Genomic DNA, 72,089 nt, shown 5'->3' with positions numbered 1-72,089 from the left:
GAGCCAATATGAGCATCCAGGTTCCGCTATTGGTTATTGACTAGAGACGTGTCTCGATCATGTCTACATTGTTCTCGAACCCGTAGGGTCCGCACGCTTAAGGTTTCGATGACAGTTATATTATGAGTTTATGAGTTTTGATGTACCGAAGGAGTTCGGTGTCCTGGATGAGATCGGGGACATGACGAGGAGTCTCAAAATGGTCGAGACATAAAGATTGATATATTGGACGGCTATATTCGGACACAGGAAGTGTTCCGGGTGATTTCGGAGAAAACCGGAGAGCCGGAGGGTTACCGGAACCCCCCGGGAGAAGTAATGGGCCATATGGGCCTTAGTGGAGAGAGAGAGGGGCAGCCAGAGGTGGGCTGCGCGCCTCCTCCCCCCTGGTCCGAATTGGACTAGGAGAGGGGGGCGGCGCCCCCCCTTTCCCTCTCCCTCCCCACTTCTTTCCCCCTCCTAGTAGGAGTCCTACTCCTACTAGGAGGAGGACTCCTCCTGGCGCGCCTATAGGGGCCGGCCAGCCTCCTCCCCTTGCTCCTTTATATACGGGGGCAGGGGGGCACCCCTAGACACACAAGTTGATCCGCGTGATCATATTCTTAGCCGTGTGCGGTGCCCCCCTCCACCATAGTCCTCGATAAAATTGTAGCGGTGCTTAGGCGAAGCCCTGCGACGGTAGTACATCAAGATCGTCACCACGTTGTCGTGCTGACGGAACTCTTCCCCGACACTTTGCTGGATCGGAGTCCAGGGATCGTCATCGAGCTGAACGTGTGCTAGAACTCGGAGGTGCCGTAGTTTCGGTGCTTGATCGGTCGGGCCGTGGAGACGTACGACTACATCAACCAAACGCTTCCGTTGTCGATCTACAAGGGTACGTAGATCACACTCTCCCCTCTCGTTGCTATGCATCACCATGATCTTGCGTGTACGTAGGAATTTTTTTGAAATTACTACGTTCCCCAACAGTGGCATCCGAGCCTAGGTTTTATGTGTTGATGTTATATGCACGAGTAGAACACAAGTGAGTTGTGGGCGATATAAGTCATACTGCTTACCAGCATGTCATACTTTGGTTCGGCGGTATTGTTGGACGAAGCGGCCCGGACCGACATTACGCGTACGCTTACGCGAGACCGGTTCTCCCGACGTGCTTTGCACATAGGTGGCTTGCGGGTGACAGTTTCTCCAACTTTAGTTGAACCGAGTGTGGCTACGCCCGGTCCTTGCGATGGTTAAAACAGCACCAACTTGACAAACTATCGTTGTGGTTTTGATGCGTAGGTAAGATTGGTTCTTGCTTAAGCCCGTAGCAGCCACGTAAAACTTGCAACAACAAAGTAGAGGACGTCTAACTTGTTTTTGCAGGGCATGTTGTGATGTGATATGGTCAAGATATGATGCTAAATTTTATTGTATGAGATGATCATGTTTTGTAACCGAGTTATCGGCAACTGGCAGGAGCCATATGATTGTCGCTTTATTGTATGCAATGCAATCGCGCTGTAATGCTTTACTTTATCACTAAGCGGTAGCGATAGTCGTGGAAGCATGAGATTGGCGAGACGACAACGATGCTACGATGGAGATCAAGGTGTCGCGCCGGTGATGATGGTGATCACGACGGTGCTTCGAGGATGGAGATCACAAGCACAAGATGATGATGGCCATATCATATCACTTATATTGATTGCATGTGATGTTTATCTTTTATGCATCTTATCTTGCTTAGATTGATGGTAGCATTATAAGATGATCTCTCACTAATTATCAAGAAGTGTTCTCCCTGAGTATGCACCGTTGTGAAAGTTCTTCGTGCTGAGACACCACGTGATGATCGGGTGTGATAGGCTCTACGTTCAAATACAACGGGTGCAAAACAGTTGCACACGCAGAATACTCAGGTTATACTTGACGAGCCAAGCATATACAGATATGGCCTCAGAACACGGAGACCGAAAGGTCGAGCGTGAATCATATAGCAGATATGATCAACATAGCGATGTTCACCAATGAAACTACTCCATCTCACGTGATGATCGGACATGGTTTAGTTGATTTGGATCACGTAATCACTTAGAGGATTAGAGGGATGTTTATGTAAGTGGGAGTTCTTAAGTAATATGATTAATTGAACTTAAATTTATCATGAACTTAGTCCTGGTAGTATTTTGCAAATTATGTTGTAGATCAATAGCTCGCGTTGTTGCTTCCCTGTGTTTATTTTGATATGTTCCTAGAGAAAATTGTGTTGAAAGATGTTAGTAGCAATGATGCGGATTGGATGTGATCTGAGGTTTATCCTCATTGTTGCACAGAAGAATTATGTCCTTGATGCACCGCTAGGTGACGGACCTATTGCAGGAGCAGATGCAGACGTTATGAACGTTTGGCTAGCTCAATATGATGACTACTTGATAGTTTAGTGCACCATGCTTAATGGCTTAGAATCGGGACTTCAAAGATGTTTTGAACTTCATGGAGCATATGAGATGTTCCAGGAGTTGGAGTTAATATTTCAAGCAAATACCCAAGTTGAGAGATATGAAGTCTCCAACTAGTTCTATAGCTAAAAGATGGAGGAGAATCGCTTAACTAGTGAGCATGTGCCCAGATTGTCTGAGTACTACAATCGCTTGAATCAAGTGGGAGTTAATCTTCCAGATAAGATAGTGATTGACAGAATTCTCTAGTCACCATCACCAAGTTAGTAGAACTTCGTGATGAACTATGATATGCAAGGGATAACGGAAACGATTCCCAAGCTCTTCGTAATGCGGAAATTGACGAAGGTAGAAATCGAGAAAAACATCAAGTGTTGATGGTAGACAAGACCACTAGTTTCAAGAAAAGGGCAGAGGGAAGAAGGGGAACTTCAAGAAGAATAGCAAGCAAGTTGCTGCTCAAGTGAAGAAGCCCAAGTTTGGTCCTAAGCCTGAGACTAAGTGTTTCTACTGCAAAGGGACTAGTCACTGGAAGCGGAACTACCCCAAGTGATTGGCAGATAAGAAGGATGGCAAAGTGAACATAAGTATATTTGATATACATGTTATTGATGTGTACTTTACTAGGGTTTATAGCAATCCCTCAGTATTTGATACTAGTTCTGTTGCTAAGATTAGTAACTCGAAACGGGAGTTGTAGAATAAACAGAGACTAGTTAAGGGTGAAGTGACGATGTGTGTTGGAAGTGGTTCCAAGATTGATATGATCATCATCGCACACTCCCTATACTTTTGGGATTAGTGTTGAACCTGAATAAGTGTTATTTGGTGTTTGCGTTAAGCATGAATATGATTTGATCATGTTTATTGTAATACGGTTATTCATTTAAGTAAGAGAATAAATTGTTGTTCTGTTTACATGAATAAAACCTTATATGGTTACACACCCAATGAAAATAGTTCGTTGGATCTCGATCGTAGTGATACACATAATCATAATATTGAAACCAAAAGATGCAAAGTTAATAATGATAGTGCAACTTATTTGTAGCACTGCCGTTTAGGTCATATTGGTGTAAAGCGCATGAAGAAACTCCATGCTGATGGGATTTTGGAATCACTTGATTATGAATCACTTGATGCTTGCGAACCATGCCTCATGGGCAAGATGACTAAGACTCTGTTCTCCGGAGCGAGCAACTGACTTATTGGAAATAATACATACTGATGTATGCGGTCCGATGAGTGTTAAGGCTCACGGCAAGTATCGTTATTTTCTGAACTTCACAGATGATTTGAGCAGATATGGGTATATCTACTTGATGAAACATAAGTCTGAAACATTTGAAAGGTTCAAAGAATTTCAGAGTGAAGTGGAAAATCATCATAACAAGAAAAATAAGGTTTCTACGATCTGATCGCGGAGACAAATATTTGAGTTACGAGTTTGGTCTTCAATTAAAACAATGTGGAATAGTTTCACAAACTCATGCCACCTGGAACACCACAGCATAATGGTGTGTCCGAACGTCATAACCGTACTTTATTGGTTATAGTGCAATCTATGATGTTTCTTACTGATTTACCACTATCATTTTGGGGTCATGCATTAGAGACAGCTGCATTCACGTTAAATAGGGCACCATCAAAATCCGTTGAGACGACGCCTTATGAACTGTGGTTTGGCGAGAAACCAAAGTTGTCGTTTCTTAAAGTTTGGGGTTGCGATGCTTATATGAAAAAGTTTCATCCTGATAAGCTCAAACCCAAATCGGAGAAATGTGTCTTCATAGGATACCCAAAGGAGACAGTTGGGAACACCTTCTATCACAGATCCGAAGGCAAGTTATTCGTTGCTGAGAATGGATCCTTTCCAGAAAAGGAGTTTCTCTCGAAAGAAGTGAGTGGGAGGAAAGTAGAACTTGATAAGGTAATTTTACCATCTCCCTTATTGGAAAGTAGTCCATCACAGAAATCTGTTCTTGTGACTACTACACCAATTAGTGAGGAAGCTAATGATGATGATCATGTAACTTCAGATCAAGTTACTACCGAATCTCGTAGGTAAACCAGAGTGAGATCCGCACCAGAGTGGTACGGTAATCTTGTTCTGGAAGTCATGTTACTAGACCATGACGAACTTGTGAACTATGAAGAAGCGATGGTGAGCCCAGATTCCGCAAAATGGCTTGAGGCCATGAAATCTGAGATGGGATCCATGTATGAGAACAAAGTATGGATTTTGGTTGACTTGCCCGATGATCGGCAAGCCATAGAAAATAAATGTATCTTCAAGAGGAAGACGGACGCTGATAGTAGTGTTACTATCTATAAAGCTAGAATTGTCGCAAAAGGTTTTCGACAAAGTTCAAGGTGTTGACTACGATGAGATTTTCTCACTTGTATCGATGCTTAAAAGTCTGTCCAAATCATGTTAGCAATTGCCGCATTTTATGAAATCTGGCAAATGGATAACAAAACTGCAATCCTTAATGGATTTCTTAAAGTAAGAGTTGTATATGATGCAACCAGAAGGTTTTGTCAATCCTAAAGGTGCTAACAAAATAAGCAAGCTCCAGCGATCCATCTATGGACTGGTGCAAGCATCTCGGAGTTGGAATATACGCTTTGATAAGTTGATCAAAGCATATAGTTTTATACAGACTTACGGTGAAGCCTGTATTTACAATAAAGTGAGTGGGAGCACTACAACATTTCTGATAAGTATATGTGAATGACATATTGTTGATCGGAAATAATGTAGAATTATTCTGCAAAGCATAAAGGAGTGTTTGAAAGGAATTTTTCAAAGAAAGACCTCGGTGAAGCTGCTTACATATTGAGCATCAAGATCTATAGAGATAGATCAAGACGCTTGATAAGTTTTTTTTTCAATGAGTACATACCTTGACAATATTTTGAAGTAGTTCAAAAATGGAACAGTCAAAGAAAGAGTTCTTGGCTGTGTTACAAGGTATGAAATTGAGTAAGACTCAAAGCCCGACCACGGCAGAAGATAGAAAGAGAATGAAAGTCATTCCCTATGCCTCAGCCATAGGTTCTATAAAGTATGCCATGATGTGTACCAGATCTATTGTATACCCTACACTGTGTTAAGCAAGGGAGTACAATAGTGATATAAGAGTAGATCACTGGACATTGGTCAAAATTGTCCTTAGTGGAATAAGGAAATATTTCTCGATTATGGAGGTGACAAAAGGTTCGTCGTAAAAGGTTACGTCGATGCAAGTTTTGACACAGATCTGGATGACTCTAAGTCTCGATCTAGATGCACATTGAATGTGGGAGCAATTAGCTAGAGTAGCTCCGTGCAGAGCATTGTAGACATAGAATTCGCAAAATACTTACGGATCTGTATGTGACAGACCCGTTGACTAAAATTATCTCACAAGCAAAACATGATCACACCTTAGTACTCTTTGGGTGTTAATCACATAAATGATGTGAACTAGATTATTGACTCTAGTAAACCCTTTAGGTATAGGTCACATGACGATGTGAACTATGGGTGTTAATCACATGGTGATGTGAACTCTTAGTGTTGAATCACATGGCGATGTGAACTAGATTATTGACTCTAGTGCAAGTGGGAGACTGAAGGAAATATGCCCTAGAGGCAATAATAAAGTTATTATTTATTTCCTTATATCATGATAAATGTTTATTATTCATGCTAGAATTGTATTAACCGGAAACATAATACATGTGTGAATACATAGACAAACAGAGTGTCACTAGTATGCCTCTACTTGACTAGCTCGTTAATCGAAGATGGTTATGTTTCCTAACCATGAACAAAGAGTTGTTATTTGATTAACGGGATCACATCATTAGGAGAATGATGTGATTGACATGACCCATTCCATTAGCTTAGCACCCGATCATTTAGTATGTTGCTATTGATTTCTTCATGACTTATACATGTTCCTATGACTATGAGATTATGCAACTCCCGTTTGCCGGAGGAACACTTTGTGTGCTACCAAACGTCACAACATAACTGGGTGATTATAAAGGAGCTCTACAGGTGTCTCCAAAGGTACATGTTGGGTTGGCGTATTTCGAGATTAGGATTTGTCACTCCGATTGTCGGAGAGGTATCTCTGGGCCCTCTCGGTAATGCACATCACATAAGCCTTGCAAGCATTGCAACTAATGAGTTAGTTGTGAGATGATGTATTACAGAACGAGTAAAGAGACTTGCCGGTAACGAGATTGAACTAGGTATTAAGATACCGACGATCGAATCTCGGGCAAGTAACATACCGATGACAAAGGGAACAACGTATGTTGTTATGCGGTCTGACCAATAAAGATCTTCGTAGAATATGTAGGAGCCAATATGAGCATCCAGGTTCCGCTATTGGTTATTGACTAGAGACGTGTCTCGGTCATGTCTACATTGTTCTCGAACCCGTAGGGTCCGCACGCTTAAGGTTTCGATGACAGTTATATTATGAGTTTATGAGTCTTGATGTACCGAAGGAGTTCGGAGTCCCGGATGAGATCGGGGACATGACGAGGAGTCTCGAAATGGTCGAGACATAAAGATTGATATATTGGACGGCTATATTCGGACACCGGAAGTGTTCCGGGTGATTTCGGAGAAAACCGGAGAGCCGGAGGGTTACCGGAACCCCCCCGGGAGAAGTAATGGGCCATATGGGCCTTAGTGGAGAGAGAGAGGGGCAGCCAAAGGTGGGCTGCGCGCCTCCCCCCCCTGGTCCGAATTGGACTAGGAGAGGGGGGCGGCGCCCCCCCCCTTTCCCTCTCCCTCCCCACTTCTTTCCCCCTCCTAGTAGGAGTCCTACTCCTACTAGGAGGAGGACTCCTCCTGGCGCGCCTATAGGGGCCGGCCGGCCTCCTCCCCTTGATCCTTTATATACGGGGGCAGGGGGGCACCCCTAGACACACAAGTTGATCCGCGTGATCATATTCTTAGCCGTGTGCGGTGCCCCCCTCCACCATAGTCCTCGATAAAATTGTAGCGGTGCTTAGGCGAAGCCCTGCGACGGTAGTACATCAAGATCGTCACCACGCTGTCGTGCTGACGGAACTCTTCCCTGACACTTTGCTGGATCGGAGTCCGGGGATCGTCATCGAGCTGAACGTGTGCTAGAACTCGGAGGTGCCGTAGTTTCGGTGCTTGATCATTCGGGCCGTGGAGACGTACGACTACATCAACCAAACGCTTCCGTTGTCGATCTACAAGGGTACGTAGATCACACTCTCCCCTCTCGTTGCTATGCATCACCATGATCTTGCGTGTGCGTAGGAATTTTTTTGAAATTACTACGTTCCCCAACAGTAGTAAGGCGCTGAAGCTCAGTCCCGACGGCCCTGAGAGGGAAATGTAACTCCTGCGCCAGGGCTTGTGGTGCTCCCGCAGCACGAACTCGTGTCAAACTCGAGATTTGTTTCTTTACGATACATGCACGCAACGATTTAATAGACATTGTAATCTCAACATGTGATGGGGAGCTCTAAATTTGAATTTGAAACTTATAAAACGAAAAGATTCAAAGCAATTAAACTGGGAGAGAGGGAGTATATCGTAGGATGTGTCCCATACAAAATAAGTCCCCTGGTTTGTCACCGCGAAGATGCGGTTAGAAAGGAGCACAACGTCTTCCTACTTGTATGGCAACAAATCGGCCACAGACATCATGGTCCGCCTTTGACCGCCATGTGCAAGGTTCGTGCTATCTTATTCAATCTTACCGTGGTTCCATCATACCAATTCATGCGGTGGCCTGTTGCATGGCTGATCCCAATGTTGGACAAAGGTTCTACGGGAACGGTTTCACCGTTGTAAATGTTGTGCAAATTGATGTTGGTACGCTCCCGTACATATGCAAGCCAATCTCCACTCGCACTGAGCCTAACCTATGAAACAGTGGGCAGGGGGAGAATTAGGAAATGGACACGGAAGTAGTCTTTAGAATGCATTTACTACGTGATCAAACTCATCTTACCTGCTCATCGGAGGAAATCTGAGTGCCCCTCAACGTCGGCATCTCAAGGGGCATCAACTTGCAACTACGGCCACGCCGCGCTGGAGAGACCCCTAAGGAAACATCCTCGTGCGTTCCATGGAACATCAAGATGCATTTGTATGAGTAGTTTATCTTGTGAGAGAAAAGGATGAACGAGGGAAGGCCTCTAGAGATAGAGATGGACACTACTACTACCAATGTGCTGGCCCGTGCGTTGCAATGGATCCAAAGTAGTAGAATAATACTTGTTCACGTGATTGAAATATAAACACTCTAGTTTTGATATACATGTATTAGTAGACATGACAGCTTATCCATGGAAGTTGAACCACGGCGACCATCACGTTTCTTGTTTCTACCACTGCCACACCTACACGCGATTCCCACGACGCCGCTCCAACCCACGGCACGACGTCCCCCGACGTGGACATGGATCCTCTGACGTGGCTATCACTGCCTTGCCCTGCCTTTCCTTCGCTGACAGGTGGGACCCACGCTTATGGGTCCCACATGTCAGTGAAAGAATGGTAGGATTGTTCGTGTCAGGGGATCCTCATCCCCTGACATGCCCCTCATCCCTCTCGGCCCCACCGCTCCTCTACCTTTGTGTGCATGACATGCGGGCTAGCTGAACTGCAGCGACCATCAACTTTCTACCACAGACATACCCGATTGGATGCAGTTTGCCTGCTCCGCTGCTGTGCTCCGATCCGTACTCCCGCACCATCGAATTTTCATCCAGCGGCTGTGACACATTTCGTCCCGGGCATCAATCCTCAGCTGGAGTACTTATGTAATATAGGTAGTACCCGCCAGTGTGGCCATCTACGCCTCGTAACGCCCCGACACCCAGCTATGGCACCCTCGCCACAGCCACACCACCACCGGTCGATTCATCTCGAACGAGTGAGTCGCGAACCACGCCACCACCATGAGAATGACATGTGGACCAGCCGTATTTAAGGTCCGCATGTCATTGACTCATAGGCCGGGCACTAAGCCGCTGAAGTTCGGTCCCGTGGGCCCCGAGAGGGAAATGTAACTCCTGCGGCAGACCTTGTGGTGCTCCCGCAGTATGAGCTTGTGACAAAACTAGAATTTGTTTCTTACTACTACTCCTACCAACTAGTACTAGTAAGGTACACGTGCATTGCACGCATGAGATTCTGGTGGTTTGTGCATTATGTTTCTACATGTGGAGCTTTCTGGATTTTAACATGTGGCAAAATCTCGTGGAATGTAAGGTTAGGCAAGTTTGATTAACTTAGGTGAGTGTTTGGTTCAAGCCACACCTTAGGCAAGCTACACTAAGGCCCCACATGACATACACACAATCTAAGATGACTTATTCACCTAGACGGAGGGAGTAGTGTTTCTAGCAAGATGCCCGCGCGTTGCACGAAGTTGATGGAAAAGGTAAGCACAACTTATAAATTGACGGATGGAGTACTAGTTACAGTGATGCATATAATTAAGCAAAGGGATCGCACATGTCAGTATTGACTGGAACGAGAATGCAACAACACAATAATAATTAAGGCCACGATGATGCGATCGCAGTGGTGCTTACAGAAGGCAAGAAGAAAGATGGATCCATGAACGTACGACCTCCTCCTCCTCAACTTAGTGCGCCAGGCCACCGATCGGCGGCTAAGGAGCGGTGGCTTTTGTGGTGAGGTCGAGGTGCTTCTCAGCAAAGGCATCCAAGGCTTCCAGCCGGTTGAGGAAGGCCAACGTCGTAGCGTCCTCACTGGCCTTGTAGATACCTATGTACACGATTTTCTCGTACACGTGGATGTGTAGGTCGACGAATTCTTGCAGGGCGAGGCGCCTCGCGGCGAGCGCGACCTCCAGGTGGACATCCTTCATGGCGTCGGCGGGCAGTCGCAGGGCCACCAGTGCTTGAAAGAGGTTTCGGCCATGGAGGCCAATTAGGGTGGCAGGCAATTAGGAGCCCAGGCGTGCGGGCTGGAGGAGTACGGCGATGTCGTCCGCGAGCTTCTTGATGATGGTGAACTTGTTGCTAGTGTGAACGATCATCTGGTCTTACTGAGAGTCGTAGTTGGCATCAACGGCGGCCATCCACCAGCTGGTCTCCAACACCGTCTGGAGACGATCCTCGGCGCCATGCCGCAGGCCAGCGTCGTGGACCATCTGGCGCAGCCGCTGGCCGCTCACGCGCATTGCCGCCATGGGTCTGGAGTGAGCTGTTTTGCGCTTAGTGTAGGTGCTTAGCCAAATGCTTAGGTGCGTACGATGTGGTAGATGCATTGGAATGGAGGGGCGCCTTTATATAAGGGCAATGAGGGCAAACCGCATTGCATTCAAATCATGCAGCCTCTTTTCCCGGATCTCCTCCCATTACTTCCCTCATGCATTAATTGAAGGAGGATGCATTGGCCGTTCAACATATCGGGAACCGCTACTCCCTCCCTCGTCTGCATTAAAGCCGCATCGGGAACTGCGCCGCCCACTATCAAATCGAATACTCCCTCCGTCCAGGTGAGTATTAAGTCATCTTACGAAAACCACTCGTTTCTTCACATTATATACGTACAATATATATGGCCAACATCATATAGCCAGCAGTTTAGTTGTCAAAGAATTTCAGGGTGCTTAGTTTTGTCAAAGAATTCCAGGGTGCTTAGTTTTATTTGAGGGGTGGGTTGTGCACTTATGCTGGACATCATTATTGTGACAAGCCTTTTTAATAGTACCACTATACAAAAGTGGAGTATATACATTTTTTAAAAGGCTAGAGGGCGAGGCAGTCTAGCTCGGTCGGTTTCACGAGAGGCGAGGGCCTTTGTGATTTGCCGGCTCATTACTGCTGTCAAATTGAATAGTACTGCGCCACCCGCTGGACGCCCGGCGCCTCCATTAAACCCCTCCGTTAAACCCGCATGCAAACCGAGAATCCTACTCCGGCCACAGTCCGTTCATGAGCGGGCCGGAATTAAACGCAACACCGGCTGAGCTCCTCCTGTCCGCCCTTAGTTTAAACGAGGCCAGACGGCGGCCAAGATCCTACCGTCCGCCCTCTATTTACACGAGGCCAGACAGACAACGGGCAAGAATCGCACCCCTCCGTCGCTTCCCCATCTCCTCCTTCACCATTTTCTCCACTCTTCCGATGGCTTCCGATGAGCCGTTCACCGGCATATTACCCGGCTGGGTGGCCTGCCGAGCCCTCCGGATACGGGCGAGGCCGCTCGGTGCTTCACCAACCTCTCTTGGCCCGACGGAGCCAGTTGCCTCCCCAAGCAGGCGCGTGGTTCAGCAACTCGCCGCTCCAGTTCAGCTCGATGAGGAGTGGCGAGTTGCTCCACGCCGGTACGGGCGTCGTCGCTGCCGCGTCGTACCGCGCCACCATTGTCTGCGGTGGCCGCGCCTCCCGTGTCTGTGGGCGCGCCTCCCGTGCCTGCGGCAGCGCCATGCAGGCAGAGACAGAAGATGGGTGCGTGGAGAGCGACAAGAAGGTGGCCAGCTTCTCCGTGTCCACCGCCATCATCAAGGAGAAGTAGAACACGGGAGGCCGCCGCCACTTGGGACCCATGAAGGCCACCACCGAGGCGACGACCACGGATTCAGGTGGTTACTTTGCTGCTTCGTCTCTTCCGAGGACATTCGTCGACCCCGCAAGTGTCTGACGGACATGAGGAAGACAAAGGGATCCGCGGGCGGCCATTTAGAACTAAAATAAGTCTAGATACATCCATTTCTAGGACAAGTATTTCCGGACAGAGGGAGTATTAATTATACAAGAGAGTCGGATTGGCACCTCTTAGTTCATGTAAATGTAATGAAATCCATCATGTTTATATGAAGATCCGGCTTTTTTATATGAAATCCTTCATGCTTATATGAAATCAGTCTGTGTTTGCACGAATTTCATCTGGTTGATTAGAGTTGTAAAAATGTATGCCGCTGGCATTTGATGTCGTCCTCCGCTTAAGGAAGCGGGAGGAAATTTTCTGGCTGCCGTTGGAGATGCTCTTTATGTTGGTGACATCCAATCCATTTGAGTTAATTACCTGTATGATTGTCCCTCTATAAAAAGTTAATTGCATGTACAGTGTACACGTGACTTGCAGGGTGGCTACAGCTTCGTAAAGAAAGTTAAAAAGAAACAAGTCCATCCTTAATCTTGTATTCTAAGTACTCTGTGGGTTCCACTGTCAGTACGGTAGCGAAAGAAGTATATATTAAATAAGTAGAGTAATATATAATATAAAAATATAAAGTTAAAAGACATAATTCGAACTCATGTCATCGCGTTGCGAGCATCCGGCGTTAACCAGCCCAGCACATTTTTGTTGTAGACCATGCTGGACATATATCTCCATGTCTACTCTTATATATACTCCATTCGTTCCTAAATATTTGTCTTTTTCAGATTTCAAATGGACTACCACATATGGATGTGTATGTAGACATATTTTAGAGTGTAGATTCACTCATTTTGCTCCGTATGTCTTTTTAGGAAGGGGTCAGATTTGTCCTTGATTTATTTATGAGGTATCCATATGGCACTGCACTGCCAAGAAAAGAGGGTAACATCAAAATTATGGACTACTTTTTTGAGTATGTTGGTAAGGTCCGGTCATAGTCACTTGTTGAAATCTCTAAAAAGACAAATACTCCCTCCGTCCGGAAATACTTGTCATCAAAATGGATAAAGGGAAATGTATCTAGACGTATTTTAGTTTTAGATACATCTCTTTTTATCCATTTTGATGACTAGTATTTTAGGACAGAGGGAGTAGAAAAAGAGTTGGTGATGATGGTGTGTGTGCCATCCTGCAATATAGGCCGTCATATTTATATCTAACGGATAGGAAAGAAACTATGGCAATTTTGCAAAAATATACCCACACGTCTCTCCACGTTCGCAAATAAGGCCTTCCCTCGTTCAACCTTTTCTCTCACAAGATAAACTACTCATACAAATGCATCTTGATGTTCCGTGCAACGCATGGGCAGCTAGCTAATTTCTTTTAAAATAGTTGCAGCGATAATTGGGTTGAAGTGATATATTTCATGTCTGCCCCGAATGATTTCAGATTCATTAGTAGTAACAAAGAAAAGGTTGCCTTGTTAGTTAACAGAAAACAGGGTGAAAACTATCACATGAGGCCGGTAAAAACAAGGCACACTGGGTTCAGCGTCATCGTCACTACAGCTGTGCGCGCGTGAGAAGTCTACATATCGAGGGGGCTACCGAGCGAGGCACCGAGACACAATGTTTGAGAGAGAAACCAATTGACAAATTATGATTAGATTGAGTTGTCACCCTTCTTCTGTCATCGTTGGGGGAGGGAGGGAGGGAGAGAAAGACGTATTGAGAGTGTGCGCGGTAGGCACAGAGGCACAACTAGAGAGAGAGTGTGTGTGTGTGTTTGAAAGAGGAGTAGATAGATTATTATCAAGATCGATGTGCCACCCTACTCCTTCGGTGCCGGGTTGTGTGTGTGTATGTTTGAGAGAGAAGCCAAATGATAGATTAGTATCAAAATCGAGGTGTCACCCTACTCCTTCGGTGTTGGGAAGTGTGGGTGTGTGTGGGGGGGCGGGGGGCAGTGACACTCACATATCTCTACTCTTATAAAAAACAGAGTTGGTGATGATGGTGTTCCTGTCATCCTGCAATATAGGCCATCCGATTTATATCCGACGGACAGGAAGGAAACTATGGCAATTTTGCAAAAAGATACCCACACCCCTCTCCGCATTTGCAGATAAGGCATTCCCTCGTTCATCCTTTTCTCCCACAAGATAAACTTATCATACAAATGCATCTTGATGTTCCGTGCAACGCATGGGCATCTTGCTAGTAGGGAGAAGGAGTTTGTGTGACACATATCTAGCTATATTAAGGGATAGGTAGATAGCATATGTGTGAGAGACATTAGTGGCTGTGGGTGGGCGGAATTAAAGGGGTGGGCGTGTTAGACATAGAGAGCGTGTGTGTTTCTGTGTGAGAGACTTGTAGGACGAGGTAGAAAGACGAATTTAACCCTGACAGAGGGAGAGAAATACACGAAGTGCGCGTGTGTGATTCCGATGCCCACAGGGAAATGAGATATGTATGTGTGTGAGAGAGATTGCACAATTCATTCACGTATCACTATCTAGCGATCGTGGACGTGCATCGCTTGAACATAAGTCAATATCTACTTCATATCGTGGCCAAAGGTACAATATCGATTCAACGCTATAAAGATTGGACACTCACATATCACATTTTTTCTATTTAAATAAGCCTTTTTAGTTGAGCATGCCAAAGTTACACTGATGTTTCTTCAAACAACCAATGTAGCTATCATGAACATGCACCATTGTTACTCTTGCATTCAAATTCATTAGTCTTGGATGATTTAAGTTTCTATTTTGAAGTAATATATGTAATATTCATATATGAATTCAACGGGTACGCAATTTATGAAATGGAGGCTATGTAATCATATGAGGTAACTCTTTTAAGTAGCTGACTACAATATCCATTTCTTTTTGTGCGCCTCTACACTAACACGTCAATGCATTATGTTTAAAGTAAATAACCAATGGCACTAAATTATCTATTTACACGAGAAATACATAGGCTGAGCGTTTGATCCCTTTTTTGTGAACGGGCCACTACACCCGTACGATTGGCCGCGCCCGTGTGAACGTCCAAGTTATCGGCGCATCATCCCGAGTTATTGTCTTTTTTCTGGGGTGGACTTCACACCAGTTATTAACTGCTGACGCGTGCCCCATGTACATAGTCTAGCATGACCTTCTCGCTAGCACGATCCAAAATTAGTTGAAACTGGATACGAACGATCCCGCGGGCGGCAAAATCTCCCGCCTCCTTCTAAAATTTCCGTCACCTTAGTCTTTAGCATGTGAAATCCCCCTTTTGTCCTTGGTGCACGGAGACCAACAGTTACAATACCGCCCTCATCTACATGATAGGTCAGGGCTGCTTTGGTAACTTCTGGTTCCCGCACTACACAGCACCCCCATTTCCTCTCCCCCTCCCGCAAAAACGACTAACTCCACAGCACCAGAGCATCTTACATCACGCCGTCCGTACTTCATCGCCCTTTCTCCCCTCCCCTCCCCTCTCGAAACCCTAGACTGCTCATCCACCGGCGTACCATAGCCCATTCACTACCAGCGGCGTCCACCTCACCGGATCTGCTTCTGCGACCGCATCTACCCCTCCCACCTCCCCTAGAAACAAGTAGACTGCTCATCCACCACTGTACCACAGCCCATTCAGTGTCGGCCTTGTCCACGGCGCCGGATCTGCTTCGCCGGTACTCTCATCAACTGCCGCGCATCTGCAGCGGCTCATTCATACTCCCGACCGGAGACGCTTCGTCCACACCCCCCGGAGCCGCCCCACCGCCGCCCCCGTCGACGGCCTCTGATCCTCTTCGCCGACAGCTTCCTCAACCCTACCGGAGCCGCTTCGCCGACACCTTCCTCAACCCTACTGGAGTAGCTTCGCCTATACCATTCTCAACCCTACCGGGGCCGCTTTGCCAACTCACAAGTCCACGGCCTCAGATCCGCTTCCTCGCACCCTCATCCAACCTACCGGAACAGCTTCTAACGCCCCATCCACGGCCGCAGATCCGCATTGTCGACACCAACCTTAAGTCAACCACCGGAGCAACTTCTGACGCCCCGTCAACGGCCGTAGATCCGCATCGTCGACACCATCCTTAACCCAACCACCGGAGCAGCTTCGCCTATGCCCTCGTCCACGGCCATAGATCCGCTTCGCCCACACCGTAGTCCACCCTACCGGAGCCGGTCCACAAACACCCTACTCGACGGTTCTAGATCTCCTTACCAGACCCCAACAGCCAGCGCAGCGTCATCACCCTCGACTTTTCTAACCTGATTCCCACAGTCTGGAGAGATGCCAAGCACCCGCCACAGCCTAGGTACTTGTCACCTTTAAACCCGTCCAGCATCACCTGCCCAATGTACTTCACATATACTAACCGGTCACTGTTACCTGTTATGCAGCTGGCAAAAACTACAAGGACGATGTTTCTTCTGGATCTAACAGCTTGGCCAACCAAGATCCTGGACTGAGGCATTGCTATGATCTTGTAAGCGCGTCTCTCTCTCTTGTATTGTTCTATGCCTGCCAGCGTGCTTTGCTAGGATTTTCGACCAGTAATCCCTTTGTGCAGACAATGATTTCTACTACTGGCTGCTAAATTAGATATGTAGATGTCATACATGATACTACCTCATACCTCCGTTCCTAAATATAAGTCTTTCTAGAGATTCCACTATAGGCTACATACGGAGCAAAATGAGTGAATCTACACTCGAAAATGCATCTATATACATCTGTATGTGGTCCATACTGGAATCTCTACAAAGACATATATTTAGGAACAGGGGCAGTACATTACACAGAATCGTAGGTGGCATGTAGGAATTCCAGTGCACTACATTAGGCTCCCTTAGAGTGCCTGCTAGTCCAGCATACAGAGTCATGGCTAGTTTATGGTACGCACACAATCGTTAATTGGTGGTTTAAATATGCGCAAGGGATATGCAATGTAGTATCATGTAGAGATGTCTGAAATTAGCCGTGTCAACTTGCAGATAGGGTTACACAATGAAAAAGTACAAGATGTAGTGCACCAGTGGCGACGACTCGCTGGAGGAAACCTAGTGATGCAGGCAGGGGATCGAGGTAGAGGGAAAGGGGAGAGGAGATGCAAGCGGGCAGGGTAATGAATGCTTGCGTGTTTGTTTTTAGTTGAGGGCGAGGTGTGACACGGGCGCTAGCAGTTGCATTTTGAGTGTAATATAGGCAGACAACAGAGTCATTTTACTATTCCCTTCCCTTCAATTTTAGTGAGGTTCTACCCGAAACACCCCCCTCCAAAGCGAAATTAGTTAATCCCAAGCCCATAACTCAAAAATGACTTCTTTACATCTTTTATGGCTTATTTTGACAATATGCCCTGAAAAGGCAGAATCGAACTGGCCCTTAACCTGCAATTCAATTGTGCGTGCAATGATGAATCACTCCTGCCTGCTATCTGTACATTTAGGCATCATCATACATGGCATAACCTAATACATGTGCATTCCATTGTAGAATCTGGAATATGCAATGTTTATGTTAGTTCATACGTTGCACATGATGTTTAAATGCCCCTTAAATCTGGTCAGTCAAGTGATGGTCTTTAAGCCTCCTTCTTTGCTTCTTTTCTTGATATGTAAGATTTGCTCACACATCTGTTCAAATGCTTGTTTGCATCAGCTAGCCATACTAGGACTGTTTGCTTTGATTACTTGATGTTCTAGACCTAACACTCTAACAGAGCTTGTCAACGATTTAAACACTAAGGGCTGCTGTAGTGGGGCCTTGTCTAACTCATAGGAGACATAAAGGTTCGGCTGTACACTACAGTAGGCAAGTATGTTAGGAAAGTATGCATATTTATCTTCCAAGGAGACGAGTAACTAGTTGACATAATTATGTGGTGTTGTTTTGTTATAATCTCATCCTTTTGTGTTCACAGACTGGAAAGTATGCATATTTTTCTTCCAAGGAGACAAGTAACTAGTTTGTGTCACCTTGTAGAGGGGGTGCAATGAAGATAAGATTGAGGATTTCCAAGTACAAGATGTTAGGAAGGAGCCTTGCAAGAGAAGTAGGAGCTGCACTGAGCCTCTTCAACCTGCTAAGGTAAGTCACTGTATGCAACTCAACAGTTCAATTCCTTGTTTGTTTCAGGCATAGTTAATTTTCTCCTTTCAATTGCTTTATTTGTCCTCAGTTAATGAGATGCCCAAATAATCATGTCTGATGTTCGGTACTTGTATCACTATTAGTTGACATAATTAAAGGCCTTACCATTTAATTACTCTGCCGAAGTGTGCCTGAAGCTTTGAAGTCTATTAACCAACTATTATTGCATGAGGCTCACAATCTAGTTTATACTACGCTAGTGATTGCATAGTTTTGCCTACTGTAGTATGTTTGTATGAAACCCTCTGCTGTTCATTATGCTCCCTAAGACTTTAATTGAGGCACAAAATGGCCAACTGCTTGCTTACTTATACACAACGTGCTGTCTAAATTTGTAACTTGTCTGTGTTTTTGATTGGGCCCCAACATCATTCTCCTCTGGTGAGCTAAGAGGGATTTCTGTATGCAGGCTGCACAGACTATCTTTTTATAATTTTTAAAATATCACCTGCTTATGCTTCATGACGTGTAACATTTTTTTAAAGTGACGTGTAACATTATTGTTAGTCCTGTTTTGCCATGTAGTACAAAATAGTGTCTTGTTCGCTTCACTGTTGTAACTATATTTTTGCCCTAGTCATGTGTACTTACAGAAACATTTCAGGATGAAGTGACATCAACACAAAGATTTGCGAGCAGTGCGGCATGGCCGTTACCGAATGATTATGGATTGGAATTGGAATGTGCTGATGTTCTCGAGCATCAACTAGAGGTGGCAAGACAACGTGTACATGATTGTCGACATATAATCAACAAGTTGAGACTGGACATGCAGGTATTAGATGTAGGAGTCAAAAAATGAAACAAGACACTGAGGTAACCATGAAGGAATTGGAGATTTTGCAGACTGAAATTTGTGCTATCTGAATCCGGCCAATCCTATTTTCTGAAGAGATTATAGTTCAAATGGAGTTAAGTTGATGCGCGTCCATGATGTATGAGCTGTATTTGCCCAGTGTATGTAATTTGCTGTTTGTGTATGCTTTATTATCACCTGTGTCGAACCATAATGCCCAGTGGATATAATCGGCTGTAATTTCTTTATTGTATAGTGTAGGATTATTCTACCTTTCTATGCCTTGATCTCTTTGTTGTAACAGTGTAGGCTTTTTAGAGGTGATAGTATTGAGTAGGATAATTCTTTGAATATGCTATATCGTTCAAACGGGGGCCAATTCGCCCGACCATGGCCCTTCACGGGCCGTTGGATCCATGGGCCTTCTACGTCTCGTAGGATCCATGGGCCTTCTACGTCTCGTAGGATCCATGGGCCTTGTACGTCTCGTATGATCCATGGGCCACCGGCACATTTATGGGTCTTGTACGGGCCTTTAATGGGCCGTAGACGGGCCTTTAATGGAAATCATACGTTTTATGGGATGACCATAACGGGTCATTGATAGGCCATATTTGGTGATGCTATGAAAATGGCCCAACAGACTAATGGTCCACAAACGGGCCGACTATAACGACGAGCTGAATTTGGCCCACAAACAGAAAATGACAGTAACAGGCCGTAAGTAACCGAATGCTGCAAAGGAGCCCAAGAATAAATGGGCCCTCAGAAGGCCGAAAGTTAACTTGGGCTGGAAACGGCCCAACGGAATAACAGGCCGTTAATGGGTATAAAGTGATACACTGTTCATTACGGGCCAGTTTCATCACGGGCCGTTAATGGGTGTAAAGTAATACACTGTTCATTACGGGCCAGTTTTAGCATGGGCCACTAATGGGCCAAGAGTTATAAAGGGCCTCATATGGGCCGAAAGACATCATGGGCTATACATGGGCCAGAAGTGAAAACGGGCTGGAATCATATTGGACGGCCCAGATGACGCTACTGGGCCTAAATCGGATAGGGCGTAACGGGCCTTGGGTTAGTGGGCTGTAAATGGGCTATATGCGAACATGCCGTTAACATGCTTTCCATGGGCCGGCCCGCCAGCTTTTGACCAAGTCAAATGGGCCGGCTGAGGGAGTCCTGGATTAGGGGGTCTCCGGACAGTTGGACTATATCCTTTGGCCGGACTGTTGGACTATGAAGATACAAGATTGAAGACTTCGTCTCGTGTCCGGATGGGACTCTACTTGGCGTGGAAGGCAAGCTAGGCAGTACGGATATGGATATCTCCTCCTTTGTAACCGACCTTGTGTAACCCTAGACCCCTCCGGTGTCTATATAACGGAGGGTTTTAGTCTGTAGGACAACATACAATCATACCATAGGCTAGCTTCTAGGGTTTAGCCTCTCCGATCTCGTGGTAGATCAACTCTTGTAATACTCATATCATCAAGAATAAATCAAGCAGGACATAGGGTTTTACCTCCATCAAGAGGACCCGAACCTGGGTAAAACATCATGTCCCCTGCCTCCTGTTACCATCCGCCTTAGACGCACAGTTTGGGACCCCCTACCCGAGATCCGCCGGTTTTGACACCGACATTGGTGCTTTCATTGAGAGTTCCTCTGTGTCGTCACCGTTTGGCTTGATGGCTCCTACGATCATCGATAGCGATGCAGTCCAGGGTGAGACTTTTCTCCCCGGACAGATCTTTGTGTTCGGCGGCTTCGCACTACGGGCCAACTCGCTTGGCCATCTGGAGCAGATCAAAAGTTACGCCCTTGGCCGCCAGGTCAGGTTTGGAAGCTTAAACTACATGGCCGATATCCGCGGAGACTTGATCTTCGACGGATTCGAGCCCTTGCCTTGTGCGCCGCACGGTCACGATGAGTACGATTTAGCTCTGCCATCAGACTGTATTCAGGAGATCGCACCGGCGGCCGCTCCTAGCCTCTATTCGGAGCCAGTTGCGCCATCCATGGACGGGTGGATAGACCCCGTCACGGAGGCCGTATCCTCAGCGGCGATCGAGCCGAATATCGACCTTACCCTTCACGAGAGCCGTGTTGTCAAACTACCGGATCCTTCTCCAGCCACGGACACCGAACCGCCTGCGCCCGTTCCTGTCGAATCCGATTGGGCGCCGATCATGGAGTTTACCTCCGCGGATATTTTTCAGCACTCGCCCTTTGGTGACATACTGAACTCGTTAAGGTCTCTCTCCTTGTCAGGAGAGTCCTGGCCGAAATATGTCCGGCAGGATTGGGATGCGGATGACGAAGAAATTCGCCGCCCACCTACCACCCACTTAGTAGCCACTGTCGATGACTTAACCGACATGCTGGACTTCGACTCCGAAGACATCGACGGTATGGACGACGATGCGGGAGGCGAAGAGGAACCACTGCCGACAGGGCACTGGACAACCACCTCATCATACGATATATACATGGTGGACACACCCAAAGAAGGCAATGGCGACGAGACAACGGAGGATGACCCCTCCAAGAAGCAACCCAAGCGCCGGCGTCAGCGTCGCCGCTCTAAGTCCCGCCAAGGCAAAAGTGGCGATACCGGCACAGGAGATAATAGCACTCCGGACAGTGCCAAAGACGGCAACAATCCCCTCCAGCAAGATTTAGGGCAGGAGGATGGAGAGGCCAGCCCTCCTGAGAGAGCGGCAGATGGAGAGGAGGAGGAGGATAATTACATGCCTCCCTCCGAAGACGAGGCAAGCCTCGACGACGACGAATTCGTCGTGCCAGAGGATCCCGTCGAACAAGAGCGCTTCAAGCGCAGACTTATAGCCACGGCAAATAGCCTTAAGAAAAAGTAGCAGCAGCTTCAAGCTGACCAAGATTTGCTAGCTGACAGATGGACTGAAGTCCTGGCGGCCGAGGAATATAAACTCGAACGCCCCTCCAAGAGTTACCCAAAGTGCAGGTTGCTACCCCGACTGGAGGAGGAAGCACCGAAACCTACATCTCCGGCATATGACACGGCTGATCGGCCACCTCGTGGGCGCGACAGAGAAACATTCCAGCCAAAAGCTCAGCCCGCACCCCGACGCCATTCAAATAAAAAGGCATGGGGAAATACGCCAGACCTGCAAGATGTATTGGAGGACAAAGCAAAACATGCAAGATCGATCTACGGATCACGGGGGCGCGCCACTATGCAAGACGATAATCGTCACGCCGAATACAGTAAAAGTAAGTCTGGCCGGGCCGAACACAGCGGGCAAGACTCATTCGAGTTGCGTTGCGATATAGCCCAGTACAGAGGTGCCGCACACCCCTTATGCTTCACAGACGAAGTAATTGATCATCAAATCCCAGAGGGTTTCTAACCCGTAAATATAGAATCATACGACGGCACAACAGATCCTGCGGTATGGATCGAGGATTTCCTCCTGCATATCCACATGGCACGCGGTGATGATCTACACGCCATTAAATACCTCCCACTCAAACTCAAAGGACCAGCTCGGCATTGGCTCAATAGCTTGCCAACAGATTCCATTGGCTGTTGGGAAGATCTAGAAGCCGCATTCCTGGACAACTTTCAGGGCACTTATGTGCGACCACCAGATGCCGATGACTTGAGCCACATAATTCAGCAGCCAGAGGAATCGGCCAGGCAATTCTGGACACAGTTCCTAACAAAGAAAAATCAAATCGTCGACTGTCCGGATGCAGAGGCCCTAGCAGCTTTCAAGCACAACATCCGCGACAAGTGGCTAGCCCGGCACCTTGGTCAGGAAAAGCCGAAATCTATGGCAGCCCTCACGACACTCATGAACCGCTTTTGTGCGGGAGAAGACAGCTGGCTGGCTCGCAGTAATAACATATCAAAGAACCATGGTACTTCGGATACCAAGGACGGCAATAGCAGGTCACGTCGCAACAAACATAAGCGCTGCATTAACAGCGACAATACCGAGGATACGACAGTCAATGCCGGATTCAAAGGCTCTAAACCCGGTCAGCGGAAAAAGCCATTCAAAAGAAGCACTCCGGGCCCGTCCAGTTTGGACCATATACTCGATCGCTCGTGTCAAATACACGGCACCCCCGACAAGCCAGCCAACCACACCAACAGGGATTGTTGGGTGTTCAAGCAGGCCGGCAAGTTAAATGCCGAAAACAAAGATAAGGGGCCACATAGCGATGACGAGGAAGAGCCCCTGCAGCCGAACACCGGAGGACAGAAGAGGTTCCCCCCACAAGTGCGGACGGTGAACATGATATACGCAACCCACATCCCCAAGAGGAAGCGGAAGCATGCACTCAGGGACGTATATGCGTTGGAGCCAATCGCCCCAAAGTTCAACCCATGGTCCTCCTATCCGATCACCTTCGATCGCAGGGACCACCCCACTAGTATCCGTCATGGCGGATTCGCCGCACTGGTCCTAGACCCAATCATTGACGGATTTCACCTCACTCGAGTCCTCATGGATGGCGGCAGCAGCCTGAACCTGCTTTGTCAAGACACAGTGCGCAAAATGGGTATAGACCCCTCAAGGATCAAACCCACAAAAACAACCTTTAAAGGCGTCATACCAGGTGTAGAGGCCCATTGCACAGGCTCAGTCACACTGGAAGTGGTCTTCGAATCCCCGGATAACTTCCGAAGCGAAGAGTTAATCTTCGATATAGTCTCGTTCCGTAGTGGTTATCATGCACTGCTCGGGAGAACAGCATTTGCAAGATTCAATGCGGTACCGCATTACGCATACCTCAAGCTCAAGATGCCAGGACCTCGGGGGGTCATTACAGTTAATGGATACACAGAGCGCTCTCTTCGAACGAAGGAGCACACTGCGGCCCTCGCAGCGGAAGCGCAAAGTAGCCTCTTAAGGCAATCCACTAGTTCGGCGTTTAAGGACCCGAACACCTTCAAGCGGGTCCGGAGTAATCGGCAATTGGACCGCCTGGGACGTTCCGAGCTCGCATAGCAATGCGGCCCCCACCCCGGCCCAAGCCAAATGGCAAAATTTGTGCCATGCGTACATAATTATGCATTAAAAATACCATGGGCATAGGTAGGGAGGGGGCATGATTGCGACACGCTCCAAGACGCGGCTTAAACCGCAATAGGGGCTTCCCGCTTTGTTATTTTTCTCTTTCAGGACTTCAATCTCTGGAAACCCTGTCCGGCAACATGATTGCCGAACATATGATGCAGCAACCAAGGAGGCAGAAAGCTATGTCACACCACGAAACTCCCAGGTGGATTACGATAACGAGTGAAATACTTACTTTAATACTATTCCTCAGCTTGCCCTTGGAGGGGACATAGTCCTACTTTTTGCTTATCGCACTACCTGTATCATTCTGCTTTAAACGCACCTTTCTGAATAAACAATGCATAGCATTAAGACAATTATTGCATTCTTCTTTTTTAATATATATGTTCATTCATGACATCCAGCACCCGTACACTCTGGTACGGCCAATACGCTAGGAGCTTAAGCATACCCCATAATACGGCGTGAGAAGTCCGAACACTTTTGACAGTGCGGCACCCCGAACTTATAGCATTATATGCATCAGCTCCGAATCATGTCTTGGGTCAATAGTTGGGTTTGCCCGGCTCCCATGTTTTGGTACCTTACATTTCGCTATATCGGCTAAGGTAGCACTGGGAGAACTACTGCCATTGTGCCCCGGTTCTACTGGGCTAAGCACCTTAGTAGAGAAAGCTAAAACTGACTGTCATGATAAGGTGAGAGTCTGGTCGTTGTTCGAGAGGTTTCGAGTCCCTAAAGACTTATGCTGCTTAGAGCGAGGAGTCGGCCATGTTCGGCTTAAGGCGTGTATCGCGCCCCGAATTCGGCCTTCCAAATACTAGGGGCTTCGCCAAAATTTAAAATTATAGAATTCTATGGCTAAGTGAGAGTGATAACACATTATAGTCCGATTGCCTTGCTCGTTGTGCTGAGCACCTCCCTCGAAGGACCCAAAAATGGGAACAAGAGTGCTCAGGTTTATCCCGAACACCCCGGCACTCGTGGCATGGGGGCAGAAGCCGACGACTAGCCATCTCTCAGATTTGATAAACAGCCGAACAGAAGGTAATATTTTAAATTCAAACAAGCGTTACATAGCGCATATGAACAAGTCTTCATAATATAGGATCACACGAGCAAGTTTACTCAAATATTACATCTTTCGTACACTCGTCCGCTACAAGACGGGCACCCTTCAGGACACCCTCATAGTACATCTCGGGGTGGCGATGCTCCTTGCCCGCCGGCAGCCCTTCCTTAATCAGCTTCACGGCGTCCAGCTTGGCCCATTGCACCTTCACACGGGCGAAAGCCCGGCGTGCACCTTCGATGCAGACGGACTGCTTGATGACTTCCAGCCGTGGGCAGGCATCCATAAGCCGCCTCACCAGGCCGAAGTAGCTGTTGGGAAGCGCGTCACCAGGCCACATCCGGACTATAAAGCCCTTCATGGCCTGTTCGGCTGCCTTGTGTAGCTCGACCAGCTACTTTAGCTGGTCGCTCATAGGCACTGGGTGTTCGGTCCCAGTATACTGGGCCCAGAACAGCTTCTCCGTCGAGCTTCCCTCGTCGGCCCAGTAAAACTTCGCGGCATCCGACACGCTGCGGGGAAAATCTTCAAACGCTCCTGGAGAGCTCCGAATTCGGGTAAGTAACAAGTAATTTACTTTCACATGCTTGCTTCGCATATATAATGCCTTACCCGCCGCTATCTTCATCATCGCATCAATCTCCTGGAGGGCCTTTTGGGCTTCGGCCTTGGCATTCTTTGCGCTCTCAAGGGCCGCGGCAAGCTCGGACTCTCGCGTCTTCAAGTCAAGCTCCAACGCCTCGTGCTTCGTCACGAGAGCGTGGAGCTCTTGCTGCACCTCGCCCACCCGAACCTCCTGCCTTTCCCACTTGGTGCGCTCCTTGGCCGCTTTGTTTTAGGCCTCGGATAGCGCTTGCTTCAGGGTTGCCACCTCGGCCGTGGCCCCTGGCAAATTTATGATGATCCTGTCATTTTGCAATCAAATTCTTTTTATATATATATCCATAGACTAGGTACTACTTACCTTTGTTCTCCTCGAGCTACCTCTTAGCAAGGCCGAGCTCTTTCTTGGACCCTTCGAGGTCCTGCTTCAGTACGGCGACCTCCACAGTCAGTGCGACAGAGGTCAGCAGCGAAGCCTGCATACGCATACAGACATACTTATATTAGACTCGTGCGATATTGTTTGATCCTTTATTCGGCTTTTCCTTGTGAACACCGAACAGAGCATCAGGGACTACTGTCTATGCGGTAATATTTTTTGTATATTCTACATACTTACCTTAAAGCCTGTTAGAAGCCTGGCACAGGTTTCAGTCAGTCCGCTCTTGGCGGACTGAACCTTCTGGACCACTGCACTCATAATAGTGCGGTGCTCTTCGTCAATGGAAGCGCTGCAAAGCGCTCCCAGCAGATTGTCCGGTGCCTCTGGATGGACAGAGGTCACCGGCACAGGCGTCTTGCCCCTCTTGGAAGGAGGCCGCCTTCCCGAGTCCGGAACCAGTGGAGGTTCCGGCGCGGTGTTCGACTGAGGGCCGAACTCGAAGCCCTTGGGAGCCTTGATCCCTCTGCTCCCGGAGTCTGGAAGGTCGCCTTGAGGCGCCTCCGGGACTGTCTCCCCTCTATCCGGTGCCTCTTGAGACAACACCTCGGCGCTGTCCATAGGGGAAGGGGAGGTGGCGGTCGGAAGTGGATCGCTATCCATATCCGACGAGTCCAGGGAGCCGTCCGACGAGGATACATCGATACGGGCTCGGGGCGGTCTGCATAATCACAATTCGGCAGGATAAGCAGTGCGACAAAGGTATGCTATGAGTTGCTCTGGTATCCAAATACTTACGACTTTGCTAGGGGCGTGGCCCTGAGCAGCCACTGGTCTTCGCCTTCGGCGGCGGTGGTGGAGTAGTCCGGAAGGAGAGTCCTTCCCTTCTTGGACCCTTCGCCCCCCCCCAGTGGGGGCGGCCTTCCTTTTCTTGTCCCCCCCCCCCGACTGAAGGGGGAGCATTTTCATCTTCCTCCTCGTCTTCGGGGGAGGAGTGCGTCGCGGAGTTATCGGATGATGAGTTGGATAACACCTGGCGACAGGAACTCTTTTAGGTTCCCTTGGCCTTCTTGGTCTTATCCGTCACCTTGTAAGGAGCCAGAGTCAGCATCTCCGTCAAGAGAGCGTCTGCAGTGTCTCCGGGCAGAGGGGCCGGACAGTTAATCTGCCCCGACGTCTCCACCCAGTCCTGTCAAAGGAATGGAGCTCAGACCCCGCACATGATTAAGCTAGGGGAAATAAATATCCTACCTGATGTATAGAACTCACCGAATGCGCTAGGCGCTTCGCACTTAGCCCGCGGTCCTCGGTGAGAGAGGGAGGGGCCTCGGCGCCCTTGAACAGCACCCTCCAGACGTCCTTGTGCATCGTATCGAAGAGCTTGCTCAGAGTCTGGTGCTGGGCCGGGTCGAACTCCCACAAGTTGAAATCCCGTTGTTGACATGGGAGGATCCGGCGGATGAGCATGACCTGGACTATGTTGACAAGCTTGAGCTTCTTGCTTGTCATATTCCGGATACATTTCTGGAGTCGGTCCAGCTCCACCGATGAACCCCAGGATAGGCCCTTCTCTTTCCAGGAGGTGAGCCGCGTGGGGATTCCGGATCAGAACTCGGGGGCCGCCACCCATTTGGTGTCGCGCGGCTCAGTGATGTAGAACCACGCCGACTGCCACCCCTTTATGGTCTCCACGAAGGAGCCCTCAAGCCATATAACATTGGGCATCTTGCCCACCATGGTTCCGCTGCATTCTCCTTGTTGGCCGCCCACCACCTTCGGCTTGATATTGAAGGTCTTCAGCCACAGACCGAAGTGGGGGCAGATGCGGAGTAAAGCCTCACAGACGACGATGAACGCCGAAATGTTGAGGATCAAGTTCGGGGCTAGATCATGGAAGTCCAGCCCGTAGTAGAACATGAGGCTGCGGACGAATGGATGGAAGGGAAACCCCAGTGCGCGGAGGAAGTGGTGGAGGAAAACTACCCTCTCATTTGGTTCCGGGGTAGGGACGACCTGCCTCGTAGCGGGCAGCCGATGCGCGATATTCGCGGCTAAGTATCCGGCTCCGTGCAGCTTTTGGATGTGTCCCTCCGTAACAGAGGAAGCCATCCACTTGCGTCCCGCTCCGGACATGTTCAGAGAAGGTTGAGGAGAAAGATGTGGACTTGGGCGTTGGAGCTCGAGTGCACGAGAATGGATGAGCAAGGAGGAAGAAGGCGTGGGTTGAAAAAGGTTAAACCTTATCCCTTTATAAGGGCGGCCGAAACTATGCGCCCCCACTAGCCTGGTAAAACTCGCTTATCCCCCAAGCGCCGTAATCGATGGCGTGGTTGGGTTACCCACGCCCGTATTGATGATAATCCCGTAATAAGGGGAACAAGATCTCTGGTTTGACAAGACGTGTCAAGAAACTGCCTCGCGTTATGTGCGGGGCTAGTTAAAGAAAAACGGTTCGAATAATCGCCGAGCCATGGCATGATGTCATGTTGCCAAAACGTGTCAGCAGATTAGATTTGTGGAAATATTATTCTCTCTACGGTGGTATGTGGAACTTGTTTTGCAGGGTCGGACACTATCCTTGTATTCAAAACTCTTCCGTGGTGTATTCGGAGGAGGAACCCGCCTTGCAATGCCGAAGACAATATTGCGTGTCGGACTCATCGTCATTGAAGCCTGGTTCAGGGGCTACTGAGGGAGTCTTGGATTAGGGGGTCTTCGGACAGCCGGACTATATCCTTTGGCCAGACTATTGGACTATGAAGATACAAGATTTAAGACTTCGTCTCATGTCCGGATGGGACTCTACTTGGCATGGAAGGCAAGCTAGGCAGTACGGATATGGATATCTCCTCCTTTGTAACCGACCTTGTGTAACCCTAGCCCCCTCCGGTGTCTATATAAACCGAAGAGTTTTAGTCCGTAGGACAACATACAATCATACCATAGGCTAGCTTCTAGGGTTTAGCCTCTCCAATCTCGTGGTAGATCAACTCTTGTAATACTCATATCATCAAGAATAAATCAAGCAGGACGTAGGGTTTTACCTCCATCAAGAGGGCCCGAACCTGGGTAAAACATCGTGTCCCTAGCCTCCTGTTACCATCCGCCTTAGACGCACAGTTCGGGACACCCTACCCGCGATCCGCCGGTTTTGACATCGACACCGACCTTTTCACAGGAATGGGCCACTGTTGGGCCGTGCCACGTGTTGACGTATCATAGGCGCCTTCTGTCCAGTGAGTGGATGACATCTGTCTCAACGATGAGCCGACACGTGTTTCCTCTAGCCAATGACGATTTTACACGTGGAAAATCCCCATTGGTCGGGGCTGTTAACGGGTAATCGGATCCAAAACCCGACCCGATAGCTTAACAGCGTTCTGTTACGGTGGATGCCACGTGTCGGTCACCCTTGACGAAAGCACTTCTGTGACGCGTGATTTATTATCATGGAAGTGGACAGTTCCGTGATGATAATATTGGTAATGTCATGGAACACTTCTACGACAGCACAGGTATGAATATCTTGATTCTGTCATAAATTTGTCATGTATGTACATGCATGACAAAAAAAGTGACCTACTGTGACAAACACGTATCATCACAAAAGTGTATTTTTTTGTAGTGAGATCAAAGAAACTCAAATAACTTTCATGGATAAAAAGAGATAGATCTGATCATAAAGTCAAAGTTCATCGGATCCCAACAAACACACCGCAAAAGAGTTACATCATATGGATCTCTAAGAGACCATTGTATTGAGAATCAAACGAGAGAGAGAAAGCCATATAGCTACTAACTACGGACCCGAAGGTCTACAAAGAACTACTCACGCATCATCGGAGAGGCACCAATGGAAGTGGTGAACCCCTCCGTGATGGTGTCTAGATTGGATCTGGTGGTTCTAGACTCTGCGGCGGCTGGAATTGATTTTGTGGACTCCCCTAGGGTTTCTGGAATATTAGGGTATTTATAGAGTAAAGAGGCGGTCTGGGGGGCACCTGAGGTGGGCACAACCCACCAGGGCGCGCTTGGGACTCCAGGCACACCCTAGTGGGTTGTGTTCCCCTCGGAGCAGCCTCCAGGTGCTTCTTCGGCCCATTGGTTGTCTTCTGGTCCACAAAAAGTTTCGCTGTGTTTGGACTCGTTTGGTATTGATTATCCGCGATGTAAAAAACATGCAAAAAACAACAACTGGCACTTGGCACTATTTCAATATGTTAGTACCGAAAAATGATATAAAATGACTATAAAATGATTATAAAACATCCAAGAATGATAATATAACACCATGGAACAATCAAAAATTATAGTTACATTGGAGACGTATCAGCATCCCCAAGCTTAATTCCTGCTCGTCCTCGAGTAGGTAAATGATAAAACAGAATTTTTGATGTGGAATGCTGCCTAACATGTCATATCATATTATTCTCTTTATAGCATGGACATTTGGACTTTTATATTGTTCAAAGCAATAGTCTAGTTTTGACATGATAACTTAAATACTCAAGTATATCAACAAGCAACCATGTATTTCAAAATATGAACGCTAAAATAAGCTATCCCTAGCCCATCATGCTCAATCATTGATCCATTCATGAAACACACTCGCATATTAACTACACCCAATGCTCAAGTACGATCATAGTGCCTCCTAGGTGGTGCTTTTATAATAGAATATGGAGACTCAAATTCAAAAATAAAAATTTCATCAAGTAAAAGAAAGGCCCTTCGCAGAGGGAAGTAGGGATTTGTAGAGGTGCCAGAGCTCAAAGGGAAAATTGAGAGATAAAAACATTTTGAGAGGCATACTTTACGCACCAACAAAAATGACTTAGAGTTCCCAACACTTTCCATGCTAGATATATCATAGGCGGTTCCCAAACAGAAAATAAAGTTTATTCCTTTTTCCACCATACTTTCACTTTCCATGGCTAACCGTATCCACGGGTGCCTTCCATACCAACACTTTCCAAGAAATTTATTATTTGACAACATAAAGTAAATTCATTTTTTCGGGACTGGGCATCCCTAATACCTTTGTCTTACTCTCGTGCAATGACAAGTGAATAAACACTCATCGTGAGAATAACACGTCTAGCATGGAAAATATTAGCCACCCCTCACCGCCTCACGAGCGGTACAAGCACACAAAAGAGAAATTTATTTTGAATATTAGAGATGGCACATACAAATTTGCTTAGAACAACAAAAGAATACCACATATAGGTAGGTATAGTGGACTCATGTGGCAAAAATGGTTTAAAGGATTCTGGATGCACAAGTAGTGATCATACTTAGTGCAAAATGAAAGCTAGAAAAAGATTGAGAAGCGACCAACCAAGAAACGAATAATCTCATAAGAGAGCATTAAGCATAATTAACACCGAATAATGCACCACAAGTAGGATATAATTTCATTGCATGACTATTGACTTTCGTGCTTGCATAGGGAATCACAAACCTTAACACCAGCATTCTTACTAAAGCATATTTACTCATCAAGATCACTCACATATCACATCATCATATCTCAAAACTATTACTAAGAAACAAGTTTATTTTGTCCAATGATCTTCATGAAAGTTTTTATTATATCCTTCTTGGATATCTATCACATTGGGACTAATTTTCATGTGTTGCTTTTGATAAGCTCAAACTAATATAAGTGAAGATCGTGAGAATAATATTTCTTTCTCTTAAATTAATCTAAGTGAAGCAAGAGAGAACTTCTTGAAAATTTTACTAACTCTAAAATAAATCTAACTAAAGCAAGAGAGCATTTCTTCAAAAATACTAAAGCACACCATGTTCAAAAATATATAAGTGAAACACTACAGCAAATCCATAGCTCATAAAACTTTAAATGAAGCATAGAGAGCAATTCTAACAAGTCATGGCATAATTTTGGCTCTCTCAAATAGGTGTGTCCAACAAGGGATCAAGTCTTAAAACACGAAATAAAACAGGCAAAGACTCATATCATACAAGACGCTCCAAGCAAAACACATAGTATGTGACGAGTAAAAATATAGCTTTGAGTAAAATAACGATGGTCGTTAGAAGAAAGAGGGGATGCCACTCGGGGGCATCCCCAAGATTAGTTGCTTCCTCTCCTTGGATAATAGCTTGGGATGCCGGGGCATCCCCAAGATTAGGATCTTCTTATGCTTATTCATTCATCCATCGTAAGATAACCCAAAACTTGAAAACTTCAATCACACAAAACTCCAACAAAACCTTCGTGAGATCCGTTAGTATAAGAAAGCAAATCACTACTATAAGTGCTGTAGCAAACCAATTCATATTTTATTATTGCATTATATCTACTGTATTCCAACTTTTCTATGGAAAAAACTTAATAAATAAAACCATAGAATCATCAAAACAAGCACACAATGCAAAGAAAACATAATCTGTCAAAAACAGAACTGTCTGTAGTAATTTGACAATTTCGAATACTTCTGAAAATCCAAAAATTCTGAAAAAATTAGGACCACGTGAGCAATTTGTATATTGATCTTATTCAAAAATAATTGGAACTTTATCACACTCTGGTTAAAAATTAGAACTGTTTTTGTGAGCACAAAAGTTTCTGTTTTTTAGCAAGATCAAACAACTATCACCCAAGAAGATCCTAAAGGCTTTACTTGGAACAAACACTAACTAAAACAAAAAACACAATCATAACAGTAGCATAATTTTTCTAACACTCAAGAATATAAAGCAAGAAGCAAAAATAAATTTTATTCATTGGGTTGCCTGCCAACGAGCGCTATAGTTTTACGCCCTTAGCTAGGCATAAAGCAAAGATCTAAGTTTTGTCATCTTTAGTTCGAGATCCATAAGATGCTCCCATGATTGATTCATATGGTGGCCTAATTCTTGTTATAGGGAAGTGTTCCATACCCTTCCTCAAAGGAAATTGGAACTTAATATTGCCTTCTTTCATATCAATCACGGCACCGGTAGTGCGTAAAAATGGTCTACCAAGAATAATTGGACAAGACGGATTGCAATCAATATCAAGAACAATAAAATCTATGGGAAAATAATTAATGTTTACAAGAATAAGAACATCATTAATTCTTCCCATAGGCTTTTTAATAGTAGAATCTGCCAAGTGCAAATTTAAAGAGCATTCTTCACTATCGGTAAGACCAAGCACATCACAAAGAGATTTCGGAATTGTAGAAACACTAGCACCCAAGTCACACAAATAAAAACACTCATAATTTTTAATCTTGACTATGATAGTAGGTTCCCATTCATCATGCAATTTTCTAGGAATTGAAACTTCTAATTCCAACTTTTCTTCTAAAGCTTTCATCATAGCATCAACAATATGTTTAGTAAAAGCTTTATTTTGTTCATAAGCATGGTGTGAATTTATCATGGATTGCAACAAATAAATACAATCAAAAAAATAGCAACTATAATAATTAAAGTCTTTATAATCCAAAAGAGTGGGTACATCACTAGTTAAAGTTTTGACCTCTTCAAACCCACCTTTATCAATTTTCTCAACAAAATTTTCACCCTCTGAATTATCGGGACGCCTTCTAACTAAAGTTGACTCTTCTCTAGTCCCTTTTTCATCAATCTTAAATTTACTAAACAAGGAATCAATATAAGAAACACCAATCATTTTAAGACCTTCATCACTTTTACGAAAGTAATCATTAGAAAACACCTTTTCTAAAAATTCTCTTTTAGCTCTAAGCACAGCGGTTCTTTTCTTAATTTCATCCATAGAAAAACAAAGAGATTTAATTGATTCTTCAACTTTAGGCACAAAAAATTTCATCTTGAGATTTTTCACATCATGAGAAATTCTATCAACACTTATAGACAAATCATCAATCTTATTCAGCTTTTCTTCTATGGTAGTGTTGAAGCTTTTTGCGTGTTCATAAATTCTTTAATATTATTCTCAAGATCAGAGGTGTTCCTATTATTATAAAAAGGATTTCCATAGGAATTACCATAATTGTTAGAGGAATTACTAGGAAAAGGCCTAGGATTAAAATTACATCTATAAGCATTGTTATTGAAATTGTTTCGCGAGATAAAATTCACTTCTACGGCATCACTATTTTGCTCAATCAAAGTAGACAAAGGCATATCATTGAGATCAATAGGAGCACTTTTACTAGCAACCAACTTTATAAGAGCATCGACTTTTTCCCTCAAAGAAGAAATTTCTTCAACAGAATTAACTATTTTACTAGTAGGAGCTCTTTCGGTATGCCATTGTGAATAATTTGCCATAATGTTATCAAGCAATTTGGTGGCTTCACCCAAAGTAATTTCCATAAAAGTACCACCCGCGGCGGAATCTAAAAGATTACGAGAAACAAAATTCAATCCTGCATAAAAAATTTGTATGATCATCGAAAGATTTAACCCATGAGTTGGGCAATTCCTTAGCATCATTTTCATCCTTTCCCAAGATTGTGCAACATGCTCATGTTCAAGTTGCTTGAAATTCATGATCTGGGTTCTAAGGGAAATAATATTTGCGGGCAGAAAATACTTTGTGATAAAAGCATCTTTTCACTTATTCCAAGAATTGATACTATTGCGAGGCAAAGAAGAAAACCAATTTTTTGTAGAGTCACGCAAACAAAACGGAAATAATTTCATCTTCACAATATCATTGTCCACATCTTTTTTCTTTTGCATATCGCATAATTCCACGAAGGTATTAAGGTGGGATGCGACATCCTCATTAGGAGTACCGGAAAATTGATCTTTCATAACAAGATTCAACAAAGTAGTATTAATATCACAAGACTTCACACTAGTGGCGGGAGGAGCAAGCGGAGTGCCAATAAAATCATTGTTGTTGGTATTTGAGAAATCACACAACTTGGTGTTTTCTTGAGCCATGATGACTACACAACAAGATTGCACTCAAAAACAGGTCCGGCAAGAAAACAGCAAACGAAAAAAAGGGCGAATAAAATGGCAAATTTTTGTGAAGTGGGGGAGAGGAAAACGGCAAATAATCTAAATTGCGAGGAGATGAGATTTGTGATTAGGAACCTGGTATATGTTGAAGATCCTCCCCAGCAATGGCGCCAGAAATTCCTTTTGATACGTCTTGAAGCTACGTCGGTATTTCCCCAAAGAGGAAGGGATGATGCAGCACAGCGACGGCAGGTATTTCCCTCAGATATGAAACCAAGGTTATCAAACCAGTAGGAGAACCAAGCAACAACACATAAACGGCACCTGCACACAAATAACAAATACTCGCAACCCGACGTATTAAAGGGGTTGTCAATCCCTTTCGGGTAACGGCACCAGAAATTGTCAAACGAACGTGAATAAATTGTAGTAGATTGATAGATCGAACGCCAAATAAAATAAATAAGAATAAATTGCAGCAAGGTATTTTTGTATTTTTTGTTTAATAGATATGAAAATAAAAGCAAAGGAAAATAGATCGCAAAGGCAAATAATATGAGAAAGAGACCTGGGGGCCGTAGGTTCCACTAGTGGCTTCTCTCGAGAAAAATAGCAAACGGTGGGTGAACAAATTACCGTTGGTGGACGTAGTAATTTCAAAAAAATTCCTACGAACATGCATGATCTATCATGGCGATGCATAGCAACGAGAGGGGAAGAGTGTTGTCCATGTACCCTTGTAGACCGTAAGCGGAAGCGTTATGCCAACGCGGTTGATGTAGTCGTACGTATTCACGATCTGACTGAACCTAGTACCGAAACTACGGCACCTCCGTGATCTGCATACGTTTGGCTTGGTGACGTCCCACGAACACTTGATCCAGCTGAGTGTCGAGGGAGAGCTTCGTTAGCACGACGGCGCGATGACGGTGATGATGAAGCTACCGTCGCAGGGCTTAGCCTAAGCACTATGAGGATATGACCGAGGTGGATTATGGTGGAGGGGGGCACCGCACACACCTAAGGGATCAATGAACAACTTGTGTGTCCTAGGGTGCCCCTACCCCCGTATATAAAGGAGCAAGGGGGGAGGCCGGCCGGCCCTTGAGGTGTGCCAGGAGAGGAGGAGTCCTCCTCCTAGTAGGAGTAGGACTCCCTTTTCCTAGTCCTACTAGGAGGAGGAAGGGGGAAAGGAAGGAGAGGGGGAGAAGAGATGGATAAGGGGGTGCTGCCCCCCCCTTCCCTAGTCCAATTCGGTCTAGAGGGGGAGGGGCGCACGGCGTGCTACCTCTTGAGCACTGCGTTGGTTTTCCCTTGAAGAGGAAAGGGTGATGCAGTAAAGCAGCGTAAGTATTTCCCTCAGTTTTTGAGAACCAAGGTATCAATCCAGTAGGAGACCACGCGCGAGTCACCTCGTACGTACACAAACAAATAAGAACCTCACAACCAACGCGATAAAGGGGTTGTCAATCCCTTCACGGCCACTTGCAAGATGAGATCTGATAGAGATGATAATAATAAGATAAATATTTTTGGTATTTTTATGATATAGATTGAAAGGAAATAAAGCAAAATAAACGGTGCCAGAAATAGCTTGTTGATGGGAGATTAATATAATGGAAAATTGACCCGGGGGCCATAGGTTTCACTAGTGGCTTCTCTCAAGATAGCATTAGTATTACGATGGGTGAACAAATTACTGTCGGGCAATTGATAGAAAAGCGATTAATTATGAGAATATCTAGGCATGATCATGTATATAGGCATCACGTCCGCGACAAGTAGACCGAAATGATTCTGCATCTACTACTATTACTCCACACATCGACCACTATCCAGCATGCATTTAGAGTATTAAGTTCATAAGAACAGAGTAACGCCTTAAGCAAGATGACATGATGTAGAGGGATAAACTCATGCAATATGATATAAACCCCATCTTTTTATCCTCGATGGCAACAATACAATACGTGTCTTTTCGCTTTCTGTCACTGGGATCGAGCACTGCAAGATTGAACCCAAAGCTAAGAACTTCTCCTATTGCAAGGAAGATCAATCTAGTAGGCCAAACCAAACTGATAATTCGAAGAGACTTGCAAAGATAAACCAATCATACATAAAAGAATTCATAGAAGATTCAAATATTGTTCATAGATAAACTGGATCATAAACCCACAATTCATCGGATCTCGATAAACACACCGCAAAAGAAGATTACATCGAATAGATCTCCAAGAGAACCGAGGAGAACTTTGCATTGAGATCCAAAGAGAGAGAAGAAGCCATGTAGCTACTAGCTATGGACCCGAAGGTCTGAAGTAAACTACTCACACATCATCGGAGAGGCCATGGAGTTGATGTAGAGGCCCTCTGTGATTAATGCCCCCTTCGACGGAGCTCCGGAAAAGGACCCGAGATGGGATCTCTTGGGTACAGAAGGTTGCGGCAGTGGAATTAGGTTTTCGTGGTGCTCCTGGATGTTTGGGGGTACGTGGATATATATAGGAAGAAGAAGTAGGTTGGTGGAGCAACGAGGGGCCCACGACGGTGGAGGGCGCGCCCAGGGGGTGGGCGCACCCCCTACCTCGTGGCCGCCTCGTCGATTGCTTGACATCCACTCCAAGTCTCCTGGTTCATGTTTGTTCCAAAAATAACGCTCCCGAAGGTTTCATTCCGTTTGGACTCCGTTTGATATTCCTTTTCGGCAAAACTCTAAAATAGGCAAAAACAGTAATTTGGGTCGGGCCTCCGGTTAATAGGTTAGTCCCGAAAATAATATAAAAGTGTAAAAATAAGCCCAATAACATCCAAAATAGATAATATAACAGCATGGAGCAATCAAAAATTATAGATATGTTGGAGACGTATCAGCATCCCCAAGCTTAATTCCTGCTGGTCCTCGAGTAGATAAATGATAAAAACAGTATTTTTGATGTGGAATGCTTCCTAACATATTTCTCAATGTAATTTTTCTTTATTGTGGCATGAATGTTCAGATCCGAAAGATTCAAGATAAAAGTTTAATATTGACATAGAAATAATAATACTTCAAGCATACTAACTAAGCAATCATGTCTTCTCAAAATAACATGGCCAAAGAAAGTTATCCCTACAAAATCATATAGTGTGGATATGCTCTATATTCATCACACAAAATATTAAATCATGCACAACCCCGATGACAAGCCAAGCAATTGTTTCATACTTTTGATGTTCTCAAACTTTTTCAATCTTCACGCAATATATGAGCGTTTGCCATGGATATAGCACTATGGTGGAATAGAATGGTGGTTGTGGAGAAGACAAAAAAGGAGAAGATAGTCTCACATCAACTAGGCATATCAATGGGCTATGGAGATGCCCATCAATACATATCAATGTGAGTGAGTAGGGATTGCCATGCAACGGATGCACTAGAGCTATAAGTGTATGAAAGCACACCAAAAGAAACTAAGTGGGTGTGCATCCAACTTGCTTGCTCATGAAGACCTAGGGCAATTTCAGGAAGCCCATCATTGGAATATACAAGCCAAGTTCTATAATGTAAAATTCCCACTAGTTTATGGAAGTGACAGCATAAGAGACTCTCTATCATGAAGATCATGGTGCTACTTTGAAGCACAAGTGTGGAAAAAGGATAGTAAAAGTGTCCCTTCTCTCTTTTTCTCTCATTTTTTTATCTTTTATTTTTATTTACTTGGGCCTTCTTTATTTTTCTTTTCTTTTTTCTCGTCCGGAGTCTCATCCCGACTTGTGGGGGAATCATAGTCTCCATCATCCTTTCCTCACTGGGACAATGCTCTAATAATGATGATCATCACACTTCTTTTTACTTACAACTCAAGAATTACAACTCAATACTTAGAACAAAATATGACTCTATGTGAATGCCTCCGGCGGTGTACCGGGATATGTAATGAATCAAGAGTGACATGTATGAAAGAATTATGAACGGTGGCTTTGCCACAAATACGATGTCAACTCCATCATCATACAAAGAAATATGACAATGATGAAGCGTGTCATAAAAAATGGAATGGTGGAAAGTTGCATAGCAATATATCTCGGAATGGCTATGGAAATGCCATAATAGGTAGGTATGGTGGCTGTTTTGAGGAAGGTATATGGTGGGTTTATGGTACCGGCGAAAGTTGCGCGGTACTAGAGAGGCTAGGAAATGTGGAACGGTGAGGGTGCGTATAATCCATGGACTCAACATTAGTCATAAAGAACTTGCATACTTATTGCAAAAATCTATTAGTTATCGAAACAAAGTACTACGCGCATGCTCCTAGGGGGATAGATTGGTAGGAGAAGGCCATCGCTCGTCCCCGACCGCCACTCACAAGGAAGGCAATCAATAAATAAATCATGCTCCGACTTCATCACATAACGGTTCACCATATGTGCGTGCTACGAGAATCACAAACTTCAACACAAGTATTTCTCAAATTCACAACTACTCAACTAGCATGACTCTAATATCAACATCTCCATATCTCAAAACAATCATCAAGTATCAAACTTCTCTTAGTATTCAATGCACTTATATGAAAGTTTTTATTATTGCCATGTTGTTCTAAAGGATTCTCAAAATAATATAATTGAAGCATGAGATATCAATTATTTCTATAAAATAGAACCACCGCCGTGCTCTAAAAGATATAAGTGAAACACTAGAGAAAAAACTATATAGCTCAAAAGATATAAGTGAAGCACATAGAGTATTCTAATAAATTCCAATTCATGTGTGTCTCTCTCAAAAGGTGTGTACAGCAAGGATGATTGTGGTAAACTAAAAATCAAAGACTCAAATCATACAAGACGCTCCAAGCAAAACACATATCATGTGGCGAATAAAAATATAGCTCCAAGTAAAGTTACCGATGAACGAAGACAAAAGAGGGGATGCCTTCCGGGGCATCCCCAAGCTTAGGCTTTTTGGTGTCCTTGTATTTTACCTTGGGGTGCCATGGGAATCCCCAAGCTTAGGCTCTTGCCACTCCTTGTTCCACAATCCATCAAATCTTTACCCAAAACTTGAAAACTTCACAACACAAAACTTAAATAGAAAATCTCGTGAGCTCCGTTAGCGAAAGAAAACAAAACACCACTTTAATGTACTGTAATGAACTCATTCTTTATTTATATTGGTGTTAAACCTACTGTATTACAACTTCTCTATGGTTTATAAACTCTTTTACTAGCCATAGATTCATCAAAATAAGCAAACAACACATGAAAAACAGAATCTGTCAAAAAACAGAACAGTCTGTAGTAATCTGTAACTAACGCAAACTTCTGGAACCCCAAAAATTCTAAAATAAATTGCTGGACGTGAGGAATTTATCTATTAATCATATTAAAAAATAATTAACTAACTATCACTCTCCAATAAAAAATGGCAGCAATTCTCGTGAGCGCTAAAGTTTCTGTTTTTTACAGCAAGATCAAAAAGACTTTCCCCAAGTCTTCCCAACGGTTCTACTTGGCACAAACACTAATTAAACACAAAAAAACACAACCAAAACAGAGGCTAGATAAATTATTTATTAATAAATAGGAGAAAAAGGCAAGTAATAAAAATAAAATTGGGTTGCCTCCCAACAAGCGTTATCGTTTAACGCCCCTAGCTAGGCATAAAAGCGAAGATAGATCTAGGTATTGCCATCTTTGGTAGGCAATCCATAAGTGGCTCTCATAATAGATTCATATGGTAATTTAATTTTCTTTCTAGGGAAGTGTTCCATGCCTTTACTTAACGGAAATTGGAATTTAATATTCCCTTCCTTCATATCAACAATTGCACCAATCGTTCTAAGGAAAGGTCTACCAAGAATAATAGGACATGAAGGATTGCAATCCATATCAAGAACAATGAAATCGATGGGAACATAATTCCTATTTGTAACAATAAGAACATCATTAATATTTCCCGTAGGTTTCTTAATAGTGGAATCCGAAGGTGCAAGTTTAAAGAACAATCATCGAATTCATGGAAACCTAACAAATCACACAAAGCTTTTGGAATCGTGGAAACACTAGCACCCAAATCACACAAAGCATAGCACTCATGATCTTTAATTTTTATTTTAGTAGTAGGTTCCCACTCATCATAAAGTTTTCTAGGGATAGAAACTTGCAACTCAAGTTTTTCTTCATAAGATTGCATCAAAGCATCAACGATATGTTTAGTAAAAGCTTTATTTTGACTATAAGCATGAGAAGAATTTAGCACGGATTGCAACAAGGAAATACAATCTATCAAAGAGCAATTATAATAATTAAATTCCTTGAAATCAAAGATAGTGGGTTCATTGCTATTTAAAGTTTTGACCTCTTCAATCCCACTTTTAATAATTTTTGCATCAAGATCTAAAAACTTCGAATCATTGGGACGCCTTCTAACTAAAGTTGACTCATCTCTAGTCCCATCATTATCAAGATTCATATTGCAAAACAAATATTTAATAGGGGACACATCAATTACTTTTAGATCTTCATCCTTATTATCATGAAAACTAGAAGAACACACTTTCACAAAGCAATCTCTCTTAGCACACATCCTAGCGGTTCTTTCTTTGCACTCATCAATGGAATAAACTCAAGCAATATGAAATAAACACCATCCTTTTATCCTCGATGGCAACAATACAATACGTGTCATTTCCCTTTCTGTCACTGGGATTGAGCAACGCAAGATTGAACCCAAAGCTAAGCACTTCTCCTATTGCAAGAAAGATCAATCTAGTAGGCCAAACCAAACTAATAATTCAAAGAGACTTGCAAAGATAAACCAATCATACATAAAAGAATTCAGAGAAGATTCAAATATTGTTCATAGATAAATTGGATCATAAACCCACAATTCATCACATCTCGACAAACACACCGCAAAAGAAGATTACATCGAATAGATCTCCAAGAGAATCGAGGAGAACTTTGCATTGAGATCCAAAGAGAGAGAAGAAGCCATCTAGCTACTAGCTATGGACCCGAAGGTTTGAAGTAAACTACTCACACATCATCGGAGAGGCCATGGAGTTGATGTAGAGGCCCTCCGTGATGAATGCCTCCTCCGGCGGAGCTCCGGAAAAGGCCCCAACATGGGATCTCTTGGGTACAGAAGGTTGCGGCAGTGGAATTAGGTTTTCGTGGTGCTCCTGGATGTTTGGGGGTACATGGATATATATAGGAAGAAGAAGTAGGTCGGTGGAGCAACGAGGGGCCCACGAGGGTGGAGGGCGCGCCCCCTACCTCATGGCCGCCTCATTGATTGCTTGACGTCCACTCCAAGTCTCCTGGTTCATGTTTGTTCCAAAAATAACACTCCTGAAGGTTTCATTCCGTTTGGACTCCGTTTGATATTCCTTTCCAGCGAAACTCTAAAATAGGCAAAAAAACAGTAATTTGGGTCGGGCTCCGGTTAATAGGTTAGTCCCAAAAATAATATAAAAGTGTAAAAATAAGCCCAATAACATCCAAAATAGATAATATAACATCATGGAGCAATAAAAAAATTATAGATACGTTGGAGACGTATCACGGCCCTGCCTTGGACGGCCCTCTCTCTCTCCACTAAGGCCCATGTTGGTCCATTAGTCCCCCCGGGGGTTCCGATAACCCCCAGGCACTCTGATAATTATCCGGTGACCCCCGGAACTCATTCAATGTCCGAATATAGTCATCCAATATATCAATCTTTATGTCTCTACCATTTTGAGACTCCTCATCATGTACGTGATCACATCTGGGACTCCGAACTATCTTCGGTGCATCAAAACACATAAACTCATAATACAGATCGTCACCAAACGTTAAGCGTGCGGACCCTATGGGTTCGAGAACTATGTAGACATGACCGAGACACGTCTCTGGTCAATAACCAATAGTGGAACCTAGATGTTTATATTGGCTCCCACATATTCTACGAAGATCTTTATCGGTCAAACCGCATAATGATATACGTTGTTCCCTTTGTCATCGGTATGTTACTAGCCCGAGATCCGATCATCGGTATCTCAATACCTAGTTCAATCTCGTTGCCGGCAAGTCTCTTTACTCGTTCCGTAATGCATCATCCCATAACTAACTCATTAGTCACATTGCTTGCAAGGCTTATAGTGATGTGCATTACCGAGAGGGCCCGGAGATACCTCTCCGATACTCGGAGTGACAAATCCTAATCTCGATCTATGCCAACTCAACAAACACCATCGGAGACACCTGTAGAACATCTTTATAGTCACCCTGTGTAACGCCCCAAGACCGGTGCTTCAGTTGCCTTCCAGGGTTTCCGAGTTTCGTTGTGTGATTTGTTTCGTCTGTTGCATTCATCTTTGCATCGCGTGCATTGCATCATGTCATCATGTCATTTTTTTTTCTTAACTCAAGTAAATAAATGGCATGGATCTTTGATCCATTTAAATCAAGGGATTTCACATGGTGATTCTCTTTACAACTTATCCTCTCGATATTTAGAGAGCTATATTAATTATTCCAATTATGTGGAATTACCTTAACACACTTGCAAAAATCCCAATGCCTTTTATTATTTCAACTCTTGGCCTCTAACTTTGCCACTTGTCCTTTCATCATTTTCCGGAGCCCCACCTAATTTCTCAACATTTTTGGGCACTTCGAAAAACCTATCCTAGTTCAAACCTTTTGAATTAAATTCAAAGGAATTTGAATTTAATCTTTCAACTTGACCTTTTTCTATTTTCCCGGACCGTGCACATTTTTCTGAGTCCGTGAAAATTATCCCCGTGCCCAAATTCTTCCTCTAACCTTCTCTTCTCTCTTTTCCTTTCTCCTTTTTTGTCTCTGTTTTTGTTAAGAGTAGAATCAAGAGAGGGAGAGAAGGGAGCCCAGCAGGCCATTTGGGCCCAGCTGCATCTAACCTAGCCGGCTCCAAGGCCCACTCCCTAACCTAACCCTAGGCCCAGCCTCTCCCCTCGCTACCCTCTCCCGATCCCATCTCTCCCGCATTTCCCTATGCGCGCCGCCACACGCTCAACGCACGCATCGAGCCAGGGAGGAGCCCGATCCCCATCACCAACGCTCGCAGGCTCCTCTGCTCGATCCCCACTTCTCCCCCTCGCACCTCACTTGCCTCCCCTTGCGCCGCCCTCTCTCTCTCTCGTTCTCCTCCCTCACGCCGCCAGTGAGCGCCCTCGCTCAGCCCAGCCTCCTCGCTAGCTCCCCATCTCTTCCTCCTGGCCAGCCGTGCCCCTCCATGGCACTGCCTTGCTACTCCCTCCGGCGAGCACCGTGTCGTCTCCCTGCCTTGCCTGCTCTATCGGCGTCACCAACAACAGCGGTCCGGCGCCCAAGCTCCTCTGCCGCCCCGCCCATTCCCGGCCGGATCCCGCCGGCAGGGCCTCGCGTCCCCGCTTCAGACGACCGTCGCTGCGTCACGACCTCAGCTCCACCTGCGAAGCCCGATGCCCCTCGGCGCGTCAGCTTCGACCTCGATCAGATGCGCCCGAGGAGCTCCCCGACGGCCCCTGCGTTCCCCGTGACCTCTACTGCCTGCCGGCCCCTTCTCCGCCTCGCTATCGTTTTGCTGCAGGAGTCGAGGTGTCGCCTCCTTCAGTTCGTCAGCCGACATCGCGGCCTCAACCTCCATGGACGGCTTCCTGTACTTCGAACGGGAGGAGAACCGCTGCGTTGACTGGATCGGTGCCGCTCCAGGCCACTGCACTGTACAACTGCTTTGAGAGAACACGGATACGTCAAGACCCGGGCCAACAAGTACCACGACGTCCGTCGATCGCCAAGTACCCCTTCGGATACGCAAGTCCCTCGAAGGTTCACCGATGCCTAGTACGACTACAGGACCGGAACGAAGTACCACGATGACCGTTGACATGTACCACTACACCGCACCGAAACGTCAAGACCGTCCCAGATATTGTCAAGTACCACTTCGGTTTCGGAACGCGACGAGTACCACGACTACCCTCGTGGACTTTGGTTCCATCAAGTTCGACTACAACGTGCGACAACTACCGCCGCCGTGATTTTTCGACAAGACGTCGTGTGCCTCTACTTCCACTACCGAACGTCCCGAGAACATCTACTTCCCCTACACCGCATCGAACTCGAACCGCTCCGATGACGCACGCTTCGAAGGTATAACCCCGAGACGACGTCCGTGAACGAATGCTTGCGATGTTTGCAATGCTCGTGTTTGCTCCATGTAGGAGTTGTCCGGTGCACGTTGCCCCTCTTTTGCCTTGCCACCGACATGTGGGAACCCCGTAATCGGGAGCACCCCACCATCCTTGCATGACACGCTCCCGTCACTTCCTTTTGCACCGTTATCCCCGTGGGCTATCGGAGAACCGATATGTTGTCGTGGCATCATTTTCGGATTCGTCATCGTGGCACCCTTTTCCTTTCCACCACGATGTCAAATGCTTCATAATAATGCTCTTGTCAAGTTTTAATAAAAATTGCATAAACTTGTTCATGTCATCTGCATCATGATAACAACAATTAAAAATATTTAAATTGTTGTTTGCATTAATTTACTAATGCATATGGGGATTTACCGGATTTGTTGTTTGCTATATCCGGCCCCATTTAAATTGTTTAGATAGACAATCCCTTTATGTTTCACCTCTTGACATGCTTAACAACATTTAATATTGTTGGGTACATAAACGAGAGAGAACTAAATAATTGATGTGGTGTTCCGTCAATATACAACCCGTTGCATATTGAGCTCCACTTAATTTGTAGGATTGTTTGTGCTCTTTGCCATGCCATGCCTCTTTAAAACCGTACATGCATCATACTTGTTTGCGCATCATGCCATGATTATGTGGTGGTTGTTTACTAGGTTGTTTGCTCTTTTCCGGTGTTGCTTCTTCGGGTTGGTTCCGATAACGTCGCGTTTGTGAGGAACCATTCGACTACGTCCGTTTGTCTTCTTCATGGACTCGTTCTTCTTCCTTGCGGGATCTCAGGCAAGATGATCATACCCTCGAAATCACTTCTATCTTTGCTTGCTAGATGCTCGCTCTTTTGCTATGCCTATGCTGCGATACCTACCACTTTCTTATCATGCCTTCCATATTGTTGAACCAAGCCTCTAACATACCTTGTCCTAGCAAACCGTTGTTTGGCTATGTTACCGCTTTGCTCAGCCCCTCTTATAGCGTTGTTAGTTGCAGGTGAAGATTCAAGTTTGTCCCTTGTTGGAACATGGAGATGTTGTTCCTTGTTGGAACATGTTTACTTGTTGGGATATCACAATATATCTTATTTAATTAATGCATCTATATACTTGGTAAAGGGTGGAAGGCTCGGCCTTATGCCTGGTGTTTTGTTCCACTCTTGCCGCCCTAGTTTCCGTCATGTCGGTGTTATGTTCCCGGATTTTGCGTTCCTTACGCGGTTGGGTTATAATGGGAACCCCTTGACAGTTCGCTTTGAATAAAACTCCTCCAGCAAGGCCCAACCTTGGTTTTACCATTCGCCACCTAGCCTTTTTCCCTTGGGAGTCGCGCATCCCAAGGGTCATCTTATTTTAAACCCCCCGGGCCAGTGCTTGTCTAAGTGTTGGTCCAAACTAGAGCCCCTTGCAGCGCCACCTCAGGGAAACTCGAGGACTGGTTTTAGTTGTACGGATTGCTTATCCGGTGTTGCCCTGAGAACGAGATATGTGCAGCTCCTATCGGGATGTCGGCGCATCGGGTGGTCTTGCTGGACTTGTTTTACCATTGTCGAGGATGTCTTGTTGTACCGAGATACCGAGTCTGATTGGAATGTCTCGGGAGGTGGTCTATTCCTTTGTTGACCGTGAGAGCTTGTCATGGGCTAAGTTGGGACACCCCTGCAGGGATTTGAACTTTCGAAAGCCGTGCCCGCGGTTATGGGAAGATGGGAATTTGTTAATATCCGGTTGTAGATAACTTGAACCTTAACTTAATTAAAATGAATCAATAGCGTGTGTTACCGTGATGGTCTCTTTCCGGCGGAGTCCGGGAAGTGAACACGGTGTTGGAGTTATGCTTGACGTAGGTTGTTTAGGATCACTTCTTGATCATACTTTCTCGATCGTGCTTTGCCTTCTCTTCTTGCTCTCATTTGCGTATGTTAGCCACCATATATGCTAGTCGCTTGCTGCAGTTCCACCTCATACCTTTACCTTACCCATAAGCTTAAATAGTCTTGATCGCGAGGGTGCGAGATTGCTGAGTCCCTGTGGCTCACAGATACTTCCAAAACCAGCTTGCAGGTGCCGATGAGTCCGTGCAGATGACGCAACCGAGCTCAAGGAGGAGCTCGATGAAGATCTTGTCCTTTGTGTTGTTTCGTTCTAGTTGATCAGTAGTGGAGCCCAGTTGGGGTCGATCGGGGACCTTTGTCGCATTTGGGGTTCTTCTTTTATTTTGGCTCCGTAGTCGGGCCTTGATTGTATTTGGATGATGTAATGCTTTATTCATGTAATTGTGTGAAGTGGCGATTGTAAGCCAACTATGTATCTCTTTCCCTTATGTATTACATGGGATGTGTGAAGATTACCTCACTTGTGACATTGCTTTCAATGAGGTTATGCCTCTAAGTCGTGCTTCGACACGTGGGAGATATAACCGCATCGAGGGCGTTACACCCTGTTACGTTGTGACGTTTGATAGCACACTAAGTGTTCCTCTGGTATTCAGGAGTTTCATGATCTCATAGCCATAGGAACATGTATAAGTTATGGAGAAAGCAATAGCAACAAACTAAACGATCATCGTGCTAAGCTAACGGATGGGTCAAGTCAATCACATCATTCTCTAATGATGTGATCCTGTTAATCAAATGACAACTCATGTCTATGGTTAGGAAACATAACCATCATTGATTAAATGAGCTAGTCAAGTAGAGGCATACTAGTGACACTCTGTTTGTCTATGTATTCACACATGAACTAAGTTCCTGGTTAATACAATTTTAGCATGAATAATAAATATTTATCATGATATAAGGAAATATAAATAACAACTTTATTATTGCCTCTAGGGCATATTTCCTTCAATTATTGTTGGGCAATTGATAGAACTTCAAATAATCATGACGATATCCAAGCAATAATCATTATATAGGCATCACGTCCAAGATTAGTAGACCGACTCCTGCCTGCATCTACTACTATTACTCCACACATCGACCGCTATCCAGCATGCATCTAATGTATTAAGTTCATGGAGAAACGGAGTAATGCAATAAGAACGATGACATGATGTATACAAGATCTATTTATGTAGAAATAGACCCCATCGTTTTATCCTTAGTAGCAACGATACATACGTGTCGGTTCCCCTTCTATCACTGGAATCAAACACCATAAGATCGAACCCACTACAAAGCACCTCTTCCCATTGCAAGATAAATAGATCAAGTTGGCCAAAAAATCAAATATCGGAGAAGAAATACAAGGCTATAAGCAATCATGCATATAAGAGATCAAAGAAACTCAAATAACTTTCATGGATAATACTGATAGATCTGATCATAAACTCAAAGTTCATCGGATCCCAACAAACACATCACAAAAGAGTTACATCATATGGATCTCCAAGAGACCATTGTATTGAGAATCAAACGAGAGAGAGGAAGCCATCTAGCTACTAACTACGGACCCGAAGGTCTACAAAGAACTACTCATGCATCATCGAAGAGGCACCAATGGAAGTGGCGAACCCCTCCGTGATGGTGTCTAGATTGGATCTAGTGGTTCTGGACTCTGTGGTGGCTGGAATTGATTTTCGTCGACTCCCCTTGGGTTTCTAGAATATTGAGGTATTTATATAGTAAAGAGGCGATCCGGGGGGCACCCGAGGTGGGCACAACCCACCAGGGCGCGCCTGGGCCTCCAGGCGCGCCTTGGTGGGTTGCGGTACCCTCAGAGCAGCCTCTAGGTGCTTCTTCGGCCCATTGGTTGTTTTCTGGTCCAAAAAATCCACAAAAAGTTCGCTGCGTTTGGACTCCGTTTGGTATTGATTATTTGCGATGTAAAAAACATGCAAAAAACAGTAACTGGCACTTGGCACTATGTCAATAGGTTAGTACCAAAAATGATATAAAATGACTATAAAATGATTATAAAACATCCAAGATTGATAATATAACAACATGGAACAATCCAAAATTATGGATACTTTGGAGACGTATCAATGTACTCTAGGCTTGCTCTCATCACAAATGAGATTGTCGGCTTAGGAAGTGAAGAGATGACCGACAAATTCATCATCAAGAAGATCCTAAGAGCCTTGGATGGAAAATATGACACCTTGTGCACTCTTATCCAAATGATGCCCAACTACAAAGATCTCAAGCCCACAGAAGTCATTGGTAGAATTGTTGCTCATGAGATGTCACATAAGGAGAAGGAAGAGCTCCACAACAAGTCAAGTGGTGCTTACAAATCTTCAAGTGATGCTCCTACAACATCAAGTGAGAAGCAAGTCTCTAATGAAGAATTGAGCTTAATGGTGAAGAACTTCAACAAGTTCTACAAAAATAGAAGCAAAGAGAGAAGCTCCAAGTCAAGATCCTACAATGACAAAAGATTTTCTAGTCGTGATCGTAATTGATACAATTGTGGATTTAGTGTCCTAGGTGATGATGATTTACTTGTTGACAACACTAGTGATTTAGTGTCATTTTCTTGTAGGGAGCCGTACACTCATAGGAGTAGTGTCCGGGTGATGATGATTTACTTGTTGACAACACTAGTGATGAAAACTATGATGAACTTTCTAGTAATCATGCTAATCAAGATGAAACGAATGACAATGATTAGAAGGAGATTGAGCATCTAACTAAAGAACTAAACACTCTTAAGTTAGCTCATGAAACAACTCTAGAGGATCATAGAGAGCTCCTAAAGACTCGTGAGAAGCTAAGCTTCGAGAATTTAAATTTAGAGCAAGCGCATGAGTTTCTAAAAGCTATCAATGATGTTCTTCGAAAGAAGAGTTCTTCTTATCTTGCCAAACATCTCCTCTTGTCTACTTATATGCCACAAGTAAAATCTAGCAACAAGAGCAAGAAAGAATCATCCTCTAGTAGTAACAATAACCATGTTAAATCCAATATTGTTACTTCTAGTGGTTCTCTTGATTTCACTAATGATTCTCTTACCCAAGTTACACTTGAGCAAGAAAATAGTTTATTGAAGGTAATTATAGAGAAATGTGTTTGCAAGAGACTTGCTGGGAGTAAACACTTTTGAGGAAATTGTACGCAAGCAAGGAAGACACCGGAAGAATCAAGGTGTTGGTTTTGAACGGAAGCTCAATGCCAATGGAGTTGAGTGGGAAGAAGATCAATACCCCAAGACGAAGTTTGTTCCTCAACAAGAGAAGTATGACCCTAGTTATTTCAAGGGGACACAAGCTTAAAATGATCTTCCACCACAAGACCACAAGCCAAAAGATTAGGACAAGCTTCAAGAAGAGATTGACTCATTTGAAGAAGCTCCTAAGGCCATGGTCAAGTGGGTTCCCAAGACTACATCAACCTCAACATCATCAAGTTCGACTACAACTACAAGGATTCCCATCAAGTTGATGTGGGTCCAAAAGAAGAACTAGAGTGTTCTTGAGGGTGAGTCCACCAACATACTTCACTCATATTCATTTTTGCGAGGACTGGTGCAATCAACTTTCATATATTGGACTAGTTCATGGAGCCACAAACCCTCTTGTTGGTAAGACAATGGATAAGGTAACCTAATGCTTTCATGGACATCATCATCCTATGTGCGTTTCACTCTATGTCTATGGATATCCTTATGTGTTCCTTGTGGGACTAACCCATGTAGGTATTGAAAGTGCAACTCACTCCAATGGATTGCTCCAAATGATCTACATCAACATTGAGCATCCACATCTTCAACACCTACATGAAGTCATCATCGACAAAACCCAAGGTTAGTTCATCACTCTCAAGGGGGATATCACATCTAGGGGGAGCTTTGCTCTAAAAATTGAGCTAAAGCAACTCTAATGGTGTGAACACATCAATGCTTTATGTAAAAGTGGTAACCCCACTTGTGCTTAAACGATGAGTATGACCTACGATCAAATGTTCTCATTTGACTCATAAGTCAATATACTCATATATAGATGACCTAGTCATCGCCAATTGCTTCATAGATGCTGGAATTGTTTGTGCATGCTTTGTCTCATATTTCATTTGCTATCTTATTGTGTGAGCATGTTAGTTGAATAATTTCTCCATTCGAGGACATCCATTTTTGTTGTTTTTGATTGTCTTAGTTTTGTTTGGCCAAATGGATGGACAAGAATTCCTAAGAACCTTCTCTAGATATCTATGCCTTTTCTCTTCTCAAACTCTATTCATATGCTACATCAAAAAATTGAACAAGTATTTTTTTGAACCCTCCGGGTGAGGAGCACTTGGAGTCACCGATCCGTCAAGGGCTGCTTTCCAAAACCTTCTTGTGTATTTCGGTCAGACCAATCCACTCCTATTCGATCCCACCGAAATCACCAGACTGATCTAGGTTTTCATCGCGGTGACACTGATTAGAATGACTCAGTTCCACTGAGTTGCACTAACTGCACGTAGTTTTGCATCTCGACATCATCGAACCATTCCATTCGGTGCCACCGACAGCAACTAGGTATATATCCTGCGAACTGAAGGAAATATTCCCTAGAGGCAATAATAAAGTTATTATTTATTTCCTTATATCATGATAAATGTTTATTATTCATGCTAGAATTGTATTAACCGGAAACATAATACATGTGTGAATACATAGACAAACAGAGTGTCACTAGTATGCCTCTACTTGACTAGCTCGTTAATCAAAGATGGTTATGTTTCCTAACCATGAACAAAGAGTTGTTATTTGATTAACGGGATCACATCATTAGGTGAATGATCTGATTGACATGACCCATTCCATTAGCTTAGCACCCGATCGTTTAGTATGTTGTTATTGCTTTCTTCATGACTTATACATGTTCCTATGACTATGAGATTATGCAACTCCCGTTTGCCGGAGGAACACTTTGTGTGCTACCAAACGTCACAAAGTAAATGGGTGATTATAAAGGTGCTCTACAGGTGTCTCCAAAGGTACATCTTGGGTTGGCGTATTTCGAGATTAGGATTTGTCACTCCGATTGTCGGAGAGGTATCTCTGGGCCCTCTCAGTAATACACATCACATAAGCCTTGCAAGCATTGCAACTAATGAGTTAGTTGTGAGATGATGTATTACGGAACGAGTAAAGAGACTTGCCGGTAACGAGATTGAACTAGGTATGGGATACCGACGATCGAATCTCGGGCAAGTAACATACCGATGACAAAGGGAACAACGTATGTTGTTATGCGGTCTGACCGATAAAGATCTTCGTAGAATATGTAGGAGCCAATATGAGCTTCCAGGTTCCGCTATTGGTTATTGACCGGAGACGTGTCTCGGTCATGTCTACATTGTTCTCGAACCCGTAGGGTCCGCACGCTTAAGGTTTTGATGACAGTTATATTATGAGTTTATGAGTTTTGATGTACCGAAGTTAGTTCGGAGTCCCGGATGTGATCACGGACATGACGAGGAGTCTCGAAATGGTCGAGACATAAAGATTGATATATTGGACGGCTATATTCGGACACCAGAAGTGTTCCGGGTGATTTCGGAGAAAACCGGAGAGCCGGAGGGTTACCGGAACCCCCCCGGGAGAAGTAATGGGCCATATGGGCCTTAGTGGAGAGAGAGGGGCAGCCAAAGGTGGGCCGCACGCCTTCTCCCCCCTGGTCCGAATTGTACTAGGAGAGGGGGGGCGGCGCCCCCCTTTCCCTCTCCCTCCCCACTTCTTTTCCCCTCCTAGTAGGAGTCATAGTCCTACTAGGAGGAGGACTCCTCCTTGGCGCGCCATAGAGGGTCAGCCGGCCTCCTCCCCTTGATCCTTTATATACGGGGGCAGAGGGCACCCCTTGACACACAAGTTGATCCAGGTGATCATATTCTTAGCCGTGTGCGGTGCCCCCTTCCACCATAGTCCTCGATAATATTGTAGCGGTGCTTAGGCGAAGCCCTGCGACGGTAGTGCATCAAGATCGTCACCACGCCGTCGTGCTGACGGAACTCTTCCCCGACACTTTGCTGGATCGGAGTCCGGGGATCGTCATCGAGCTGAACGTGTGCTAGAACTCGGAGGTGCCGTAGTTTCGGTGCTTGATCGGTCGGGTCGTGGAGACGTACGACTACATCAACCAAACGCTTCCGTTGTCGATCTACAAGGGTACGTAGATCACACTCTCCCCTCTCATTGCTATGCATCACCATGATGTTGCATGTGCGTAGGAAATTTTTTGAAATTACTACGTTCCCCAACAGTGGCATCCGAGCCTAGGTTTTATATGTTGATGTTATATGCACGAGTAGAACACAAGTGAGTTGTGGGCGATATAAGTCATACTGCTTACCAGCATGTCATACTTTGGTTCGGCGGTATTGTTGGACGAAGCGGCCCGGACCGACATTACGCGTACGCTTACGCGAGACCGGTTCTCCCGACGTGCTTTGCACATAGGTGGCTTGCGGCTGACAGTTTCTCCAACTTTAGTTGAACCGAGTGTGGCTACGCCCGGTCCTTGCGAAGGTTAAAACAGCACCAACTTAACAAACTATCGTTGTGGTTTTGATGCGTAGGTAAGATTGGTTCTTGCTTAAGCCCGTAGCAGCCACGTAAAACTTGCAACAACAAAGTAGAGGACGTCTAACTTGTTTTTGCAGGGCATGTTGTGATGTGATATGGTCAAGACATGATGCTAAATTTTATTGTATGAGATGATCATGTTTTGTAACCGAGTTATCGGCAACTGGCAGGAGCCATATGGTTGTCGCTTTATTGTATGCAATGCAATCGCGCTGTAATGCTTTACTTTATCACTAAGCGGTAGCGATAGTCGTGGAAGCATAAGATTGGCGAGACGACAACGATGCTACGATGGAGATCAAGGTGTCGCGCCGGTGACGATGGTGATCACGACGGTGCTTAGAAGATGGAGATCACAAGCACAAGATGATGATGGCCATATCATATCACTTATATTGATTGCATGTGATGTTTATCTTTTATGCATCTTATCTTGCTTTGATTGACGGTAGCATTATAAGATGATCTCTCACTAATTATGAAGAAGTGCTCTCCCTGAGTATGCACCGTTGCGAAAGTTCTTCGTGCTGAGACACCACGTGATGATCGGGTGTGATAGGCTCTACGTTCAAATACAACGGGTGCAAAATAGTTGCACACGCGGAATACTCAGGTTATACTTGACGAGCCAAGCATATACAGATATGGCCTCGGAACACGGAGACCGAAAGGTCGAGCGTGAATCATATAGTAGATATGATCAACATAGTGATGTTCACCAATGAAACTACTCCATCTCACATGATGATCGGACATGGTTTAGTTGATTTGGATCACGTAATCACTTAGAGGATTAGAGGGATGTCTATCTAAGTGCGAGTTCTTTAAGTAAATTAATTGAACCTAAATTTATCATGAAACTTAGTACCTGATAGTATCTTGCTTGTTTATGCTTGATTCTAGATAGATGGCTCGTGCTGTTGTTCCGTTAAATTTTAATGCGTTCCTTGAGAAAGCAAAGTTGAAAGATGATGGTAGCAATTACACGGACTGGGTCCGTAACTTGAGGATTATCCTCATTGCTGCACAGAAGAATTACGTCCTGGAAGCACCGCTGGGTGACAGGCCTGCTGCTGGAGCAACACCAGATGTTATGAACGTCTGGCAGAGCAAAGCTGATGACTACTCGATAGTTTAGTGTGCCATGCTTTACGGCTTAGAATCGGGACTTCAACGACGTTTTGAACATCATGGAGCATATGAGATGTTCCAGGAGTTGAAGTTAATATTTCAAGCAAATGCCCAGATTGAGAGATATGAAGTCTCCAATAAGTTCTATAGCTGCAAGATGGAGGAGAACAGTTCTGTCAGTGAGCATATACTCAAAATGTCTGGGTATAATAATCACTTGATTCAATTGGGAGTTAATCTTCCAGATGATTGCGTCATTGACAGAATTCTCCAATCACTGCCACCAAGCTACAAGAGCCTCATGATGAACTATAATATGCAAGGGATGAATAAGACTATTCCCGAGATCTTCGCAATGCTGAAAGCTGCGGAGGTAGAAATCAAGAAGGAGCATCAAGTGTTGATGGTCAACAAGACCACTAGTTTCAAGAAAAAGGGCAAAGGGAAGAAGAAGGGGAACTTCAAAAAGAACAGCAAGCAAGTTGCTACTCAAGAGAAGAAACCCAAACCCGGACCTAAGCCTGAAACTGAGTGCTTCTACTGCAAGCAGACTGGTCACTAGAAGCGGAACTGCCCCAAGTATTTGGCGGATAAGAAGGATGGCAAGGTGAACAAAGGTATATGTGATATACATGTTATTGATGTGTACCTTACTAATGCTCGCAGTAGCACCTGGGTATTTGATACTGGTTCTGCTGCTAATATTTGCAACTCGAAACAGGGACTATGGATTAAGCGAAGATTGGCTAAGGACGAGGTGACGATGCGCGTGGGAAACGGTTCCAAAGTCGATGTGATCGCAGTCGGCACGCTACCTCTACATCTACCTTCAGGATTAATATTAGACCTAAACAATTGTTATTTGGTGCCAGCGTTAAGCATGAACATTATATCTGGATCTTGTTTGATGCGAGATAGTTATTCATTTAAATCTGAGAATAATGGTTGTTCTATTTATATGAGTAATATCTTTTATGGTCATGCACCCTTAAAGAGTGGTCTATTTTTATTGAATCTCGATAGTAGTGACACACATATTCATAGTGTTGAAGCCAAAAGATGCAGAGTTGATAATGATAGTGCAACTTATTTGTGGCACTGCCGTTTAGGTCATATCGGTGTAAAGCGCATGAAGAAACTCCATACTGATGGACTTTTGGAACCACTTGATTATGAATCACTTGGTACTTGCGAACCGTGCCTCATGGGCAAGATGACTAAAACACCGTTCTCCGGTACTATGGAGAGAGCAACAGATTTGTTGGAAATCATACATACAGATGTATGTGGTCCGATGAATATTGAGGCTCGTGGCGGATATCGTTATTTTCTCACCTTCACAGATGACTTAAGCAGATATGGGTATATCTACTTAATGAAACATAAGTCTGAAACGTTTGAAAAGTTCAAAGAGTTTCAGAGTGAAGTTGAAAATCATCGTAATAAGAAAATAAAGTTTCTACGATCTGATCGTGGAGGAGAATGTTTGAGTTACGAGTTTAGTGTACATTTGAAACAATGCGGAATAGTTTCGCAACTCACGCCACCCGAAACACCACAGCGCAATGGTGTTTCCGAACGTCGTAATCGTACTTTACTAGATATGGTGCGATCTATGATGTCTCTTACTGATTTACCGCTATCGTTTTGGGGATACACTCTAGAGACGGCCGCATTCACGTTAAATAGGGCACCATCAAAATCCGTTGAGACGACGCCTTATGAACTGTGGTTTGGCAAGAAACCAAAGTTGTCGTTTCTGAAAGTTTGGGGCTGCGATGCTTATGTGAAAAAGCTTCAACCTGATAAGCTCGAACCCAAATCGGAGAAATGTGTCTTCATAGGATATCCAAAGGAGACTATTGGATACACCTTCTATCACAGATCCGAAGGCAAGAATTTTGTTGCTAAGTTCGGAAACTTTCTGGAGAAGGAGTTTCTCTCGAAAGAAGTGAGTGGGAGGAAAGTAGAACGTGATGAGGTAACTGTACCTGCTCCCTTATTGGAAAGTAGTGCTTCACAGAAAACTGTTTCAGTGACACCTACACCAGTTAGTGAGGAAGCTAATGATGATGATCATGAAACTTCAGAACAAGATACTACTGAACCTCGTAGATCAACCAGAGTGAGATCCGCGCCAGAGTGGTACGGTAATCCTGTTCTGGAAGTCATGCTACTAGATCATGATGAACCTACAAACTATGAAGAAGCGATGGTGAGCCCAGATTCCGCAAAATGGCTTGAAGCCATGAAATCTGAGATGGGATCCATGTATGAGAACAAAGTATGGACTTTGGTTGACTTGCCCGATAATCGGCAAGCAATTGAGAATAAATGGATCTTCAAGAAGAAGACTGACGCTGACGGTAATATTACTGTCTACAAAGCTCGACTTGTCGCAAAAGGTTTTCGGCAAGTTCAAGGGATTGACTACGATGAGACCTTCTCACCCGTAGCGATGCTTAAGTCTATCCGAATCATGTTAGCAATTGCCGCATTTTATGATTATGAAATTTGGCAGATGGATGTCAAAACTGCGTTCCTGAATGGATTTCTGGAAGAAGAGTTGTATATGATGCAACCAGGAGGTTTTGTCGATCCAAAGGGAGCTAACAAAGTGTGCAAGCTCCAGCGATCCATTTATGGACTGGTGCAAGCCTCTCGGAGTTGGAATAAACGCTTTGATAGTGTGATCAAAGCATTTGGTTTTATACAGACTTTTGGAGAAGCCTGTATTTAAAAGAAAGTGAGTGGGAGCTCTGTAGCATTTCTGATATTATATGTGGATGACATATTACTAATTGGAAATAATATAGAATTTCTGGATAGCATAAAGGGATACTTGAATAAGAGTTTTTCAATGAAAGACCTCGGTGAAGCTGCTTACATATTAGGCATTAAGATCTATAGAGATAGATCAAGACGCTTAATTGGACTTTCACAAAGCACATACCTTGACAAAGTTTTGAAGAAGTTCAAAATGGATCAAGCAAAGAAAGGGTTCTTGCCTGTGTTACAAGGTGTGAAGTTGAGTAAGACTCAATGCCCGACCACTGCAGAAGATAGAGAGAAAATGAAAGATGTTCCCTATGCTTCAGCCATAGGCTCTATCATGTATGCAATGTTGTGTACCAGACCTGATGTGTGCCTTGCTATAAGTCTAGCAGGGAGGTACCAAAGTGATCCAGGAGTGGATCACTGGACAGCGGTCAAGAACATCCTGAAATACCTGAAAAGGACTAAGGATATGTTTCTCATATATGGAGGTGACAAAGAGCTCATCGTAAAAGGTTACGTTGATGCAAGCTTTGACACTGATCCGGAAGATTCTAAATCGCAAACCGGATACGTGTTTACATTAAACGGTGGAGCTGTCAGTTGGTGCAGTTCTAAACAAAGCGTTGTAGCAGGATCTACATGTGAAGCGGAGTACATAGCTGCTTCGGAAGCAGCGAATGAAGGAGTCTGGATGAAGGAGTTCATATCCGATCTAGGTGTCATACCTAGTGCATCGGGTCCAATGAAAATCTTTTGTGACAATACTGGTGCAATTGCCTTGGCAAAGGAATCCAGATTTCACAAGAGAACCAAGCACATCAAGAGATGCTTCAATTCCATCCGGGATCTAGTCCAGGTGGGAGACATAGAGATTTGCAAGATACATACGGATCTGAATGTTGCAGACCCGTTGACTAAGCCTCTTCCACGAGCAAAACATGATCAGCACCAAGGCTCCATGGGTGTTAGAATCATTACTGTGTAATCTAGATTATTGACTCTAGTGCAAGTGGGAGACTGAAGGAAATATGCCCTAGAGGCAATAATAAAGTTATTATTTATTTCCTTATATCATGATAAATGTTTATTATTCATGCTAGAATTGTATTAACCGGAAACATAATACATGTGTGAATACATAGACAAATAGAGTGTCACTAGTATGCCTCTACTTGACTAGCTCGTTAATCAAAGATGGTTATGTTTTCTAACCATGAACAAAGAGTTGTTATTTGATTAACGGGATCACATCATTAGGTGAATGATCTGATTGACATGACCCATTCCATTAGCTTAGCACCCGATCGTTTAGTATGTTGCTATTGCTTTCTTCATGACTTATACATGTTCTTATGACTATGAGATTATGCAAGTCCCGTTTGCCAGAGGAACACTTTGTGTGCTACCAAACGTCACAACGTAAATGGGTGATTATAAAGGTGCTCTGCAGGTGTCTCCAAAGGTACATGTTGGGTTGGTGTATTTCGAGATTAGGATTTGTCACTCCGATTGTCGGAGAGGTATCTCTGGGCCCTCTCGGTAATACACATCACATAAGCCTTGCAAGCACTGCAACTAATGAGTTAGTTGTGAGATGATGTATTACGGAACGAGTAAAGAGACTTGCCGGTAACGAGATTGAACTAGGTATGGGATACCGACGATCGAATCTCGGGCAAGTAACATACCGATGACAAAGGGAACAACGTATGTTGTTATGCGGTCTGACCGATAAAGATCTTCGTAGAATATGTAGGAGCCAATATGAGCATCCAGGTTCCGCTATTGGTTATTGACCGGAGACGTGTCTCGGTCATGTCTACATTGTTATCGAACCCGTAGGGTCCGCACGCTTAAGGTTTTGATGACAGTTATATTATGAGTTTATGAGTTTTGATGTACCGAAGTTAGTTCGGAGTCCCGTATGTGATCACGGACATGACGAGGAGTCTCGAAATGGTCGAGACATAAAGATTGATATATTGGACGGCTATATTCAGACACCGGAAGTGTTCCGGGTGATTTCGGAGAAAACCGGAGAGCCGGAGGGTTACCGGAACCCCCCCCCCCCCCGGGAGAAGTAATGGGCCATATGGGCCTTAGTGGAGAGAGAGAGGGGCAGCCAAAGGTGGGCCGCGCACCTCCTCCCCCCTGGTCCGAATTGGACTAGGAGAGGGGGGGCGGCGCCCCCCTTTCCCTCTCCCTCCCCACTTCTTTCCCCCTCCTAGTAGGAGTCCTACTCCTACTAGGAGGAGGACTCCTCCTTGGCACGCCATAGAGGGTAGGCCGGCCTCCTCCCCTTGATCCTTTATATACGGGGGCAGAGGGCACCCCTTGACACACAAGTTGATCCAGGTGATCATATTCTTAGCCGTGTGCGGTGCCCCCTTCCACCAGAGTCCTCGATAATATTGTAGCGGTGCTTAGGCAAAGCCCTGCGACGGTAGTGCATCAAGATCGTCACCACGCCGTCGTGCTGACGGAACTCTTCCCCGACACTTTGCTAGATCAGAGTCCGGGGATCGTCATCGAGCTGAACGTGTGCTAGAACTCAGAGGTGCCGTAGTTTCGGTGCTTGATCGGTCGGGTCGTGGAGACGTACGACTACATCAACCAAACGCTTCTGTTGTCGATCTACAAGGGTACGTAGATCACACTCTCCCCTCTCGTTGCTATGAATCACCATGATCTTGCGTGTGCGTAGGAATTTTTTTGAAATTACTACGTTCCCCAACACGAACTTGTATGGTTGAAAACTTCTTCAAACCACTCATGCTCGCGCCCTAGTGCTGCCACCCCTTGGTCTCCGGATCGTCACTGTCTCCACCTATGCATCTCCACCGCAGGACTCCGTCGCCGCCAACGGAAATCTTCACCGCCATTGTCGTCGTAGTGAATTGTCACCAAGTTAGGGTACGTTTCGACCTCTTTGTGCCATGCCCCTTTCTGATTCAATGCACAAAGATATTGCCCAACTTCTTGCCATGAATGAGAGCTTTCTATCCACAGAAAAACTTCTTTAGATTAGATTCGATGAAAATTTTTAGGGATAGGCTTCCGCCGGGCTCATCTCGGACCGACCGAAATGAATCTTTCGGTCCCACCGATTGGCCCTGGCCATTGCACTAAGTACAACCTGGTGCCACCAAAGTGTACTGATTGGTGAGATGATACGTCTCCAACGTATCTATAAATTTTGATTGCTCCATGCTATATTATCTACTGTTTTGGACATTATTAGGCTTTATTATCCACTTTTATATTATTTTTTGGGACTAACCTACTAACCGGAGGACCAGCCCAGAATTGCTGTTTTTTTTTGCCTATTTTAGGGTTTCGAAGAAAAGAAATATCAAACGGATTCCAAACGGAATGAAACCTTCGGGAACGTGATTTTCTCAACGAACAAGACCCAGGAGACTTGGACCCTACGTCAAGAAACAACAGAGGAGGCCACAAGGTAGGGGGTGCGCCTACCCCCCCCCCCCCAGGCGCGCCCTCCACCCTCGTGGGCCCCCTGTTGCTCCACCGACGTACTCCTTCCTCCTATATATACATACGTACCCCCAAACGATCAGATACGGAGCCAAAACCCTAAATCCACTGCCGCAACTTTCTGTATCCACGAGATCCCATCTTGGGGCCTATTCCGGAGCTCTGCCGGAGGGGGCATCGATCACAGAGGGCTTCTACATCATCACCATAGCCCCTCCGATGAAGTGTGAGTAGTTTACCTCAGACCTACAGGTCCATAGTTATTAGCTAGATGGCTTCTTCTCACTTTTTGGATCTCAATACAATGTTCTCCCCCTCTCTTGTGGAGATCTATTAGATGTAATCTTCTTTTTGCGGTGTGTTTGTTGAGATCGATGAATTGCGGGTTTATGATCAAGTCTATCTATCAATAATATTTGAATCTTCTCTGAATTCTTTTATGTATGATTGGTTATCTTTGCAAGTCTCTTCGAATTATCAGTTTGGTTTGGCCTACTAGATTGATCTTTCTTGCAATGGGAGAAGTGCTTAGCTTTGGGTTCAATCTTGCGGTGTCCTTTCCCAATGACAGTAGGGGCAGCAAGGCATGTATTGTATTGTTGCCATCGAGTATAACAAGATGGGGTTTTCATCATATTGCATGAGTTTATCCCTCTACATCATGTCATCTTGCTTAAGGCGTTACTCTGTTTTCATTAACTTAATACTCTAGATGCATGCTGGATAGCGGTCGATGAGTGGAGTAATAGTAGTAGATGCAGGCCAGAGTCGGTCTACTTGTCTCGGACGTGATGCCTATATACATGATCATACCTAGATATTCTCATAACTATGCTCAATTCTGTCAATTGCTCAACAGTAATTCGTTCACCCACCGTAGAATACTTATGCTCTTGAGAGAAGCCACTAGTGAAACCTATGGCCCCCGGGTCTATCTTCCTCATATTAATCTTCCAATACTTAGTAATTTCCTTTGCTTTTATTTTACTTTGCATCTTTATCATAAAAATACCAAAAATATTATCTTATCATATCTATCAGATCTCACTCTCGTAAGTGGCCGTGTAGTGATTGACAACCCCTTATCGCATTGGTTGCGAGGATTTATTTGTTTTGTGCAGGTATGAGGGACTCGCGTGTAGCCTCCTACTGGATTGATACCTTGGTTCTCAAAAACCGAGGGAAATACTTACTCTACTTTGCTGCATCATCCCTTCCTCTTGGGGGGAAAACCAACATAGTGCTCAAGAGGTAGCAAGAAGGATTTCTGGCGCCGTTGCTGGGGAGTCTACGCAAAAGTCAATATACCAAGTACCCATCATAATCCCTATCTCCTGCATTACATTATTTGCCATTTGCTCTCGTTTTCCTCTCCCCCACTTCACCCTTGTCGTTTTATTCGCACTCTCTCTCTCTATCCTCCCTCTCTTTCTCTATTTGCCTCTTTTTGCCTGCTTGCTTTTTGTTTGCTTGCGTGTTAGTTTGCTTGCTTGTCACGATGGCTCAAGATAATACTAAATTGTGTGACTTTACCAATACCAACAACAATGATTTTATTAGCACTCCGATTGCTCCTCTTACTAATGCTGAATCTTGTGAAATTAATACTGCTTTGCTGAATCTTGTCATGAAAGATCCGTTTTCCGGCCCTCCTAGTGAAGATGCCACTACCCATCTAAATAGCTTTGTTGATTTGTATGATATGCAAAAGAAGAAAGATGTGGATAACGATATTATTAAATTGAAGCTATTTCCTTTTTCGCTTAGAGATCGTGCTAAAGCTTGGTTTTCGTCTTTGCCTAAGAATAGTATTGATTCATGGAATAAGTGCAAAGATGCTTTTATCTCTAAGTATTTTCTTCCCGCTACGATCATCTCCCTTAGAAACGATATTATGAATTTTAAGCAACTTGATCATGAACATGTTGCACAAGCTTGGGAGAGGATGAAATTAATGATACGTAATTGCCGTACTCATGGTTTGAATCTGTGGATGATTATACAAAATTTTTATGCCGGATTGAATTTTGCTTCTAGATATGTTTTAGATTCGGCCGCAGGAGGCACTTTTATGGAAATCACTTTAGGAGAATCTACTAAACTCCTAGATAATATTATGGTTAATTATTCTCAATGGCATACTGAAAGATCTACTAATAAAAAGGTGCATGCAATAGAAGAAATTAATGTCTTGAGTGGAAAGATGGATGAACTTATGAAATTATTTGCTAGTAAGAGTGTTTCTTCTGTTCCTAATGATATTCCCTTGTCTACTTTGATTGAGAATAATAATGAATCTATGGATGTGAATTTTGTTGGTAGGAACAATTTTGGTAACAATGCGTATAAAGGAAATTTTAATCCTAGGCCTTATCCTAGTAATCCCTCTAATAATTATGGTAATTCCCACAAAAATTCTTATGGAAATTATAATAAGATGCCCTCTGATTTTGAATCTAATATTAAAGAATTTATTACTTCACAAAATAATTTCAATGCTTTAATTGAAGAAAAATTGCTTAAGATTGATGAGTTGGCTAGGAACGTTGATAGAATTTCTCTTGATGTTGATTCTTTGAAACTTAGATCTATTCCACCTAAGCATGATATCAATGAGTCTCTCAAAGCCATGAGAATTTCCATTGATGAGTGTAAAGAAAGAACTGCTAGGATGCGTGCTAAGAAAGATACCTTTATAAGAACGTGTTGGAACTAGAAAATAAAGATGAAGATCTAAAAGTTATTGATGTGTCCCCTATTAAATCTTTGTTTTGCAATATGAATCTTAATAATGATGGGACTGATTATGATCCACCTTTACCTAGAAGACGTTCCAAGAATTCAGAGTTTTTAGATCTTGATGCTAAAATTGATGAAAGTGGGATTGAAGAAATTAAAACCCTAGATGTTGCTAAACCCACTATTTTGGATTTGAAGGAATTTAATTATGAAAATTTCTCTTTGATTGATTGTATTTCCTTGTTGCAATCCGTGCTAAATTCTCCTCACGCTTATAGTCAAAATAAAGCGTTCACAAAACATATCGTTGATGCCTTGATGCAATCTTATGAAGAAAAACTTGAATTAGAAGTCTCTATCCTTAGAAAACTTTATGATAAGTGGGAACCTACTATTAAAATTAAAATTAAAGGTCATGAATGCTATGCTTTGTGTGATTTGGGTGCTAATGTTTCCATGATTCCAAAGACTTTGCGATTTGTTAGGTTTCCGTGATTTTGATGATTGCTCTCTAAACTTGCACCTTGCGGATTCCACTATTAATAAACCTATGGGAAGAGTTAATGATGTTCTTATTGTTGCAAATAGGAATTATGTGCCCGTGGATTTTATTGTTCTTGACATAGATTGCAATCCTTCATGTCCTATTATTCTTGGTAGACCTTTCCTTAGAACGATTGATGCAATTATTGATATGAAGGAAGGAAATATTAGATTCCAATTTCCGTTAAGGAAAGGCATGGAACACTTTCCTAGAAAGAAAATTAAATTACCTTATGAATCTATTATTAGAGCCACTTATGGATTGCCTATCAAAGATGGCAATACCTAGATCTATCCTTGCTTTTTATGCCTAGCTAGGGGCGTTAAACGATAGCGCTTGTTGGGAGGCAACCCAATTTTATTTTTATTCCTTGATTTTTTCTCATGTTTCGTAATAAATAATTTATCTAGCCTCTGTTTAGGTTGTGTTTTTGTGTTTAATTAGTGTTTGTGCCAAGTAGAACAATTGGGAAGACTTGGGGAAAGTCTTGTTAATCTTGCTGTAAAAAACAGAAACTTTAGCGCTCACGAGGACTGCTGCCAATTTTATTTGGAAAGTGATATTTAGTTAATTATTTTTTCAGATGATTAATAGATAAATTACTCACGTCCAGAAATTTATTTTAGAATTTTTGGGGTTCCAGATCTTGCGCTAGCTACAGATTACTGCAGACTGTTCTGTTTTTGACAGATTCTGTTTTTCATGTGTTGTTTGCTTATTTTGATGAATCTATGGCTAGTAAAATAGTTTATAAACCATAGAGAAGTTGGAATACAGTAGGTTTAACACCAATATAAATAAATAATGAGTTCATTACAGTACCTTGAAGTGGTCTTTTGTTTTCTTTCGCTGACGGAGCTCACGAGATTTTCTACTTTAAGTTTTGTGTTGTGAAGTTTTCAAGTTTTTGGTAAAGATTTGATGGATTATGGAACAAGGAGTGGCAAGAGCCTAATATTGGGGATGCCCATGGCATCCCCAAGATAATCTAAGGACACCTAAAATCCAAAGCTTGGGGATGCCCCGGAAGGCATCCCCTATTTTCATCTACTTCTATCGGTAACTTTATTTGGAGCTATATTTTTATTCATCACATGATATGTGTTTTGCTTGGAGCGTCTTGTATTATTTGAGTATTTATTTGTTAGTTTACCACAATCATCCTTGCTGTACACACCTTTTGAGAGAGCCATACACGATTTGGAATTTGTTAGAATACTCTATGTGCTTCACTTAAATCATTTGAGTTATATAGTTTTGCTCTAGTACTTCACTTATATCTTTTAGAGCACGGTGGTAGATTTGTTTTATAGAAACTATTGATATATCATGCTTCACTTAGATTATTTTGAGAGTCTTAAATAGCATGGTAATTTTCTTAAATAATCCTAATATGCTTGGAATTCAATAATAATAAAAGAACTTCCTTATGAGTGTGTTGAATGCTATGAGAAGTTTGATGCTTGATAATTGTTTTGAGATATGAAGATGGTGATATTAGAGTTATGCTAGTTGAGTAGTTGTGAATTTGAGAAAATACTTGTGTTAAAGTTTGTGATTCCCGTAGCATGCACGTATGGTAAACCGTTATGTGATGAAGTCGGAGCATGATTTATTTTTTGATTGTCTTCCTTATGAGTGGCGGTCGGGGACGAGCGATGGTCTTTTCCTACCAATCTATCCCCCTAGGAGCATGCGCGTAATACTTTGCTTTGATAACTTGTAGATTTTTGCAATAAGTATATGAGTTCTTTATGACTAATGTTGAGTCCATGGATTATACGCACTTTTCTCACCCTTCCACCTTTGCTAGCCTCTCTAATACCGCGCACCTTTCGCCGGTATCATACACCCACCATATACCTTCCTCAAAACAGCCACCATACCTACCTAATATGGCATTTCCATAGCCATTCTGAGATATATTGCCATGTAACTTTCCACTGTTCCGTTTATTATGACACACTTCATCGTTTTCATATTGCTTAGCATGATCATGTAGTTGACATCGTATTTGTGGCAAAGCCACCATTCATAATTCTTTCATACGTGTCACTCTTGATTCATAGCATATCCCGGTACACCGCCGGAGGCATTCATATAGAGTCATATTTTGTTCTAAGTATCGACTTGTAATTGTTGAGTTGTAAGAAAAATAAAAGTGTGATGATTATCATTGTTAGAGCATTGTCCCAGTGAGGAAAGGATGATGGAGACTATGATTCCCCCACAAGTCGGGACGAGACTCTGGACGAAAAAAAGGAAGAGAAAGAAAAGAGGCCATAAAAAAAGAGAAAAGGCCCAAATAAAAAATGAGAGAAAAGAGAGAAGGGACAATGTTACTATCCTTTTACCACACTTGTGCTTCAAAGTAGCACCATGATATTCATGATAGAGAGTCTCCTATGTTATCACTTTCAAATACTAGTGGGAATTTTTCATTATAGAACTTGGCTTGTATATTCCAATGATGGGCTTCCTCAAAATGCCCTAGGTCTTCATGCGCAAGCAAGTTGGATGCACACCCACTTAGTTTCTTTTGTTGACCTTTCATATACTTATAGCTCTAGTGCATCCGTTGCATGGCAATCCCTACTCACTCACATTGATATCTATTTATGGGCATCTCCATAGCCCGTTGATACGCCTAGTTGATGTGAGACTATCTTCTCCCTTTTTGTCTTCTCCACAACCACCATTCTATTCCACCTATAGTGCTATATCCATGGCTCATGCTCATGTATTGCGTGAAGATTGAAAAAGTTTGAGAACACCAAAAGTATGAAACAATTGCTTGGCTTGTCATCGGGGTTGTGCATGATTTAAATATTTTGTGTGGTGAAGACGGAGAATAGCCAGACTATATGATTTTGTAGGGATAACTTTCTTTGGCCATGCTATTTTGAGAAGACATGATTGCTTTGTTAGTATGCTTGAAGTATTATTATTTTTATGTCAATATTAAACTTTTATCTTGAATCTTTAGGATCTGAATATTCATACCACAATTAAGAAGAATTACATTAAAATTATGCCAAGTAGCACTCCGTATCAAAAATTCTGTTTTTATCATTTACCTACTCGAGGAAGAGCGGGAATTAAGCTTGGGGATGCTTGATACGTCTCCAACGTATCTATAATTTTTGATTGCTCCATGCTATATTATCTACTGTTTTGGACATTATTGGGGTTTATTATCCACTTTTATATTAATTTTTGGGACTAACCTACTAACCGGAGGCCCAGCCTAGAATTGCTGTTTTTTGCCTATTTTAGGGTTTCGAAGAAAAGGAATATCAAACGGAGTCCAAACGGAATGAAATCTTTGGGAACGTGATTTTTTCAATGAACAAGACCCAGGAGACTTGGACCCTACATCAATAAACAACAGAGGAGGCCACGAGGTAGGGGGCGCGCCTACCCCCCAGGTGCGCCCTCCACCCTCATGGGCCCCCTGTTGCTCCACCGACGTACTCCTTCCTCCTATATATACCTACGTACCCCCAAACGATCAGATACGGAGCCAAACCCCTAATTCCACCGCCGCAACTTTCTATATCCACGAGATCCCATCTTGGGGCCTGTTCCGGAGCTCCGCTGGAGGGGGCATCGATCACGGAGGGCTTCTACATCATCAGCATAGCCCCTCCGATGAAGTGTGAGTAGTTTACCTCAGACCTACGGGTCCATAGTTATTAGCTAGATGGCTTCTTCTCTCTTTTTGGATCTCAATACAATGTTCTCCCCCTCTCTTGTGGAGATCTATTCGATGTAATCTTCTTTTTGCGGTGTGTTTGTTGAGACCGATGAATTGTGGGTTTATGATCAAGTCTATCTATGAATAATATTTGAATCTTCTCTGAATTCTTTTATGTATGATTGGTTATCTTTGCAAGTCTCTTCGAATCATCAGTTTGGTTTGGCCTACTAGATTGATCTTCTTGCAATGGGAGAAGTTCTTAGCTTTGGGTTCAATCTTGCGGTGTCCTTTCCCAGTGACAGTAGGGGCAGCAAGGCACGTATTGTATTGTTGCCATCGAGGATAACAAGATGGGGTTTTCATCATATTGCATGAGTTTCTCCCTCTACATCATGTCATCTTGCTTAAGGCGTTACTCCGTTTTCATTAACTTAATACTCTAGATGCATGCTGGATAGCGGTTGATGAGTGGAGTAATAGTAGTAGATGTAGGCCAGAGTCAGTCTACTTGTCTCGGACGTGATGCCTATATACATGATCATACCTAGATATTCTCATAACTATGCGCAATTCTGTCAATTGCTCAACATTAATTTGTTCACCCACCGTAGAATACTTATGCTCTTGAGAGAAGCCACTAGTGAAACCTATGGCCCCCGGGTCTACCTTCATCATATTAATCTTCCAATACTTAGTAATTTCCTTTGCTTTTTTACTTTGCATCTCTATCATAAAAATACCAAAAATATTATCTTATCATATCTATCAGATCTCACTCTCGTAAGTGGCCGTGTAGGGATTGACAACCCCTTATCACGTTGGTTGCGAGGATTTATTTGTTTTGTGCAGGTACGAGGGACTCGTGCATAGCCTCCTACTTGATTGATACCTTGGTTCTCAAAAACTGAGGGAAATACTTACGCTACTTTGCTACATCATCCCTTCCTCTTTGGGGAAAACCAACACATTGCTCAAGAGGTAGCATGAGACCGGAAGCAAAAGCTCAATGAAACCTTAGCATCTCGGAGTCACCGAACCGCAACTCGGTCTGGTCGATGTTGTGTGTTTAGACTCTGTTAATGCTTCGGTGTCACCGAGATTTTCATATCGGTAACTCTGAAATGCTTTCTGCAGATAACTACAACTAAAGTTTTGATTCAAACTTTTTGCAAAGCAAGCTGCTTTTTTGATGCTCATCCACTGTGCCCATACCTATCTATTGACAGGGTCTATCTGCAAGATGTCTGATGCAAGTGACAGCCAGAACAAGTCAGAGGAAGAGGCAAATCTCAGTGAGGGCACAAGCCCTAGTGGAAGCTATGATGAGGGCAGCAGAAGCTTTAGCAATCTGCCCAAAGATGCCACTAGACAAAGGAAGAAGAGAACCTTAGAAAAGTGAGGATGAGGATGTTGTTGTTGATGAGGAAGTAACCTCAGCAAAGAAAGTGCTAAGGAAAGAGTATGGCACTGCTGCTACTACAAAGCCAGGTCTCAAGAAGAAGGCCCCTACAAGAAGAGTTCCTATGTCTAAAGCCAGAAAGTCTAGACAAGAAACTATGACTTTCACTCTTGAACAATCGGATGATTATGGTGCTGCTATTGGAAAGAAGAAGAAGAAGAAGAAGAAGAAGAAGAAGAAGAAGAAGAAGAAGAAGAAGAAGAAGAAGAAGAAGAAGAAGAAGAAGAAGAAGAAGAAGAAGAAGAAGAAGAAGAAGAAGAAGAAGAAGAAGAAGAAGAAGAAGAAGAAGAAGAAGAAGAAGAAGAAGAAGAAGAAGAATAAGAAGAAGAAGAAGAAGAGAGCTAGAAAGACCACTGCCACAGTTCTTGGAAAGCCTTCCGTGAGGGAAGATGAAGAACAGGAGGAAGAGGAACCAGCTGCACCCCCTGCCAAGTCTCAGAAGTTAATGGCAGATGCCATTAAGACAGGTGCACCCTCCAAGTCCAAGTCCAAGCCTACACCTAAGGCTGCTGCTCCCAAGAGATTCACAAGAAACATCCCTGCTGCTGAAAAGAACAAGGCCCCAGTGCCAGAGGTGTAGGAGGATGAAGAGCCATAAGTGCTCGAGAAATTGAAGCCATAGATTCCAGACCATGATGATGGACATCCAGTGCTGAAAACATGAAGCTCGGGAAGGATAGTGGACTGAGAGCATGGAGGAAAGTCGATCCATATTCTGCAAGGAGGAGAACATCATGTGACTATCGTTTCAGAGAAGAACAAGATTTCTATGAGACAGTGCTGCTTGAAAAAAAGCCCATCATAAGCAACATGAAGTGGGTGGATTGGAAGTATATAGATGCCAATGAAGATCACTTCCCCCATGTTCATGAGAGCTTTAGGCTGACAGGTGTTGATGATTTTGTTGCACAAAAGCTCACAAAATGGAATTATGAGATGGTAATGCAGTTCTATTCCACAACATACTTTTACCCAGATGGAAGAATTGTGTGGATGCACTAGGTATGAGTCATCAATCTCTGAGTGGGCTGCTCTTATCAATGCCCTAGAAGGAGAAAATGGCATTGATGTTTATGGAAAACCCTGGATGGATCACAACACAATGGCACACATGTACAAGACCATTCCTGATGAAGCTTTGGATACACACAAGTTTGGCTCCATTTACTTTCTGCTTGCTGGATTGGCCACCATAAACTATATCTTGAGGCATACTTTGTTTCCCATATCTAGGGATGAGAGGATGATCTGTGGCCACCCCATCAACTTGCTCCACTTGTTTGATATACCACAGAAATTCAAAGTCATGAGCCTGATTGTAGATACAATTAAACGGATTGCTGCTGATCAGAAGAGATCATGTGGATATGCACGACACATTCAAATGCTTATCAACTCCAAGGTTGGTACAGACACATATCTGCTTGACAGAGAGCACTTTCCTCTTTGGCCAGAGTTTGAAGGTAATGAAGTGGTGATGGATGCTTCACATCCAACCACAGTTGAGGCCCAAGAGAAGGCAGAAAAGGCAACAGAAACCAAAGCAGCAAAGATAGCTAGTGCACCCAATGCATCAATAGTGAATCTCAAGTCAAAGCAAGACCAACTCACATATCTACTAGAAGTAACTCTGAGGATTGAGGAAAGTCGGGCCAACTTAGCCAAGTACCAGGAGAGCCTAGAGCGGATAATTGAGGACAAAATGAATAATATTGATGTCAAGGTCACAGAGATCCAATCTATTGTGGAGAATCTGAGAGATGATGCTGAGAGTGGAGATGACAGACCAACCACTGACAGATTCCAGACAGTGCCTAGGGCACAAAGGTCATCATTTGTGCCAGATGCAAACACCAGGACTACACACTCTGCACTTATCGCCACTGCCACAGTGCCGCCACCAGTGTCAACCCCACCAGTTCAACAGACATCAGCGGAGGAATTTGCAGAAGTAGTTCTCTCAATGCCGTCTACGCACACTAGAGCAACAAGCCAGAAGACCCCTTCAGGAGCTCCCGGAGATTGTGCCTAGAGTGCCGTATAGCACTACACTTTTTCAAGCTTTTTGGTAACTTGTTGCCAAAGGGGGATAAAATGTATAGATCATTGGCTTCGAGAGAGAGTGTCTCGTTCTTTTTCTTGTTAGTTTTTATTGCCTTGCTACTTCGTTTGGTTGGTGCTACTTATTGTTTATGCTTGTGAGATACTATGTTTGGTCGTGTGTTTGATCATACTATGATTAATGTGTGATATATGCCTATATTTATGATTATTTGTGAATAATCATTCACTTATGTTTTTGGTGATGCATGCATGTTATTTCACTCTTATCATTTTGTGTGCTCCATCAAGATGTATGTGACATGGAAGAGTGACCCATGATCCTAATTGATTGTGCATTTGCATTCAAACACAAATTTTAAATAATGCACAAATTTAGGGGGAGCTCTTGCTTACAAA

General features: G+C 44.0%; 1 long non-coding RNA gene across 1 annotated transcript; it reads left to right on the top strand.

The window, feature by feature from the left end:
• Positions 1 to 44,581: 44,581 nt before the first annotated feature.
• LOC147979246 (uncharacterized) lies at positions 44,582 to 47,579 on the top strand. Its single transcript, XR_015618598.1, has 2 exons — positions 44,582 to 45,220; positions 47,327 to 47,579. It is a non-coding gene; the product is annotated as an uncharacterized LOC147979246 (long non-coding RNA).
• The last annotated feature ends 24,510 nt before the right edge of the window (positions 47,580 to 72,089 follow it).

Source organism: Triticum urartu, chromosome 3A (assembly GCF_056163025.1).
Source record: "Triticum urartu cultivar PI428250 chromosome 3A, HENAU_Tu73, whole genome shotgun sequence".
Classification (NCBI taxonomy): Eukaryota; Viridiplantae; Streptophyta; class Magnoliopsida; order Poales; family Poaceae; genus Triticum; species Triticum urartu.
The sequence above is the reverse complement of the archived record's forward strand: the minus strand, read 5'-3'. Positions and strand labels throughout refer to the sequence as shown.